General features: G+C 37.6%; 6 protein-coding genes across 10 annotated transcripts; 2 read left to right on the top strand and 4 right to left on the bottom strand.

The window, feature by feature from the left end:
* Positions 1-1,454: 1,454 nt before the first annotated feature.
* On the bottom strand, positions 1,455-5,002 carry vrtn (vertebrae development associated). Its single transcript, XM_039692056.2, has 2 exons — positions 4,858-5,002; positions 1,455-3,635 (listed from the first exon to the last, which is right to left on the bottom strand). Exon 2 carries the CDS (start codon positions 3,631-3,633, stop codon positions 1,588-1,590), a length of 2,046 nt encoding a protein of 681 aa, XP_039547990.2. The 5' UTR covers positions 3,634-3,635; positions 4,858-5,002; the 3' UTR covers positions 1,455-1,587.
* A 3,886-nt stretch (positions 5,003-8,888) lies between these two features.
* On the top strand, positions 8,889-11,694 carry LOC120493343 (uncharacterized). The gene is made up of 2 exons (XM_089118634.1): positions 8,889-9,334; positions 9,413-11,694. The coding sequence occupies exons 1-2, from the start codon at positions 9,237-9,239 to the stop codon at positions 10,050-10,052; spliced, it is 738 nt and encodes a 245-aa protein (XP_088974760.1). The 5' UTR covers positions 8,889-9,236; the 3' UTR covers positions 10,053-11,694.
* A 9,380-nt stretch (positions 11,695-21,074) lies between these two features.
* On the bottom strand, positions 21,075-24,546 carry zbtb1 (zinc finger and BTB domain containing 1). The gene is made up of 2 exons (XM_039693158.2): positions 24,388-24,546; positions 21,075-23,263 (listed from the first exon to the last, which is right to left on the bottom strand). Exon 2 carries the CDS (start codon positions 23,257-23,259, stop codon positions 21,226-21,228), a length of 2,034 nt encoding a protein of 677 aa, XP_039549092.2. The 5' UTR covers positions 23,260-23,263; positions 24,388-24,546; the 3' UTR covers positions 21,075-21,225.
* A 703-nt stretch (positions 24,547-25,249) lies between these two features.
* Positions 25,250-30,460, top strand: zbtb25 (zinc finger and BTB domain containing 25). The gene is made up of 3 exons (XM_039691810.2): positions 25,250-25,569; positions 26,640-26,818; positions 27,106-30,460. Exons 2-3 carry the CDS (start codon positions 26,646-26,648, stop codon positions 28,232-28,234), a joined length of 1,302 nt encoding a protein of 433 aa, XP_039547744.2. The 5' UTR covers positions 25,250-25,569; positions 26,640-26,645; the 3' UTR covers positions 28,235-30,460.
* A 93-nt stretch (positions 30,461-30,553) lies between these two features.
* LOC120493385 (uncharacterized) lies at positions 30,554-34,495 on the bottom strand. 2 transcript variants are annotated; one of them, XR_016146027.1, is made up of 3 exons: positions 34,170-34,495; positions 31,662-33,607; positions 30,554-30,915 (listed from the first exon to the last, which is right to left on the bottom strand). XR_016146027.1 is itself a non-coding variant. In XM_039691960.2 (2 exons), the coding sequence occupies exon 2, from the start codon at positions 33,477-33,479 to the stop codon at positions 32,091-32,093; it is 1,389 nt and encodes a 462-aa protein (XP_039547894.2). In that variant the 5' UTR covers positions 33,480-33,607; positions 34,170-34,495; the 3' UTR covers positions 30,554-32,090. The 2 variants fall into 2 exon arrangements, 1 of the variants encoding a protein (XP_039547894.2); XM_039691960.2 differs by having other exon boundaries at positions 30,554-33,607.
* Positions 34,496-36,536: 2,041 nt separating this feature from the next.
* mthfd1a (methylenetetrahydrofolate dehydrogenase (NADP+ dependent) 1a, methenyltetrahydrofolate cyclohydrolase, formyltetrahydrofolate synthetase) lies at positions 36,537-52,213 on the bottom strand. Of its 4 annotated transcripts, none has more exons than XM_089118631.1 (27): positions 51,989-52,129; positions 51,792-51,901; positions 51,036-51,120; positions 50,205-50,264; positions 50,068-50,121; positions 49,677-49,813; positions 48,749-48,849; positions 47,569-47,705; positions 44,286-44,397; positions 44,062-44,189; positions 43,590-43,687; positions 43,310-43,483; positions 42,810-42,943; positions 42,147-42,193; positions 41,962-42,069; positions 41,798-41,872; positions 41,609-41,701; positions 41,328-41,462; positions 41,186-41,254; positions 40,930-41,041; positions 40,314-40,453; positions 40,126-40,167; positions 39,815-39,915; positions 39,442-39,619; positions 38,830-38,937; positions 37,962-38,114; positions 36,537-36,830 (listed from the first exon to the last, which is right to left on the bottom strand). In XM_089118631.1, exons 2-27 carry the CDS (start codon positions 51,890-51,892, stop codon positions 36,759-36,761), a joined length of 2,754 nt encoding a protein of 917 aa, XP_088974757.1. In that variant the 5' UTR covers positions 51,893-51,901; positions 51,989-52,129; the 3' UTR covers positions 36,537-36,758. The 4 variants fall into 4 exon arrangements, with proteins under 4 accessions (XP_088974757.1, XP_088974759.1, XP_088974758.1 ...); XM_089118633.1 differs by having other exon boundaries at positions 51,792-51,904; positions 51,989-52,115; XM_089118632.1 differs by having other exon boundaries at positions 51,792-51,916; positions 51,989-52,094.
* Between the last annotated feature and the right edge of the window lie 1,179 nt (positions 52,214-53,392).

Below are 53,392 nucleotides of genomic sequence, written 5' to 3'. Positions count from 1 at the left end.
TGCATGACGAGCAAAAACTAAAGAGGTTCACCAAGACAATCATAGAAGTATTTTTTTTAAAAGAGTTGTCTCTAATTCTTATGGATTTATTCTTATTTTCAATCGTTGTATCTGTTGTTTTTTTGATATGTTCATTAAAAAGGTGCAAATTCAAAACTGACTCAATGAGACACGTTTATTTCTGCAGATTTCTAGCATCCATAGAGAAATACACTCCTTAATTCTGATGTTTATCCCTGAATGTTTGGCCCACCTGTCGATTATTTTTATGCTACTGTGCAGTAAACATTTCTACAGTGTCGATATGGAAAAATCTGGACTATGAGTGCTCCAGAAACACAAGACAGACATCACAATGTTGATGAACCACACCAGCAAGCTCTCTCACTCTCATTTGCAATTTTTAAACCAATTACGCATTGAGAAAAATGTTAAGCTGATCATTTAAACATGCAGGTGGAACTTTTACTGAGCCAATTTAAACAACAGTTTCTTCTCAAAGGCTGTTGGACTAATGATCTGCCTAATTTGAGGTCAACATATTCATTTTCATAATTAACCCCAGAGCATATTTGTTCTCAACTTTAACACAGATCTTTATTAACAAATTAACTCAACACTAGGTGGTAAAGTTTCTAATACCTCATAAACATTCACCTACAGTGAGAACAGTGGGCATAAACCAGATTTTATTCACACAGAGCAATTGTTCTCATCCATGAGATGCTCAACATGATGAAATAAACAAAATTAACATTGTACTCATCCAATTCAGCATAATGATCCAAGGAGTACATTGTGAACTTCAGCTAGGTAGTTAAACACAACTTCAGCAAACACTTCAACAGTATCAAATCAGAGATTGGCAAACATTTACAGCTTTAGCAGCACCAAAAAAAAAAAAAATACATGTGTGAACTGCATCATGGTCAAAAACAATGTGCAAAACAGCAACAATTCTTTAACATTCAATTGTGAGAAATCCATTTTAAAGTGGCCACAAAGTTTTCCCATTTTCCAAAGTTTTGAGATCACATTCAATTGTCAGTATAAAAATATATATGTATAAAAGAAGAAATAAAGAACACTTCAACGTAAGAATTAAAATAATATACATTTTTGCTCAAGAAAATCATCAACTGGAAAATAACAAGTATAAAACAAAATAATAAAAAGACCCCAAAACAATTAAAAAGAAATAGACAAGAAAATCAAATAAAATGAACCTAATCAGAACTTAGAACTCATTTAAATTGTAAATATTTGGGGGTGGGGGTCAGAAGAGAGCCTAATAATGTCTTTGAACTGCCTTTTGCCTGGGGGCCATCAGCACTTACTGTAGGTGGACACAAAGACTGTCTGATTTCACACACACGCAAATGTCCTTGAGCTAGAACCAAGTGGTCAAATAAAGGAAAAGGACAAATAATTAAGATGCATGAACTGCAATTATGCGGGTGACTAAAAAAAAACAAAAACAAACAGTCAGTCTCAAAGAAACATTGCATTGTGAAAAAAAAAAAAAAGAGCAGTTTCAGTTTTGGATGTAATTACTGGACTTTACAGTGGTGAAGAAAACAACAGCATTTAGCCATGAATTAATGGCACCCCGTGATGCAGAGCCCTTTTCCACATGTAGTAGGTGGAACGAGGTGTAAGAGGAAAGTAGGACCGGAACTCTTTGAATGTGGGAAAGGACTTTTCTTCAAAGCGTTGTTGCAAAAACAGCTTTGCTTGGGCCTTGAAATTAGCCAGTGCAACGACATCCATTACAAACATGTGTTCATTATTGGACTGGTCAGGCAAAGTGTATTCAGGCAGTGTGAATTCAGAGGGACGAACTGTCTGACCGTTCAGGCAATCGATGTTCCCATCAAAAGTAAACATTCCTGGAGTTTTTATCTTTTCGAAGACCTCTGGTGAGACAGCCAAGCTCTGGGATTCCTCCGTCTCAGACATCAGGTCAGGCATCTTGGTTTTCCCTTTCAAAGCATCTCTCCAGAGCCAGTAGAAAGAGGAGGAAACTGAAGGGTACTTGAGTTTGAATTTAATGAAGGACATCTTTGACTTCCGGATGTGCATTTTGGCTTCTTCCCTTAACGTTTTCCTCTGGTGGTATGCCAGCCTCAGCTTCCTTTGTTTGCGTCTGGAGATCTTCACTCTTGGTGACAGTTTTTGCCTGTCAAACGTAGCAAGAGACACTTGACTTCTGGGACTCTGGGTTTTATCAGCATCTGAGCTTTCCTCACTGCTACCTGAGAGCTCTTTGAACGGCATGAACAACATGGCTTCCCTCCTCCAGTTGTAGTATGTGGATCTGGAGATGCCTGGAAACCTTCTTTTGAAAATTCTGTAGGGGAAGGAGGCGTTTGCAATGATACAGTTCTGCAAGCTGCTCTTCGCCTCCTGCATCAAAGCCACATTTTGGGCCCGTTCTCCTTCCAGTTTCTCGCACTTCAACGCCAACATGCTAGCAAAGCTCCCTTGGTTGGGCTTCTTCTTGACTTCTGGTGAGGACCAGTAGTCCTGTTCAGTGCTGTCTCCAGGACTCAGCTCCCCTGTGGAGCCGCCCGAGATGCTGCACGTAGACACAAGCTCTTGCTTCCATGCGTAATAAGTGGATCTTGGAATTTCTGGGAAAAGCCCTTTGAAGTGGCTGAGGGGAATCAGCTTCCCTTGCTTGTAGGATGTCAGGAAAAAGTGTTTGGCCTCATACCTGGCCACCGATTTCTTGTGGTACTCGATGCTTTGCCTCTTCCAGCGGTAAAAGGTGCTCTTGGTGATATTGAACTTGTCTTTGAGGTTGGAGTATGACAGCTGGGCATCCTGATTCAGAAGCTCCAGGGACTTTACCGAGGGAATTCGCTGCTCGCTGTTGGGACTCCCGATTTTGAGGTCACTAGCATGAATCAAAGCTACAAAGTTGAGGGGTTTGAAAACGGAGCCTGCCTCCAGGTCGCCCGACCACATGATGTGAAGGGTCAAGGGCTCGGAGTCTTTCAACCACGTTCTCGGGCGAATGAGTCGATTAAAATAGGGCCGAATCTTTAAATTGAACATGGGATAAACCGAATAAATGTTGCACTGCAGGACAGACGCCAGCGCATACACGTGCCACATATTTGCAAACGAGCCAGGGAAGCAGGAGGCCTTGACATCTGCGTCGAAGATGGCCTCCAGCACCTGAATCGGCAGATTGAGCATGTCCTGAGACTCCTCAGTGCAGAGGGAAAACCTTACAGCCTGCAGCATCACCTTTGAGTCGATCATACCGCACAGGTAGTATCTCTTCCAGAGAAGCATCTCCACCACTGTCCTGACCTGCAGCTCCAGACTCAGGCACGTAGAGCCCACTAGAAGCATGCTAGCTGCCTCAAACAGCATGTTTCCTTCTCCTTTGCAGACCAGAGGAAGCAAACCCGCCGGGGCGTCTGCCGGGTACAGTCTGTGAGCTACTGCGTCGATGCCAAGCCATGAGGAGATCTCAGAGCAGAGTGCTGAAGGAAGACAGAAAGAGGCCAGGGCCTGTTCCACCTCCACAGCAACTTTAGTGAGGGCATCAAGACCCATGCACTCTGTGGCCTCCTGCAGCTCCCCCAAGACCGAGAGCACCACTTCCATCCTCTGAATCATGCCTACACAGAAAACACATGAAGGGTTGCAAAATGTGCGTCTATTTTTTTTATAAACAGATGTAAAATATCTATGAAAAGAGATCTCTACTTCAGCACTGTGATGAGAAAAAATCTAAAACATTTGTATGAAAACATTTTTGTTTTTTGGATACAACTAGCAGTGATAATAATAGAAGGACCTATGAATCATCATAATAATATATGATTCAACTGTATCAAATTACAAGTCATTGCATCACCATTTTACATATTACTCAGCATTATCATATATAGGTAATGCTGAGTAACATGTAAAATGGTGATGTGATGAATTGTAATTTGACAAAATTTAATAGTTAACCCATTTTTGTGCTAAAATTTACTTTTCGGGTCAAACTGTCTAAAATAATTACCAATAATTATAATTTCACACAGCATTTACAACTACATGTGCACATTTTACATCACTGTTTAGTTCCAGTTTTCCCCTCTTAAAATTGCTGAAGCTCTGCAAAAAGTAGAAGCCTATTGCATTTAACATGTATAGGGTGTATCTGTATCATAGAAATCATGATCACGACATGTTATTATGTCAGTATAGTCACAGAGCACAGTTTTGATTAAGAAACTGGTTGATTCACATTATAAAATGGCATATTTATAAGTATTGTTATGTTAAGTGAAAAATAATTCTTGGTTTACCAATATATTTTTCCACAGCTGCGTTGAAAATTAAATATTTAATTGTTACTTTATTTGCAACTTTCCATTAAGTCTGAATTTTACTCTAGATTCCCACCCATACTTTCCCTGAATTATGAAACTCTTTTTAAAATGAACTTACATAGGCTATTGTATTCCATATAATACATGTTTAGCAATTTATTGGAAACAAGAAACGGCCAGCCATTACACAGAGATCAACAGATGCTTTTCACTAATAATACAGTGAAGCCCAAACGCAACAGAGACGAGCCTACGTACGTTGACAAGGCGAAAAAACATAACTCAGAGAAAAACGTAGCACTTTCGTTACTTTTTAGCATCCACGGTTACGCATTAACCTTTTGTCCATTTGTCCTAACACAATTAAGTAATTGAGAAAATAAGAAAAAAATAGGCCTACACTTGAGAAAATAAAAAAGGACTAATACGTAAAACTGAATTATTCCGAACAATTACAAACAATTTCGTTCAGAGTAAACTATTCAAACGGACAAAATTATCGCGCGAATGGGCTTACCTAGCTTTTTACTGTTCCCCTCCCTTGAGGTTTAAATCAGTTCGTAAAGTAGTCAGGAATTGCAAAACTGTGACCTTCTCACAACTCCAAGTTTAATCCATTGTGTGAGGTATACAACGTGCTCATCATAGGTGACAACGAGCGCAATCTGAACCCAAGCAGTGGAAATTTCACATGATAAGGGAGGGACCTCCCTCCAGGAAATTGTCAATCACTTACCGTAGTTGCGTTGTACACACACACACGCACACACATAATATAATGAGGACTTCTCTCTGACACAATGGTTTTATACTAATGTTTATTATACCCTAACTTCACAAAACGGTAGCAGATTGAAAGTGACACAATTTGACTAATTTAGTGGCCTTGTGTCACTATGTGTAATATGTGAGGATGTTTTCCAAATAATTTTGTGCTTAATGATATAGACAAACCACACACAGGCCCCTGGAAGTTAATTTTCCACATGTGTTAACATTGTTACTTTAATCTGTTCAGTAATGTTACAATAGAAAAGGCATATACTGAAAATGAGAGACTTTTTGTCTCTCAAAAAGTTTGAATGAAAAGTTTGTTGCAAAGTTCAACCTTATATGTTTGCATTTTTATATTAGCAATAACACTTCAAAAATGAAAAGATTTTAAATGGAAAACAAAGTTTGAATAGGGTCTATAGCTTCCTTAGTAATTAAAGTTAAGCTTCACTGCACTTTTGGAGTTAGCCAATTATCATTGAGGAATGCTGGAAATTTCCATTTCCATAGCTCAAAGTGAACTCCCTCAGACAATGGCTTTGAAGTGTTTTCTTTCCATGCCAAAAGCCTTGGGTCCAGTTTCAATCAGATGTAGATAGATTTTTCTGTATACCCGGGGATGTGTTTAGTGTAGTGCTCTCTTTTAGTGGGTTAGAAAGACCATATTTTCCTTTTGAACCCCTTGAAAACATCCTCAGCATTCCATTAATTCAGCAGGTATGCAATTTTCCAAAAGCATTTCCATTATAGTCATGGTCCTGCTCATGCTCCAGTTATATCACTAAAAGACTAGCAGGACAAGGTCAAGCTCACAAATTTGTTGATTGCAGTTGTGCTAGAGCAGACAGTATGTGCAAATGGCAGAGAGAGAGAGAGAGAGAGAGAGAGATCTGGGATGGTGAGGTGTATATCTCCCACTTGTTCCTTCAGGGTATCACTTTTAACACTTCTGCCTGTCCACCTTTTGCAGTCTTTCACAGAACCTTTTGTTTCTACTCCTTCAGCCACACCCCCACTCCACATCAGCCTGACCTCTTCTACCCACTAACCTACAAACCCCCGTCCTCTCCAGTATGTTTGTGAGGGGAGAGAGCTTGATGCCAGGCTTAAACCAATGCGTAAGATCCCTGTAGCGTGTATTTATTCATTCTTATGCCAACTTTGACATAATTATTGGTTCAGTTGTCTTAAACGGCCAGTCCAAAAGTTGACTTGAACTCTAAGTCAAGCATCATGCTGTTATGGTATACATGGGTGAATCGTGCATGTGAGGAGCTGTAATGTAAAAACTCGCTGAAATGTTGATGAGCCGTTGTGTGCTACAACACCTCAAGTGTTCTCTTTCCATCCTGTGCTTAAAATGCAAATGGGGCAACATTGGGTCGGCTCCGGTAGTCTGCCACATGCTGAGGTTGTATGTATGTGCTGTGGTATGGGCAGTGCTTGTGTATGTTGGGGGGTTGAGGGGGGCCGTCAAAGATCTGTGGGACACAGACAAGGAGAGTCTTGCAACCCTTTGTTCTTGAGCTTGGCCGTGTGGACTCGGCACAGTCAAGAGCAGGCCTTTGACACCTATTGGGGCATCTCAACATGGGTTCTGCTTTCGCCAAAGCACATGCAGTCAGTCAGAGTTTGCTTCTAAACAGCGTTTCACCTCACTAACTGACAAATACAAACTAAAGGTGCGCAGAGATAAGGAAACATTTTTAGATGCCATTTTTCCTTATTTTCTAACAATCTAACTTAAGTTCGCTCTGGCAATATTAAAATGTATTTATTTGGATTTCAATGTGATATTTTTTTTTTCAAGGAAATAAACTATTAAGATTTTTTTTTCTTTTATGAAAATGTATTTGCAATTGTTTTTACTTTTTTATAGCAAGCATGGTTATTATTCATTTCTATTGAAAATGGCAATTAAAAGGAGAGATCACACAAAAATGAAAATTCTGTCATGACAGAATTTTCATTTTGGGGTGAACTCTCCCTTTAAGTGACTTAATATAAATTAAGTTATTTGATAAAATACGAGAAAATACACTGAAGAAAATAAATGCACCCATGTGCTAATAATGAATAAATATAGTATAAAGTAAACTATTCAAACAAACAAAAACTTAATTAAAATGTCAATTGTTTTAAATTAGTTTGCCGTTACTGTTTTATTTGTTGTCATCAGATTCTTTTTACTATGCCTTGGTCTTTAACCCACACACAATTCACAGAGGTCATTATTTCCTGTAATGGGGTTTGTTATCACGCATATAAATTACAAACAAAATAAAAATGTGTTTTAAGCCATAGAAATGTAGACTCACCGAGGTGAGTTGGGAATTCTGGGAATTGTATAACCGCTTTAGTACTTATACAGCAACTTGTTAAAAACTTACATAGAAAAAAATAAATAAATAACAGCTTCAAAATTCACCAAAAAAAGATTCATCAGTTTATATGTTGCATAAAATATTTTTTAATTAGTTACAGTTAGAGTTACTCATTAAATTCACACCCAAAATTTTTTTTAATGATAATATATAATGTGCTGAAAAAACACTATTTGAATTAATTTGCATATTAAATGTCCTATTTGTTGGATTGTGATTTAGTATTATTATTATTATTATTATTTATTTATTTATTTATTGGAATTGCTATTATGGAAGTCTATGGCTTTAAATCTTTTAAAAAAGACATTCTATCACAACTCTTGTTGCCTGTATGCCTGTAAAGCTATACAGAAAAGAATCACATTCCAGCTTATGACTTTGCCTATAACATAACTCAAAAAGAAAAAAATAGTCTGTTATTGTCCTGCATTGCTAAAAGTCAAGCCATCTAGTGGCAACACTTGTCCTCAGTGTTTTCTTTATTGTCTGGTTACTGAAAAATGTCAAAATGACAAGCTTGATATGGGAGTACACAGAATGAGACACGTCAACTCCATCATCACTCCAACTTCAAATATCTCTCTTCTGACAATCATATATATTCTATCATCACAATAACCAACAGCAATGGTGTACTTTGAAAAAAGAAAGACAGTGCTGAAAAAAGAAAGTCAGTAATAGTGCAGTGTAGCTGTTTGCCCAGCTGGTGGCATCAGTTCATTGATGAATATCCATGAATAATGTATCAAAAGTAAACAAAGGCAATGTTTTGACACATGTACAACAAAAGCGAAAGTCATAAACCATCCTACATCTGAAATGGCAAAAGTGTCCTTTAGACAGATCCGGTAAAATCTTTGATAAAAAAAAAAAAAAAAAAAAAAAAATCCAAATTAAACTATTCAATACATAATAGCCTATATTTGATAGCCTTTATTTTTTTAAATATAGTCAATAAGAAAACAACTGTCATGCACCAGGGTTTCTAAAACAGAATAGAAAACTATTATTCAAATCAAGACCGGTGATAAAGAAATGAAATTTGTAAAGAAAAAATTAAAAATTAAATAAATAAATAAATAAATGTCTATTTGTGTACAGTTGTTTAATGGTTTATAAAGTTGCTAGAAAACGTGCCCTTCAAAAACCAGATGACCCTACCTTCTTTATAATTATTAATAAGCGAATTGATAAATGCAATACTGTTCAAATGTATTTGTGGCCAAATAGATACAGTTTCCTTTTAAATGTAACCATTCCATGTTATTTGTCTGCTAGTAATAGCAGACTGCTACCCAAACACAGGATTCTGACAGGATGACGTTTAGCTGTGGGCAGCGACTTGTTAGTGCGCACTTGTAAGACCCACCTCTGTTCATTTTAGCTGTAGCAGCACAAGGTCCCCTCACTGCACAAACACAGAGCCTGAGCCTGTCTGCATGTCAGTTCTCGTGTCATTTGTCAGATGCAACCCACCTCTACTCTGGTTTAGGTACCGGTCATCTCTGCATGGAATAACGACCACACGCTACTGTCATGCTGGAAACATGTCGCTATTGGATCATTATTGGATCGGATTTGCAAAATTGGAGGAATGATGAATGAATAAAAAACGGCGACGTGGATAATCGACAAGCGCTGTGTTTTAAACCGTCAGTTCTCTTGAATTAGTCGTCAATAACAAGCGTTCAAGACGGACGGCGTACTGGAGCACAGAGGGAGAATCCGCGCGAACATGAGGGAACGGGACTTTATGCCCAACATAGAACGGGGCAAACCGGCTACGTACACGGGAGATAAAAAAGCTAAAATGGCTGCTAAAACCAATAAAAAGTGGGTGAGACTGGCTACTGTATTCGCATATGTTTTGTCAGTGTCTTTGGCTGCTATAATACTGGCAATTTATTACAGTTTGATATGGAAACCGACGTCTGCCTCTGTGTCTGGACGGTCAGATGTGTTGGTGACAGCCGCAATGATGCCCTTAAACACAAGTAATATCACAACAATTGATGTACCGACAATTACCAAGATGAATAATACACCACCGGTGAGTTTGAGATCAACTCAGACTCCCACCTACGCCCACTCCACTTCTCAACAGGAACAACTGCACTTGGTTGACAACAAAGGTCATGAAGGCCTACCAAATATCCCCACAACAAAAACAGCGAAAACTGACCAAATAGGAACATTTGACCCAGTATACATTCAAGAAAAACCAGGACGTTTCAGTACAGCAGAAGTTAGCGATGAGTCAAAAACTTCTCTAGTAGCAGGTGCATCAATTGAACCTCCTTCGGCACATGGAGCCACATCTTCGACTAAACAAAACATCTATGACAGTTCTGGGTTCGGCACCCCTGAGAATCAGCCAAATATTTGGGATTCAGCCTCTCCCACAACTGACCAAGGATATTTGACAAGCCACAGTGAAAGACCTGACATCTCATCTTTGACAGAACATGGTCTAGAATTAATGGAGGGTTCGTCACCATTGCAAGAGGAGTTGGTTACCAAGGACACAGGGAATGCAGCTATTGGAGTGTGACACCAGATTATTTGTGTGGCATGTAATTATATGACATTATCAGCAATGACTGCACACAGAGAGAAATAACAACTGTGAACGTCATAGTTTCTCTTAATTTTGTTTCTTTTTCAAGGACAGAAACTGTGTTGACCTACCTGTTTTGGAAAGCTCTTATAAAGGTTGTTAGATTATAGAGTGCAACAGTCAGGCTCTAGAAGTAAAAATCTAATTTTTACTTCTATAAATTCATTTTGAATGGTAACTTATAAACATAGCCTATAAAGACAGACATACTATGATCTATGAGGTTGTTATTCAACGGTATACATGTTTTTATTGAAGCTACCAGCCCACATTATTTCTGATCGCACATTATATATATTTTTAAATAGAATTTAACAGCAGAATTCCTGTTGAAAAAAACATTACTTCAGAAGATTCTGCAGAGAAATCTCCACCAATCTGATAATTGCGACAAGCAAATTGCGAAAATATGTGAAAAATACATTCTGAACCATCCAGGCCGTTGAAAAAGTGGCCAGGCACTGCTGCACTCTATAATTCGTTTGCAGGTAATCACAGCCACGCTGATTCAGAACAAAAGAAGGATTACATTGCTACTTCTATAAACATGGAAATTAATATTCAGTAACTTACATGTTAGACAAAAATTTACCAGTTAGTTTGTATATTTCTTTCCAATGAAAATAGTTCCAAGAGAAGTCAAAGCATCGAATCTTTGCATGAGGTACGGACGTAGGCCAGTAAGTTCTGTGGGTGTAAACCTCACTCCTCTTGCCACAAGAGGCATTGAGGCAGTTTTTGGCGTCCTTGTTAGTGTGCCCACCTCCCACGCAGGAGACCCTGATTCAAAACTCACTCAGAGTGGGTTGAATAGGACTACATTTGGTGCCGTGACCCGGGTGGAAGTGAGGTTTAGGGGGATGCGTGTAACTGACGTAGAGTTGTGCATGTAAACCTCACTCCCCTGGCCTCAAGAGATTGTGGTCTTTAGCACCCTTGTTGGCATGCACGCCTCCCAAGCCTGTGACCGAATTTCTCTTGGAGCGTGTCGAGTAGGACCGCAGCACAGAATAAACGTCTGTCTAGAGCAGCATATGTGAGCGAAGTGGAGCAAAACAAAGTATACAGAGATTTCCTAGCCCTGCTCCTCATTCATTTCAGGTTTTCCAAACATAGAAACATTAATTTGAATAATCTGAGAACAAGAACTAATTGTATAGTGGATAATAAATTAAAATACAGTAACTGCCTTTACATACAAAGAGCAACAGGCTTATGGTTCCTTTGGAACAACATGAATGATTATGTCCTTTAGACAGGATGATGTCCTTTGGAACAACAGGAAATTGAGCCATTCACATCACCAACATTGGACACACATCCTACAGTAGCATCTATTTCATTGTGTAGTAATTGTGAGCAACACTGTTTAAAGCAAGTTAAAACGCTTTGCCAATAGAGTTCAGGAATGCTCAGGAATGAAATATCTATCTGAATGCAAAATGCCTGGCTAGTAGGAAGAATACACTGTGCAAACTCAACCATGTTGAAAAGCGTGTTTTATAAACCGCCGTGGGTTGAACAACATATATAAGATGCAAAATATGATGGATGAATAAACAAATATTTTCCTTCAGTGCACTGTTATTCAACTTGATTTTAGCGTGTATCAAAATGACCCTGCTTAAACATGTTTATGAGGCACTTTTTAATTGTATTATTTATTTTTTGATAACATGATTTATTTAAAAACAAATATGTAAAGTCATCCTTATTAATAAAATGAATAAAATACATTACATTTAAATCTAGAGGTAGTTCTAGTATTAAACAACTTTTTGGTCAATGTTTTATACCAATATTTTTATATTTATATTTTATATAAACAATAAGACCAACTAGTCAGGTTTTATTTTTAAAGTTAGCAAGACTCTTATCTTATAATTATTTAGTTTATGTATTTAATAATTTTGGCTAAGGTAACCCAAATAGATAACTCTATTTGAAATATGTCAGACTCCTCAAAAAAGTCAGATTTATGTGTCGAACCATTCCGTTTAAAGCACTTTAAGATAGCAGCAGGACACTCACAGTGACCAGATGTCTCCACAAAAGCTCAATGCTCAAAACTGAAGCTTGTTGCCATCTCTGAATCATCAATCTCTCTGAGAATGCATGCAATGTAAACCAAACCCCACAGATGAGTCTCAGATAATTATATATGCTTAGTCTGTAAAAATACAAATAAGCTCATAAGATGGCATATTGTATATAGGGAATTCACTGGAAATGAATGGATCAAGGGACCGTCCATTAGGGACTTGATGCATTTAATCAGTGCAGTTCTGTCTAAAGGGAATCGTTTGCCTAATTAACACAGACTTAACATCATACTCTTTCAACTATTTGCCATCAAACCAAAGTAGTCCAATAAAAAAAAATCTAGAAACAGTTCTAGAAATAAATTTTTGAACTCCTGTTGGACAAGCCATATACGGGTATTTAAAAAAAATGAATGAGTTGCTGCTGGTTTTAAAGTGACCTGAAGTATCTCTCGCCTCCAGCCATCAGTTCCCCATGGGGACTTCTTCATCACATTAAGCCTCCATTCGACCAAACAAATAGCACTGCCTCTCACCAGATTCCCATTAGGTTTAGATGAGCAAAAAGTGTTGGTGCCATAGCAATATCAATTTAAAATGGGACCTCACTATTTATTTCACCTTTTGGCCCATTAAAAATATAAGAAAACACTTAAGAGAAAATTATTTCAAGTTTATGGTGGATTTTGTCTTTATCCAAAATATAAGTGGAGGACATCTACCACTATTTATAAAAGCTAAATAGCAAATAGTCTTTTTAAATAGACTCAACAACTGAACAAAAATCATCTAACGACCTGGCAGTGGTTAACTGACGCAGAAGTATAAATTGGGCTTCAGGCAGATCGATAGACCACAACATGATTGTGACGTCACAGCAGATGGTGGTTAATTTACCCCGACCTCACACAATCTAGTCTAGTGTATTATATTATAGGCTAGTTATTTTGACATTTAACCACATAAGACTTGTAGCTACCTTAAAGTTGTCTGTTATAGGCCTAGTCTATTGCTGGCCTATTTTTTTATTTTTTATTTTCATTTTCGAATGTCAAACTTTTACAATTTTGTCCAACAGCCCACGCATAAATACAGGCCTACAGAATGGTGTGTAAAGCAAATGCATATATATATATATATATATATATATATATATATATATATATATATATATATATTAGGGCTGTGCAAAAGTTAATTGCGATTAATCGCATCCAAAATAAAAGTCTGTGTTTACATAGTATATTTGTGTGTGCTGTATATAATTATTTTGTATATATAAATACACACACATGCATGTATATGTTTAAGAAAATGTGTTATTCCTATATAAAATATTTATATTTATATAGATTATGTATTTATATATATATACAGAATTTAAGTGCAAATAATTCTTAAATATATACATGCATGCATAGGTATTTATATATACAAAATAATTATATACAGCACACTCAAATATATTATGTAAAACAGACTTTTATTTTGGATGCGATTAATCGCAATTAACTTTTGCACAGCCCTAATATATATATATATATATATATATATATATATATATATATATATATATATATATATATATACACACATATATATATAAAACAAAAAAAATATATATATATATATATATATATATGGTGTATCAGGCGTAGTGTATCAGGGTGACTCTGAATGGGGTGACAATGTGTATGAAATCCTTGTGGCATCAATCATGTTGATCAATTTGTGAACAGTAAGTAATTTCACCTGCAGCAACATTCTGTCCATCCACTTCAAAGATTAAAGTCTTTTTAATATCAAAGATTAAAATGATTTGTTCTTTGAGTCATAATTCTATTACGGTATATGTTCCAAGAGTTTGTACTGTGAAAGTATTAGTTCACCTTGATTGGCCTCTTTTACCTTTTGTGGATTAACTCAAGTTCTTGATGATACTGTGTGGGGTATATCTGACATTTTACAGGGGGGCGTCACATTTAGGATTTAGAAACACAAGGGGAGCAGGGCAGGTGCCCTCAGACAAAAACATTTGTATATCAACCATAGGGCAAGAATAACTGACATATCTTACCTCATCATAATTCATATTAATAATTATTATTTGAATAACAGAAAAGGAAATGAGGGCAAAAGGTAGCCGATAACCCTATTAGCAGTTGACTTCATCTCTCTACATGTACTGTAGGGATATCTTTCAAAAAACGAATACATCCACCTTACCGTTCAAAGGTTTTGAAACACTTGGAAACTAGTGTCCCAATCTGACCTTAAATCATACAGAGATTGAGAAATAGACAGAACTGTGCACGTCACATAACCAGGATTTGCAGGATCCAACATGCATTTGGTGATCAAAAGTAATTGTGTTAACAATTTCTAGTCAAGGTTATTCACAAAGGGGAGGAATTGGTTTGGTGACGCACACATTTAATCTTATCAAATACCATCAAGAGCCAACCTTGATTAATATCTACACTCGTCAAGCAGGCCAAAATACAGTTTTGACACCTTTTCCTCTGTCAAAAACTGATACAGTGAATGATTGTGAAGATGTCATTAAATAAATGTCTTTTTAAATGAACTTATTGCCCACGTTTTTTTTCCATCATGTATAGGTTATTGTTTCCCATGCAGGCAGCTGAGGTTCTTGGGAAATAATGTCCAGCATGCAAATTTAAAGAACTTTGTTGTCATTTTAAAATATTGCAAGAACGGTTTATGTCCTTTTAAGGCATGCGAGTCTCAAAGCTATATCTCACTTATACAGAATCTGTAAACATTTAAACCCAAAAAGTGGGTCAAGAAAAAAAAAAAGACATTTTAACTCAACATACATGGGCTTTATTTTTATTTTATTTTATCTAAAGGCCATTGAGTACATGACTCATCTACATGATTCAAGTCACAGCTTTTCACTCTTTTCAGCTTTTCACCTCTTGTGTGAAAGGACAGACGGTGGGAGTAACAGATAAGGAGAAAGTGGAAAAAGCCAAAAAAAAAAAAAGTGTGAATCTATTTTAGGGGTTTCTAGCATCACATGCATTTGGTGTAAATAAATAAATAAAAAGTTGTGTTTTTCCTTAGGCATTAGACCTGGGTTTCTGTCTTAAATATATCGACATATCGGAATCAGCAAGAAAACTAAAGATTTTATAAGGTCTGCCCAGATTGAACGAACAAACCATAGTCGATGAATTCATCAAAGTCACTCTGGACAGAGGCATCTCTTAAATGCCTAACAGACTGGCTAACTAGAAGTGTCCTTTGGTTTATCTGAGCCTCATGAAAGATTAATTCAAAGAGGAGTGACAGCCAATGTCTGTGCTAATTGACGAATAATGAAGCAACTACAAAAGGACCAGGTGTCTGTGAAGTGCAGTAAAGTACACCTTCAAGAGGACCAAGCCCATGAACATATGACTGGAGTGGGTGGATGATGTGTTATGGAAACTCTCCATTACTGAAGTCAGTCGTGATCAGCTTCCATGAGGACCAGACACCCACAGTCATGACAAACAGACCTGCCTTAAAAGGATATCATGAAAACCAGACTAAATCAGAGGGGCACGAAATGAGAGACGGGCTCTCTGGGTCTGTGATCCAAGGCAGAACTCTGCTGTTTTGGAACATATAATTAGGGATAATGGAGAAGAAATTCAATTAGCTGGGTGTAACGGAAACAGACTGCGGCATCAAAGATAAGGCCATTTTTTGAGAAAAATAAATATTTGGTTTAAGTCATTTCTGGTTTTAAGCAATTCTAAAGAAAGTTTTCTGAAGAAATTCTTCATGTTAAAAGGGTTGAAATATGCTTTACGTAAGTGCGTGAATAAAAACCAGTAATCATTTATTTGTCATTCTGTCATTAGTCCGGATGTATTTTCTTAGGTAAATTGCAATTAGGTAAATTGCAATAAACATGTAAACATGATGATGATTTTAGTTCTAGACTAAATGTGAACATTAATTTACTCATCTCACTTGCACGAACACTTTCAGTATTCCTAAATATGAATAAAAACAGTAACATGCAAGCTCAGAATTTTACAAAAACTTCGATAATTAACTATATTAAAGGTGCTATATGTATTTTTAAGCGGCCTCTATGGGCTATATGCACGCATAAGTTCCGCATTTGACGCAAGGATGCTCGTCAGTTTCCGGTTGGGGAGATTAAAGCGGAGGAGAACAGAGGAAAGCGGGATTATATAGTTATGTTTATTTAATATAATTTTAAAAAGAAGCATAAACACAACGAGGGGTGTCTGTTTTTGTGACTAACGTTTCTTTACTATAACCATGGAGTATAAAATTCAATATAAATTCTCGGTATTGCATTGGACTCTACGATCGGCGGAAGTTATCGAGCATCCTTAGACCTTCACCGGGAAGACTCTGGAGTGGCGCTGGTATTTGTCTATCATTAGCAATCACCTGCTTCATACCACAGTCATGTTAAAAACATCAATGTATTCATTCATCCATAAACATTATTAGATCCACCAAGTTTCATAATTCCGCTTATGCGTCATCAACTAGGTCAGGTTAGCGACCCCTAGCAGTGAAAAATACACATCACATATTGTAGCTTTAAAAAGAAAATCCCAAGCTTCACACTCATATTTAACAGTATTTAAGACATTGAGGTGGCGTTCATGTGCGTTACTCGTAAATGCGATCTTTACGAGATGACTTTAATGCACCATATTTACTTATTAAAGTGTGTACCCGAGTACGTGATTTTGGATGCAGCCGCAGTAAAAGAAAATAATCACTCTCTTGCAGCAACGCTAAGAAAGCAAGCTCATATGCGTTTGCGTTCACAGTGTGAACCGGTAAAATATTACTTATCAATTTTGTTTGCCAATAAAGAGATTATAGTAAACCGACCTGATATCGTTTATAGATTTAAATTGAAAATAATATTTCAGCAATCATTTCATGTATGATTCTTGATTTCTAATAGCTGTGATTATTGATTCATTCGGGCAGTTCACTGAATCTTTTGCATCCATATAGGAAACAAACAGGTTTCTTAACAATGAAGCAGCTCTTATTGCGCATGCAGCTTTTGAACGAGACACTTTTTTTTGATGGAGGGCTTGAGGCCTAGACTATCACTGTTGAAAGGCTAGAAATGCTCCTGAGGAGACGTTAACAAACTCACAATATATAATGTAATCTGAGAACACATAGCCAAGTAATATATTGCTTATTTAGCAGACTAAATTTTGGCAGCCAAGCAGACAATCTTCTTAAAATGCACCCATGAGTACATAACCTGTTCATAATGTGGTATTAAAAGTTCCAAACACATTTATAAGAATAAAACAGTGCCACCAAGTGGATAATAAAAGAATAATATGAAAACACATAAACAAAAGCAGGCAGCGTGTGCTTTTTGCTTCAACAAAGACATTAGGTTCACTTGACACTTGCCTAAAATGTCTCTTAACTAAGAATTTCAAGGTAAGCCTATAATACAAAGAGTAGTGTTAATAGAAAGAATAGGCTAAGACATTAGCTACTTTAATTTACATTAAATACAAAAGGCAATACAGCTACGTTGAATCCTTCAAATTTTTTGGGTCTGAAATATTGAAGAATTCCACATCTCTAATCAAGGGTCTTTTTATTAGACAGATTCTGCCATCTTAGTCAGGTATTTCCCCAAAGAGAGAGAGAGAAAAAAAAGTTCCTTTCCATGCTAAACTAATTTAGTTGGACAAATAGAGTTTGTATGCGTCACAGTGAGCACCACAAGGCATCTAGAGATGGTTTCCAAAACCACAAGCTCATTGGCTGCAAAGGCAGTCAGGCTGTTGGGGGAACATGTAGGCATTAAAGGGCTTTTAACCAGACATAAACTCATTTGAAAGCCTGGGATAGGGCCTGTTTTTATGCAGACAATTATAGCAAAATACAGGCTATGTATGCGAGGGATGGTTTGTGCTGATATGTGATAGAAGTGGCCTAGTGACTTTAAGGGATACAATCCAAAAGAAGATGTCTAAGATTTTAAAAGATAATGTCTACATGCTCCAACAGCTTGACTGTCTTTGCAGCCAATGAGCTTGTGGTTTGGGAAACCATCTCTAGACTGCCAAAAAAGGGCTGTAATTCATCTGTATAAATCCCTTAAATCATCTCCCATAAACCTAACCTGTAGATTGTGGTATATGTATGAAAAGCACGAATATTATAACAGAAATGTCACCATCTAGAGGTTAGTGATGGCACTACCCTGAAAACAAATAAACACTGTAAATGCTCGTTCGATTTGGGCCGTGTGTCAGTTCACTACGTTTTTACTTTCCTACAGACCTACACAGATCACTCCTTGTTCCGACTTTTTATCTTAATTTCAAAATTAGAGTCGTGGCTTTCTATTTTTTTTTTTTTTTTGGAAACATTTTTAAAGAGCAAGGGTTATGTGATTGGTATCGCTAATGCACAATACACGACTGATATATTTCATTGCCACTGCAGACAATGCAGCCAAAAGAAATCAGTAAAGCAAGCCATTGGTAGCCTACACAACCCAGAAAACTAAAGTGATATGCAATCTAAAATACATGTTGATCGTGTATGTTAAATTTGACAAATGAAGCTTGCAGTTGTAAACAAAGTTAGGCTACATAAATTTCACAGCAAACAATGCACCAAATATAATTCGAAATCCTTTTAAAATATTTTTGAGTATTTATCTTTGCAAGTTATTGTGTTTGATATGGTTGGTTAAATAAACGGATAAAATATCCCGGATGGGTTTGGAGTGATCATTTGCATGGCAAATATTACACTGCCATTGTCCAACAGTCAGGCTACAGTATAATAACTCAACAGTCAGCCTGTATATGACTACAGTACAGGCAATACTTAATATGATAAATGAATCATTGTCAAATAAAACAGTAAATACTTCATATACAATGATATGTTTTGCCTTCCTGTTTGCTAGAATTTCATGTCAATTACATCAAACAAATCACAGATTTTTAAACTTTTATTTAAATCCATCTTTTTTAAATCCAAGAAAGTATGAAACACTGAAGATTTTTTTTTAAAATATGAACAAAGATCAGTATTTGCATATATTCCTTTTAATATTTCTACATTTTTTCATTATAGGTTTAGATCACAACACTCACAGCTGAAAAGCCTGTGCAAATGTTTGAGCTGTTTGTCTGTAAATTTATATCATTTGCTTTGGTCCTTATACTCTATTTGATTGATGGCCCTTCACAAATATGACTGCTGATGAAGAATAGACGCAGTGATCTGCATAAACCCCATTGTTACACAGTCTTGATAATCTTTTACAAAATCAGTACTTCATGTCATTAATTTACCTTAGCCTAAATAGGCCAATTGACTTGAATGTGGCAACTTATTTCAAACAAAATCATGGAGCACCAACTGTCCAAAGTTTAGCCAGACTGCCTGCTCTTAATCCAAACATTTACAGCACCTATTAATCGTTATGATATCATGGCCACGTTGTTAGTTCTCACTGATCGCAGGTCCAAAAATCTGCTCTGTGGCCTGTATGAATGCCATGTAATTCAAACACAAAAACAAACCAACCTGGTTATTTCACAGGATATTTCAGACAAGATAGCGATTGCAGAAGTGCTTGTTTATTAATACAAACATGTAATAATTTACCCTACACCCTTGTGCAAGCATTATATTGCATTTTCACATACTTCACATCAAGCCACAATAACTCTATAAGGTGTGAAATATTTGAAATGTTAAGACCTCTGATAAGCCGATTTAAGCTTTATCTGGACCCTAAACAAAACCACATAGCTCGATTGCTCTGATCAATAGTCATATAGTCCTTATTAGAAACAGATACTGTAGTTTGCGTAAAAACTGAGAGACTTTATAAATCTGTTTATGAATATTACATGATTATCTTTGGGATACTGAAATAACTAAACACAATAAATGTTGCTTTACTCCATTAAACTCCGTTCACATCAATTCTGTGAATGCACAATAAATTAGGGTTGAATTTACAACAGTTTGCATAGATTCCTGGGTTTCTTATGAGAGACGATTATGCATGGACAGCTAGCTGAAAGGCATCAACAAGAGTGTTTTTCTTTGCTTTTTACAGTATTTTTAGTGTCCTGGTGCAAGGAAGGAAAAGTGCCCACGTACTATTAGCAATCTACTCTCCTTATTATGTCTGTGCCTTAAAGGGATAGTTAGCCTAAAATTTTAATTTTGTGATCATTTACTCACCCCTGTGTTGTTCCAAATCTGTGTGACTTTCTTTCTTTTGCAGAACACAGAAGATATTCTTAATGTTTTCATCCACACAATGCAAGTCAATGGTGTCCAAACCCTGTTGACAAAAGCCGTCTATAAAAAGCAGATATTTAAAAAAAAAAAAAAAAAAAAGTTGTAATGGTATTTATGGTCCACAGAAAACAGAAAGTCACATAGTAAATGAGAATTTTCACATGGCTAAACTATCTTTTTAAGGGCAATTGTATATGGAGCATTATGATAGGTAATGGCACTAGAGCTATTTGAAATAATGACAAAATGTTAGCAGTATGTGCTTAAATCTATGCGTTCACAACAAAAGAAAGAGCACCACCAATAACATAATAAATGACCCCTTTGACAAAAGATATCTTAAATACTAAAGTTAAAATGTTGGTAAACTTTAAACTTTAACAAGCCAATGTGCACCATCATTAAAGCTTTATGAACATATATTATTAATTGGATGTAAAACTAATAGCAATGGGTCAGTTTCCTAACTACAAACCTATATAGCATTTTCAGCTGAAACACCACTGATAGTGTGATTTAGTTGATATCTAGCCTTAACTTAACTAGATATATTAGAAAATGAAAACAAAAGCTTGAGGCACTATATCCCACCAAAAACATTGAGCAAGACATCCAGAATTTGCATACACATAGAAAGTGCAGTTGTAAAGGTTACAATTGGTGTCTAAGTGCATAGATTTGTTCTCACATTTACAGTATGGCTTATTTCAAAGATTCGAAGGTTGCAGAGAGAGAGAGGCCCCTCATTGTCTCTTGGTGTGCTTGGAGTTGTAGTGGCTCCGCATGTCTTTCCGGAGGCGGAACTTCTCTCCGCAAACGCCACAGATGTACAGATGCACATCCATGTGCTTTTCCAGATGCTCGGCGCTGGGGAAAATCTGGAAACACACCTGGCAGATAGTCTCTCCGGCAGATAGGTGAGAGATCATGTGTCGCACATGATCATGTTTAAGGAACGTACCTTGATCGCACACAGGGCAGACGTACCGTGCCATTCCCTTGTGCATGTCAGTGTGCAACCGAAGCTGTCGTTCGCGCAGAAACTGTTTCCCGCAGGTCTGACAGGTGAACTGCTTTTCCTTGGTGTGCACGGTGTAGTGCTCTCGTAGGTGACACCTTTGGTAAAAGCCTTTGCCACAAATTGCACAGAAATGCTTGCGCCGATGGTCTGGCTCGCCGCTGTCCTCCAAGAGAACGGGCCGGAAGGCCTCCTGTTCCGGACAAGACAACGTATGCTCCACTGCAAGACTTTCACTTTCAAATATCAACCCACAGAGCGGACAGCGAAAGCCCAGGTCGGCTCCTTCCAGCAAGCTTTCATCCATAGCCTCGGCATCTTCAAGCAGAAGCGAATCCTCACCTGGGGAGTCCGTCTCGGCTCCTTGGGATTCACCGCAGCGCTCTGCGTGTTCCTGCAGCTGCCTGCCTTTAATGAGCACTTGGCCGCACCTTCCGCAGGCGCAGATATGCCCCATGTGGCTGGAGATGTAATGAGCAGACTGATTCTCCTCCGTCAACAGGGTTCCGCACAACTCGCATGGAATGCACGCACCATCTTGCTTTTCCTCTTTGATCCGGTGGACCTTTGGATCCGTCTCTAGCCCTGTGCTTTGGCCCTCCAAAGCATCCATGGCGGATACTCCAGCCTCTTCCTCGCTGTCAAACTTAATCTGGTCGGCAAGATTGTCTTTGTATGCCCTAGTACGGAATTTGCAGCTCCCTACGTTGTGGTTCCCTACCTTCACGACTTTTATAGTTTCCAAATCGCTCTCGGAGTCATTGTCTCGTTCCACTTTAATGGTTATATTCCTGGAGAAGGCAGCTTCGCTGTCCATGCCAGTGGCGACAGACCTGATCACGGTCTCTCCATCCAACTTGTGGTCTGACCAGTCCTCTTCGCCCTTGCAAACGGCTCTGTGTTCATCTGCACCCTCTGAGTTCGAACTCTCGGCTTTACCAGCATCGCCGTTGCCCTCTTTGCCGACTTTGGGCGTCTGGAAAGCTTTGCGATTGGTGCATGTGAGGATGTGTTCGATGAGCAGCTTTTCACAGCTGAACACAAAGCCGCAATCGTCGCACGTGTATGTGCGTCCAAACCGAGGACGTTCTTTCATGGCAGAGCTTCGGCCTGAAGTTCTCTTCCTCAAGTCACACGGCTGATCTACAACAGTCTCCGAGTGTGGCTGAGGGTGTGGAATGACCACATCTTCAGAAGGCCTGACAGTTGAGATGTTAATGGTTTGACGAGCAGTTGTGGTTGAGGCTTTTGCTGTGCGTTCATTCTCAGAAGGGCTTGGCCGTTGCTGCTCAAACATTCGAACGCCAAACATCATTTTGCCTCCAACCACGCTGGATGAGGACGAGGAACTGGACGATGAAGAGGACGACGCAGATGACGAAGGTGTCAAATTGGACGTTCTGATGTCTCGGAGGTCCTCAAGAGAGTCTGGGATGTAGTACATTTGTAGGTATGTCATAGATGATTTCAGCTCCTCAAACTCATAGTGATCCACAACGATTCGGCCAAGGTACATGAGCTGCAGGATGAGATCGAAGCACTCTGCGCTGATCTGCATGTTGCTGAGATCAAACCGCGCCGTCCCCTGCTGATCCCGGATGAACATCATTCTGAAGTAAGAGCTGCAGGCTGCCAGCACGGCCTTGTGGGCCCTGAAATAAATGTCCCCTATGGCAATGCAGCAGTCACAGAGGAAACCCCATTCCCTTTGGTTGTTGAGCTGCTGCAGGACATGCTCACTGTGGCTTGGCCTTGCCATTACCCTGTGAACAATCATAAAGAAACACATAGCAATTAATAAGACCCAAGTTTGAGGAATCGAACTTTTTCACAGGTGCCATTTGGCCTATTTTTAACTTGAAATGTCATGCTGTCAAAAAATTATAACACTCATCATGACAAGACACCCAAAAACAGACAAGCACATGTGTATGCCTGCATAAAAACAGGATGAAAAAGAGAAAACAACTTCTATGAGAGGGTTTTATAATGCAAATATTCACTGCCACTTAAAAAGCTTTTTAATGGTTTGTAAAGAAATCTCTTGCTAATTTTATTTGAAAAAAAAATTAAATTGTGAATAATTATTGCAATTTAAGATAACTTGATTTCAATAGATTTTAAAATGTAATTTATTACTGTGATGATACTCTTTAGTGTCACATGATCCTTTAGAAATTATGCTAGTCAGCTGATTTGGTACTGAACCCTAACTTTTGAACAGTAGTGTATATATAAGAAAAACATAGATAAAACAGTCAAAATCAATAATCAAGTAGATACATAGTCAGTATTGAACACATAGTCGACATTAGTCACTACCACCTAGATGTAAAACCTTTGCCATTTGTCCACATTAAACAAATATTTGCACTATATTATAACCAAATGGGCAACTCACCTGGGAAAAAAAATCCCTAAAAAAGCTAACTTGGTCAATAAACTCAATTGGTTTGGCTATAATAATTAATGGAATCTACAATATAATTAGTTAGCTTGAAATTTAGCTCGTTTCCGTTGTTCAGCTCCATGATAAAGCCACCAGAGAGGTTTACATCCCGCCCCCGCGTTCTCATTGGCCCATTTCAGAGACAGACTCATGCGGGCGATATGGCTGTCAATCATACACCGCACTTAAAAGTAAAATCAAACTACTTGGTCAACACACAAAAGATCTGACCATACGATTGCCTATAGTGTCAACATCGAGTCTGAAAAGGACCTGTTACTCAAGAGACAGCAGAACAGAATATATCTGACCGTTGTCGTAGGGAGATCTCTCACGCAAGCATGCAGTGCCACCCCCGCGCAGCTTCCCGCACATACGCTATGAGCTTCATATTACTGCAGCTCGTGTTTACACGCAAAACACACGGAAAATACTCACCGACGGTAATGGGCGCTAACTTGTAGCGAACGACAGAATTCGAGTTAAAACACAGAGCGAAGAAGTTCCACCTCTTTTGCCTTCGTCCAAGCGAAAACTTGGGACGAGAATAGCTAATCTCGAGGGCGAAGCCCCTTCTGTGCAGCGCGGATGAAAGAACTTCCGCACAGCCGCTCTGCGAGCTCTATCACCGCACTGAGATCCGGCCCCGCTCACGCAAATCCAGCCCGCCCCAGCACGCGCAGCACAGTGAAAATGCAACCAAACCATGTATGAAAATATGCTCTTCAGGACGAATGTGGTCACACTTGTGTTGAAAACGAAATAGAAATAATTATGTAATATATCTTACATTTAGTTTTTTTGTTTTCAGAAAGAACTAGCCTATTGTTAGTATAGCCCATTTTAATATAATGTAATTTTTATATAAATAATAAAAATCGCTACCAACATGCCACGCATTTTGGGGAACTGAATTTCTCCTAAATTTTGAATTTGATTATAACTGAAATGTGAAATATTTTTGTAGGCCTATACATTCATTTTACATAGCTGGTCATTAATATGTTGTTTGGATTTTTACATTTGATATAATTACAATTCTCAAAAATTAAAAAAAATATATATATTAATAAAACAAATTTTATACATTCAATCAATTGACTGCTATTGTGTTGCTATGTCTATAATCTAAGAGATGTGTTAAAGGCGTTTTTACGCAGATGAGTTTAAAGACGTAGTAGGCTATCATTTTCAAGTAGGCTCTTTAAGTTGTTAGAAGTGTCCCTATATGTGTGTTAAACTAAAACAATTTTATGAGCGCCTCGGGTGGTCTGTCAGACTCTTTTGCAAACCTGGATTTGCTCTCTCGTCCATGCAAGGTTTCACATGTTTATTCTTCACGCATTTTTGTTTAGCGAGCTTACCACACTAGACTAGCATTTATACTGGGCCTGAGTGATCTTTCAGAACAAAAATGTAACGAACGAGCATTTAAACACAAGCGCCTGCTTTATATGTTTTCACTATGCGTGCGTCTGGATCAGACTCAGCTAATGTACAGTACGGTCACGTGACGGATAACAAGCTAAGCCGTCAATCGCATGAAGAACCGCGAGACCATAAGAGAATTTCCCTGCTGCAACAAACACGAAATTATTATCGGTTTCTCTCATATAGTTGGTAAGATTGCATTTTTTTGACAGCGTGAATGCATTTGTCTGTGCTTTAGGTAATGCATGCTTTGTTGGCCAAGGTGCATGAAAACGGACACCTTTTCTTCGACAACACTTGATCGGTGTAGACTAGACGTGTAAAAATTAACATGATTGTGTCGCGGGCAAATCTGCTGGGAATAAGACCATGCATGTTACAGAAGCATGAACTAAATGACTCCTACACGATATTTTGTGTAATAACCTTTCGTTGACATTTTTCTGTGCGATATGTTTGCTGTGTGTTTGTTAATGTCCTTTTGTGCAATGAAATATAAGAATCACTGTCAGGTATTCTCTGGTCAGGTCTGCATGCAAAGATTTTAAAATGTTGCACGAGTCTGTAACCGTTAAGTACAATCCAGTCGTTGCTGCTTATTACGTGGGCTATATTGATACAATGATTCAATATGTCATTCTTCGATTAAGTTATAGCCTATGGAACGTGCCGCTTCAGAAGAAAATTATTCCTATAAAATCCCCAAATAGTACCATACCTATAAATAATGTAAGAATGTAATTTACACATGCGTTTCAATGTAAAAAAAAAAACAAAAAAGCCAATCCTCTCCAGATGTAAACATCTGGTATGTCTGAAAATTTGTAAAAATAATATTGGCATTTTGATCGATAGAGGTCGCCAGTTACTCAGTAAACTCAGGCTCAGAGACTCTTCACTGGCACTGGTCTATTCATCTGCGGGACAAGGAAAAAAATGTATAGTCCGTGAGAATAAAAAACAGAGAAATATAGTTTAAAGTATTATTTAGTAAGTCCTTTAGTAAGTAAGTCCTTTCACATAATCTTTGTATTTCTGGTGGAGTCATGCATTTTGAAAACATTTTTCATGCATTTAAAAAAAAAAAATCTATTTTAAATATTTTATGATATTCGTTAATTTATAAAAGTTCCCTTAAAGTTGCTGTATTTGACATGAAATAATAATGACTACATTTTTTTAAATGTTTTGACCAATATTCAAGTTATACATAGGGATTTATTTGGTTGAAATCTGTCTTCTACATATGTATGTTCTAGGTTGAGATGGACGTGTCTGGTCATAGTCTGTTCCTCCTGCAGCAGCTGAACGTCCAAAGGGAGTTTGGCTTTCTGTGTGACTGCACTGTTGCCATTGGCAATGTATACTTCAAGGCTCATCGTGCAGTTCTTGCTGCCTTCTCAAACTACTTCAAAATGATCTTTATCCACCAGTCCAGGTTAACTAAAGCTCTAAAACTACCACTTTTTGAAACTACCACCTGTTGACTTTATCTTGAACTGTAACATATCAGTACTGAATCGAAGGGTCATCCATCATGCTTAATAGTCTTGTAATTAAAAAAAAAGAATGTGAAGGAAGTCAAAATAACTTGATTTATAAACAATAAAAGTTGTTTCATTTTGATAATAATATTAAATATAAGCAAATGACAATTATGCACAATTAGTTGAGAATTAATACAGTGCTTATTGTGTTTTTAATTGACTGTCTTGCTTTTTTCAGTGAGTGCATCAAGATCCAGCCCACAGATATTCAACCAGATGTCTTCAGCTACCTATTACACATCATGTACACTGGCATGGGTCCCAAACAACCTGTAGACCAGGGCAGACTTCAGGAAGGCATCAAGTTCCTCCATGCATACCAGCTCTGCCGTAAGACAGGCGAGAGTGGCCCCGATGCGTCCTCTGACCCCATCCGTATGTCCAATCTGTATGGCATCCAAATCTCTTCGCAGCTGGCCAGTAAAGAGAACTCGGGCCTGAAGGCTGGTGGTTCACGGGACCCTGAGGACAGCTGCTCCAGCACTAGGGCTGATCGCACACATGGTCGTTTAGCTCTCACTGTAGGGCTGGAGGGCATCGCATCTGAGCGACAGCCTCAAAGCTTCCATGCTGCATCCTCTGTGGCCTCGGGGGATGAATCTGACATTTCGGCACGGATCAAACAGGAAAGGGTAGAGGAGGAAGAACAACAGGAAGCCGACAAAGAGCTTTGCTCTCTCTCCCCAGCCCAGGTGAGCCCCTGTCGAGCCAGTCTATTCAAAGATGGCCCTCTAGCGCTTTTGTGCCCCCGGTGTGGTGAACGATGCATGTCACCCGAAGGCCTACAAGAGCACCTTTTTACCCATACAGCCTGTGCCCTCGAGCCTAGCGGCCTGATAGAAGGCCCTTCAGAGGACAAAACCGGGGAGCACACGTCCCTGGAGGAGAGGCGGCTTCATAAGGAGCGCATAGACTCTGGTAGTCTGGAGGAGGCCCTACGGCAGAGCCAGGCCCTGGCAGATGAGCTGGCTGTAGAACTCAGACGAGGCGGCGGGACCGGACGGAGCGGCAGCCCGTTGGCAGCCTTCACGCGAAAGCGCAAGATGGCCTGTGCCGTCTGCAATCTTCGTTTCTCGCAGAAGAGCCAGCTGCAGGAGCACATGTTCTCCCATGTGGGCAAGCCACTGCGATACCATCGCTACAGCCGCTTCTGCGGGCAGCTGCTCCATGGCTGCGAGGGCCAGCCTGATATTACCGCAGCCACGGGAGAGGACGCAGCCAAAGACACTCAGGATAATGGCAGCTCCTGCTACTCACTGGACTCTGAGGTCTCTCAGGAGAGCGTGGACGCAGTGACTGTGGAATGACTTCGTGTTTGACATATTCATGTGAACACACAATGTAAGGTAAAGGAGCCTTCTGGGTTCAGTACGTTAAGCTTAATTGACAGCATTTGTGGCATAATTTCGATGACCACAAATATATATTTCCACCTGTCTCTCCTTTACTCAAAAACTAAAGAGCAAAAATCTGGGTTAGACTGAGACACTTTGGAAGTGAATGGGGTAAATCCCTAAAATGTTTAAATAAGCACTGTTTTAATAGTACAGCCACAAGACGTAAAAAATTGTGTATTACCACAATCTTAGTCTGAAAATAAACCCCCTTACTATCCTTTTCTAAGTTTCCTAAGTTATACTACTACAGGCGCACGTTGACGAGCACTTGTGTGGGGTTAAGAAATACCTGCAACCTAAATTAAAAAAAAAAAAAAAAATATTGATCATAACTTCTGGAAAGATATAGCGCAGAAACTGGAAGGATAACATTTTCTAGTATCCTTAGAAAGTGTATATACACTCTAGTCAAGTGAAAAAAAAAAGTATTTAAAATACATTTATTTCACACTTACAGTAGTAAAAACCATTAACATATTTACTGGCAGATCACTTGATACTTGCTGATATAAATATTATAATTACATTTTATTTGGAGTACTTCTTTAGTGCACAATGCACTCTTAATACTAAGCCGAAATTGTGTTTTAATAACACTATTAGTAAGAATAGTATGATCTCTGTATAATATCAGTCTTTAAATGCAAGATATTTAAAGTGTACTTAAAGTATACTTGCAATAGTTCCACTTTAGCACAATCAAATATAGAATATCTGTTTCCAGATGAACTGAAGTGTATTAATTAAAATTAGTGGTTGAAATTTAGCAGACCATAAGTATATCAATTTAGTAGACCAACAGTACAATTGCAGGGCATATTAAGTACATAAATATGTAGTTATTTAAAACTTTCTAACAACTTTTAAGTTTCATTCCAAGTGCCTTACCATAATGTTGATTTTTGCTTTTTTAAGCATTGACAAGTCGAAATTATGTCTTGTGCAAAATGCCATAAATGCTGTTGATTGAGTTGAACTTTATTGAAAACAGAATATTCCTTGATTGAATTTTGTTTTCTGACTCAGCACTTCTGTTCTGTCCCGTCCCAAAAGTCTCTGTCAGTGTTAAAACATAAAAATAATTTTGTTTAAAACTTAGTGTTGATGATAGTAGTGTTGATATATAATGACGTTGCTGACTCTTGGATGACTGAACACTGTTGGATCAATTACATATTCAAAGAAAGTATGAAATCAACAAGCACATGCGCAGGAAACTCAAATAGCATTGTAAAGTGGCACATTTGACAAACGACCGTAATCTTATTAGGTTTTAGAGGCCAGTTTAAGCTAATAAAATATGTTTTTATTTCTTGTTTATTTTTGGGTTGTGGCCTAATGAGTGAAACTGACTGTGCAAAGAGACTAAATGATTTCTTCCCTAAATCGAATTTCCTACAAAACGGGTTCAGTGCCTTACAATATATTTTGCCAAACATCTCTGTAAAGAAAAGCACTTAAACTATTGCTCAGCCTGTTGAACCAAATCCAGTTGTTTTTCATTTTCAAGTTAACAGTGAACAGTGCCTATTTGTGCAAAGTTGTCCAAGACTTCTACACAATCAGAATAATCTATCAAATGAATGTGAGCAACTGGTGCTTTTCTAAAAGCTTTTTGATGTTGAAGGATTTTCATGATTATATTGTGTATGAACCAGCAAGTATAATCCAAGTTTGCTAACAATTTTAGTACATAAACTGGGGCAGTGTGTAACTAAGATGGGACAATGCCACTGGAAATGTCTAACGTAACAATTCCTGACAAAAACACCAACGGCACATAGTTTCCAGTCATGTTTCAAACACTGAGACATGACAAAACATTTTATTTAGAATGATTGATCAACTTTAAGACATCACTGATGGTATACATGGTTTCTTTGTGCTGTATTTGAACTGTCAAATCACCATTTTTGCAGTTATATTAATTGAATACCCAAATTAAGGCTGGCGTACTGTGATGAGTATTTTAAATCAGCAAAACTTGCGTTTGTGTTATTTGTGTGACTTGTGTAGTGCATTTAAACAGTCCCATTTAGTTTTATTTCATCATCAGCACTCAGTGCCATTGTGTGATAATGTGTTTGGTTATTTATTTATTTATTTTTTAAATAAATGGCACATTGAATACTGTGATTTATAATGCATATGCTTTGTTTGTATACTTGTCATTGGTTTTAATGGTTTACCCCTAAAATGAATATTCTATCATCACTTACTCCTGCATGACTTTATTCTATTACTTTTAACACAAAAGCTTCTTTCCAGTGAAATTACCCTGCACTTACCTGTTGCTGTATGTGTTTCAGTACCGTTAAGATTAGAAAATTAGTCTGGTCACATAGTAGGACTACAGGCGACTTTCCAGTTCCTGCTGGATTCAGCACCCCGAAAGTTCCTGATATTTGAAAAAGTATAGGCCTATCGAGCAGGTACTTTCTGAGGGAGAATTTAGGGGACCCTGTTCCCTGCAGTCGAAACACACCAAGTAGGCTACCACCCCAAAAGCCTCGTTCCCATAGGGAAAGTTCCTGGTCAATTTGTCCATTTGGACCCCATGGACTTTCACTGCACATTCTTCAAAATATTTTCTGTTTCGCAGATGAAAGAAAGTCATAGGTTACAGGTGTGCAACAACATGAGGGTGAGTAAATGATGACATAATTAAAATGTTTGGGTGAACTATCCTGAAACTGACTATCTTGTAGTAGCATCTTAATGCCACAAGAGAGTAGCATGTAGTCACAAAAGCAAACATCTTGCCTGCTGCCAACTCTGCCGGTAACACTTTATTTTGATAGTCCACTTTAGACATTCAACTAACTATAAGTAACTTTGCCGCTACATGTCAACTAACTATCATTAGAGTATTAGTAGACTGTCAGCTTAATATCTGCTTTATTTTGTTGGTCCCCCAACAGACATTCAACTGACTGTAAGTAACTTATCAACTACAAGTAAACTTATTCTCCTAACACCTAACTTTAACCTAACAGTCTACTGACAGTCTACTACAGCCTATTAATACTCTAATGACACTTAGTTGACATGTAGTTGAAAAGTTACTTATAGTTAGTAGAATGTCTAAAAAGTGACTATCGAAATAAAGTGTAACCACTCTGTCATCCTTCAAGCATTACTCCCAAGTTTGTCATGTATACAGTCACTTAGCATAACATCTAACAACTTCACCGTAGGCTTCTGCCAGGGCTTCATTTAAATATGAATTGAGCAACCAATACACACACCTGGGTTCTTAGACCAATTATTATCATTAAAACGTTGCCTTAAAGGGATAGTTCACTTTGAAATTATTTTTTGATATGTTTTAGCTTACCTCAAAGGCATCCAAGATGTAGGTGTCTTTGTTTCCGCAGTATTTTCAATTTTGATATTTTTAGGTCAAACCGTTCTTGTCTGTCAGTCATGCAATGGAGGTCTATGGGGTCCACCTCAAAGAGCATGCACAGAGAAGTCCAAATTAAACATGATTTAATGACTCGTAAATGTAAGTACACATTGATGGCCTAAGACACGAAACGAGCGGTTTGTGTGAGAAAATGAACAGTATTTATATTGTTTTTATAATATATAATGTTTATAAATAACACAGTGAATACAAACTTTTCCACAATCTGACATCACATTTCCAATGAGTTTATACATGCATTAATACAATTCCTCTCCTCTTTTATGCAGCTTATTTATACAGTCTCAGAAAAATATGAAATTCATTCGCTGAATAAAGAATGTGAATGTGTGGTTATTACGCATGGTCCAAACCTATCTGATTGTGCTGCATCTCGACAGTGAGCTGTTCCACAGCACCACGGATGGCTGCTCGCACCATTGAACTTGCCGTCTGAATCAGTAAGGTCTCATTACATCGGCCATGGTCATGTTCAGTAGGCACATTTAGGTCAGAAGGATGTAGTGTGTTGGTTATTTTTAAATGTTGCCAGGACCCATTGATTGTAAGACCATCAAACTGTGGTGCCTCATTCATGTTCTCTTCTTCTGATAAATATGCATGCTCTATAGTAATCACTGGCCTGCATTTGGCATAATTCTCTATAGTCTCCTTATTTAAGACTAGCAGATCACTACCTGATGTGGTGGCCGGAAACTCGGAAACACTGCAACATGACAGAGGAACCGCAGAATCCAAAATACCACTTGTTTGTAACACCTGATCCTCTTCTTCATTCATACTCGCAACTTGGTCAGGACACATTTCCTGCTCTTTATCCATTTCAGACTCCATATTGACGTTACTGCTCACATCTGCACTGAATGTAAATGTCTCTGGAATGATTTCTGCTTTTATTTCGTCTTCTTCCTTTTGGCTCCCTTTGAGAGTGTCCATAACAGCTGCAGAGAATGGATTCGGTTGATCAGCTTCTTCTTTTTGTGTTGGATTGTGAGGACTAGACTCAAACTGATCAATAGGATGTGCTTTCTTCCTTCTTGGAAAGATGCGATAGATCTGTTTAAATGTCAAATCTTTTGGTGCCGTCATCTCCTGAAAAACCATGCCACTGCCTTGCTCTTTACACCTGACATTGGAGGTGGCTGATCTCTTAGAAATGGGCCACACTGTGAAGAAAACTCTCTTTTTACTTTTTCCATTAAGAACTTCCTTATTGTTTGCACTACTCATTTTATTCTCACACACAGAGTTGCACATGTTGTGTTCAGAATTGTTTTTGTTTTCTGTTCTGTCTGATTCCTTCCTCTTTCCACACCTGAGGAGTGAGGAAAATGTCCTCTTAATGGATGTTTTTGAAGTGCTTCTGGTCATGTCGATTTTACTTTCCATATTTTCATCTTTGCTTTCACCCTCCTCCAGTGTTACAAGAATTCCTGAGGTATCTCCTGGAGCATCTGGTTTGGTTTCCCTCTCCTCTGAGGCTTTTTGAGGGCTGTGTTGGGTAATAAGTGAGGATTCATCATCTTTTCCGTCACTGTTCTCTTGATCATTATTCTCCAATGTGCCATCACAATATTTCGCTTGTCTTTGCCGCCTCTGTGATTTACCTTCAAATCTCTCTTTTGATTTTGACTTCCCCAGCAAAAGCCTGGGTGGACCTGTGAGTTTTCTCTTCAAGCCCCCCTTCTCTTGGCAGTCTGGTAATTCAGTCTCTTGTGTGGACATGGTTAATCAAACAGTAGGCTATTACAGTCAATAATTGATCTCACTGGCAATATTGGATCAATTAGGCCTACATGAGCGGGTGTTTTCTCCACTTACATATTTGTCTGCTTAAAGATGACGTGGAAATGCTGCAAACCAACACAAAAACATTGTATTACTGAACTTAAAGGCTGTATGTCACTTGTTGGTTGAATCATATTCAGTGACTTATTTGTCGTTTTATATATCATGCATTTCAAATGTCTATATTTAATTATATTTTTATTCAGAGACGACACACTGTGCAATGTTTCAGCACAAACAACAAACTCGCATACTGGGCGTGACAACAAATGCGAAGTCTCTTTATATGAAAACATCCTAAATAATTCAGGCTAGGCGTTTTGCTAACCGGTTCTAACAGTAAAAGTTAACTATAAAAATACGATTAATGGCAAAAAACAACTTCATCTCTTTAAATTAGAGGCAACATGAATAAATAAAGATATAATGTCACAACTCGACGACCGCTAACGTTACTCCGATTAAAAACGTATTTTTGTTTGTGGCAAAGTAGTTAAACGGTTATTACTTTTACATTTATGATGATGACAAATATACGCCAACTCATGCGAAGAGCAACATGGGAAAACTTAGATTTTAAAAGTGGTACAACAACGTACTCATTAATGTTAAGTAAAAAAAACCTACCTGTAAAGTGAAGAACACGACTTAAACTTGTCACTGTTGTGGCGTTTATAAATCCCCTCGCAGAGTCTGCAGATCAGCCGCGCGCAGAGACTTGCGCGGACACTCAGCAGCACAGCAGGTTACACGCCTATCGGTTTCCATAACGACCAGCTGATTGACGCTTTATGTGAGCGTGCACGTCACCCATCCAATCAACACGGCGGAGGCACGGCTAATGTGAAGATTAATATCCATCATTCCGGCCACATACACAATTTCCTAACAATTACTATTTTGCCATTTTTGTCCACACATAAACGTCGAAAATACACCACACTGTGAAATTATTAACTACTTTGGGCCCTTGAAACTTCACTGGAAATTATAAATTATTTTTTTATTAATGTGATAATTACCTTGTTTTTTTTTTTTTTTTTCCACATCCAATGTCTTTATTTCATCTGATCAATTATGTCTCCTTGGTAAACAAGTAGCCTACCAAGATTTGATTACTTATTTTATGGGCAACATTGTTGGTCTAGATTAGATAAGATGATTTTAAAACTGAGGGACAGTTTTATAGTGTTAATAATGTTAATAATGACCTTGGCTCACCTTGGACTATATACTGTTAAAAATAGGCAATATTCGCTTTATCAGTTCAGTGGCCCTCAAATGATCACAAACAAAATTCTTTAATCTGGCATTTAAACGAAACGTCCATGATGAGCAGATGGCACACATAAATTAATTCTCATTTGGAAGCTCGCTTGATGTTTGCAATAGACATATGTGCAAATATGACCTGTTATCTCATTTTCACAGGGTCTTCTTTATAGTTATGTTTGTAGTAGACATTTCCATTTTTTATCATTCAGGCATGTTTTAAACTTTGTTCAGAAGAGGGATTGCCTCTTTTATTCGGGATATGACAAAAAACTTGATATCTCATTCATGAAATGTTTTTTCAGACTCAAAGCCAACAATGCTAATAGTAACTTAAGGTCCCAGAGGAAAATATGCCCTTGGAAGCCTGTGTATGTATGTTGGTTTTCCATGAAACCTATAAAATTTTAAAACATTAAAACAAGAAGGCAACAATTTGTTAAAATAAGCCCAAAACATTGGGTTTATCTTTAGATTAGCTCATTTATTCAAAAGGTTCAACACAGCAATTAATGCAACTGTTTTTTGGTTGTTAATGGGCAGATACAACGCATGGAATGTATATAATACTGTACACACACACACACACACACACACACACACACACACACACACACACACACACACACAGTACTGGGTAGTAACTGATTACATCTATAGCACACTACCGTTCAAATGTTAGGGGTCGGTACGATTTTTTTGGACAGAAATTAATACTTATTTTCAGAAAGGATGAAATTAAATTAATCAAAAGTGACAGTAAAGCCATTGATAATGTTACAAAAGCTTTATATTTAAAATAAATGCTTTTCTTTAACATTTTATTTTTCAAAGAATCAAATGAAATCACAGTTTCCTCAAAAATATTAAGCAGCAGAACTGTTCTCAACATCGATGTTTTCTTGATAATAATAAACTATATAATAATAGTTTCTTGAGCCCCAAATCAGCATATTGGAATGATTTCTGAAGGATCATGTGACACTGAAGACTGCACTTATGAGCTTTACCATGTCAGGAATAAATTACATTATAAAATTGATAGATATTTCACAAAATTAATTTTGTGTTTTAAAATTTTGACTGTATTTTGTTATCAAATAAATGCAGCCTTGGTGAGAATAATAGACTTTTTCAAAAATATTTTAAAGCATCATACCGACCTTAAACTTTTGAATGGTACAGTATGGTTTAATCCAATAAAAAAATGAATGCCCTGCTAGCCAAACAGCACCAGATAACTGGAGACATATGTGATCCTTGTTATTGGACAGCAGAAATGGCTGCTGGGTAACATGTATTGAAGATAAGGCTAAAAATAAACTGGACTAACAAGCTGGGCAAATATACAATATATATAGTTTACAATCAGGCTGTCAGCTTGGTATATATATTAACTGGAAACTTCATTAAAGACCAAGCCAAGACTTTGCTTTATTTAAGTCATATAAGATAACTATGTGTAAACATGGAAGCTATCTCATAAAATCAATGCGTCACATAAAATCAAATGGGACTTTCAATAATAATGGCAAACTGCAGCGTAAATGTGCTATGAAAAATACTGAAACAATTGGTTCTGTGCTGCTAAAGCTCAGTCATGGCTAAAAATATCTTATGGTTCAAGGAGCCCAGCGTAATAACTGTGAAATCTGGAGTGAATTAAAATACTGCACACAGGAACATCATTTGTCAGTTTACAAATAATATAGTGACAACAATATTGCTGTTTTTTTTACATAGGATGTTTTGTAGCAAATTACAGCAAAACATGACAATGGTCTATATTTTGACCATTTGGTGCTTGAATTTGTTTTAGTTTTAAAAATCATTTTTAAAAAGAAATGTTAAAAAAGAAAAGTGTCTCTTTCCAGTTATTAAAAGTTTGATTGGCCATTAATTAAACCAATATCTGTTTTCCCACCTTAGCAAGTAACCATTGAGCTACTTGCTGTCATGGTAAAGGTTGTTGCCATGGAAACAGGGCCACATTGGATCATCCATTTCTGTTTTTGTCTGTTGGAGAGTTTGAAGAAATTAGTCAATCTGGTGTTATCATGAAGGATTTTAATAACACACCCCATAATGTTTTGTTTTCCAGAGACTAAAAAAATAAATAAATAAAAAATAAGCTAGCTCAAGTTAAATCAGTCCGACAAGCTAAAGAAAACCATCCTGAGCAAAGTTAACCTAAAATGGATATGGATATGACTGCTATCCTGAAAAGCAGTTCAACAAATTGACTTGCATTTGTAATCTGTAATGAACATAAACGTTGGATAAGGTCACTTGGACCACCAGTGGATTTTGTTGAACAGCTCATGTTCAGCACAGCATGCAGCCTAGCAACGTGTCTGGATAAAAATATCCACAACAAGTGTGACCAAATATTCTCTCTTTCTTTTTTGCAATGTAGACTCACCCGATGAGTGATTGACTAAAGGGGACAGAAATGAGTCAATTACATCATCTGACTAGAGGTTAACCACCCTAGTGTTCATGTAATCTCATCATTTAATCTTCCATCAAGATGTTGACGACAACAATCACTTTACTGTTGTATTTTTTTTCCTTCTTCAGGCATGGGAAGATAGTTTAATATGACTGGGCTCATTTGATTAAGTGTTTTAATGTACACCACCACCAATGTGTGGGAAATCACCATTCAACATCACCATTCAAAAGTTGGGGATTGTTAAGATTTTTTTACTCCAGTCTTCAGTGTCGCATGATCCTTCAGAAATATTTGTAATACGCTGATTTGCTGCTCAAGAATTATTTCTTATTATCAATGTTAAAAACATTTGTACAACTTACTTACAGTAATTACTACAATTTATTTAGAAAACTGATATATTTTTACAGGAATCTTTGATGAATAGAAAGTTCAAAAATATATATTTTTTGTAACATTATAATTTAAGATTGTCTTTACTGTCACTTGTAATGTCTGTAATAACTGTCACTTGTTACTGCAATGTAATGTGTCCTTGCTGAATAAAAGTATTAATTTCTTAAAAAAAAAAAACCTTGCCGTTCTTAGTCCCCAACCTTTTGAACAGTAGTATATATATATATATATATATATATATATATATATATATAATATTGCTGCAGAGAGATACTCTAAAGTACTATAAAGCTCACCGAGTTAGTCAGACAAGAGAGGAAACCTGCTCCAGCATTGGCCTTGATATCGGTTATGGGCAGCATGAAGTTGGTGGGTTCTTCCTTCATCATGGGGTCTTTGCTTGAGGACGGGTGTATTTTGGCTATGCAAACAGGCAAATTCCCAAAGCCCTTTAAGAGAGAAGTTGAATAAGAGAGAATGTCACACTTCCTCAGGCAGACAGGGATACATGCATTAAATACTGTAGAGCAAGTTTAGGGCTTCTGGAAGAAGAATGAGTATGTGTTAAAGAACACATTGACATTTCCCAGAAGTCCAATAATATTCCAAAATAACAAGAACCCCCCATCTTTTTATGCACACAAAATACAACACACACACATATCCACAACAGTCAAACCTATCTCTTCAACAATCTGGTACACAACAGTATTCACATTATGTCATACCATATGTTTATAAACCTCTCATTAACTTTCAACAGCTGCTTCCACTAATTATAACCAACTCACATTAATTAACCAACAGTATTAGTATTTGTGTCAGTATTGCATTTGATGGAGAACTTCTCATTAATCCAGTTCGTTCTACAATGAAGCAAATATCTTAATCATTGCATGTATATATAATTAAACACAATTTTTTGCTCTGAAAAATGTGAGATCTAGGCAAGATCTTTTTTAGTTGAATTTTAACTTAAATGCAGCGTTTTTAGAACACGGTGTCATGCGAAAGAGACGCTGCAAAAGATGCAAGAGGCAAAGTGCAACGGTTATACACGTCCGCCTAGCACGTTTACATAGGGAAAAATGTAATAGTATCGCATTGGAATGGAAAAATGTGTTCAGCGTTTTCTGTGTGAACTATTGTTTAAAGGAAGCTCACCTGTTTTGTATAAAGTGCAAGCTTTTCCTTTGATTTTGGAGAGAGCTCGATATCTTTCGCACCGTACATCTTTTGTGCTACAGTCCTTAACTTATCAGCAGCTGGTATCTGGAGGAAAAAAAAAAAACATTTATTTGTGTTTAATAATGCATCAGTTTGCGTAATGGATTTTGGCTTTATTCCATCAGTGAAATCTTTCTGTACTTAAAACACACAGGCGTCTTCCTAGCCTTAATTGGTGTAATGTGTGATGCACAGTTCTTATACTGGTTATATTTAGAGCTTCAATTAAACAGATTTCCTGCATGATAAAGTAATTGGCTTGTAATGAAACAGCTCTAAATATAAAGTGTAAATTGAACTCAGAATAGGTGTGGGGAAGAGATAAGCACAAGGAAAATAAAAAAAAAGTATACTTGTATAAGGCATTTAATGGTGTCGCTAACAGATATCATTTCAGTGGTAACAATAGTGGATGTTTCCTTTTAAGATTTAAACCTTGGTTACCTTATATGTATTTTATGTTGTTTTTTTTTTAAGTCATTTTGGATAAAAGCACCTTCTAAATGCATAAATGTAAATTTATCCGAGCAGATTTTACCCACTTCTTACCTGCGAGTCGTACAGGAACCTAAACCGTCCAGATAGTTCTGCTGCTCTCTGGACAGCTTTGGCCAGAGCCAACGCACCAGTGCCCCCCTTAGACCAGTTAGTGCACTTCACTGCATCAAAGGCACCAGCCTGCCTCGCCTGGCCACACACCAGTTCCAGCTCAGCGTCAGTGTCAGAGCTGCGCCAAATACAATCAGAGCCCACATTCACACACATTCACTCAGAGTGGGAGGGCTGTGTGTGGTTCAGATTGGCTTGTGAGCATACGATTAGTGTACAATGGATAAACTGAAAAACTATCTGAATATAATTAGTGATATTAGCGATAAAATTATACATATTTATAATTTTTGATGGCTGCTTAATTTCGTACCTGAAATTGTTGACCGCTACGATAACTGGCAAACCAAAAGCTTGTGCATTTTCCACTTGTCTCCTCAAGTGACAACAGCCTCTCTCCAGCTGCATGAGGTTCTGCATTGGAAAAAACACTTCAAGTCATGTGGTATGTAAAATTTTTAATGTGCCCCTAACTGTCTTGCAGTAATATGGCTTCCACCTGACTGATGATCATCAAAATTTAGAACTGAACATTAAATGGATGTCAGTAAATTACAGGTTATAAACATATTTAAGATATTGAGAGTTATATGTCAAAAAGTGGCAGCTGAAAGATTGCTCTACCTCCTGTGAATACTCTTTTGGAAGGGGCAAACCTGCTCGAATCTAGAAGCAAGAAAGAAAAGAAGCCAATGTAAGCTATTGCCTCTGTCACAAGCACAAGATTGATCATTTAATAAAAAGCTGATGTGTTATTGGTTCAATTGAACCCATAATGGAAATCTATCTATAGATTTGTGGATCTGACTCACAGGGGGGGCACCGCCATGCATCTTCAAGGTACGAACAGTGGCCACCATCACTACCACATCAGGCTGCAGGCCAGAGTAGCGGCATTTGATGTTGAAGAATTTCTCCAACCCAATGTTAGCCCCATGACCAGCCTCAGTAACTGAAAAACAGGAAAGGAGTTTGAATATTGTGGCAGTTTTATTTGGGTTTGCCATTTATTTTCCAGAAACCTAGACCATGTGAATTATTGTACATTAACGTTGAAAGATGTCTCTTATCCTCACTAAGGCTGCATTTATAGGATGATAAATTCAGTAAAAACAGTGATACTGTGAAATATGATTACAATTTAAAATAATTGTTTTCTAATATTCTAATTTCTTTGCTGAATAGAAAATTGAACAGCGTTTAAATAGAAATCCTTTGAACATTATAAATGTCTTTTTTGATCAATTGAATTCGTCCTTATTGAAAAAAAGTATTAACTTTTTTAAAAAACCTATACAAACTTTTGAATGGTAGTGTATTTGTGCAGTATTTTTTCTAACATAGTGCACAGCATTTAAAAAGAAAAATGATAACAAAAAAAAACAAAAACGTTTTGATTCAAAAATATAAAGTGTATTTTTTCTTCACCTACAAATCCTTTGGATCCGACCATTTTTAAAGCCATTTTGTCTGCCAGAATGGAAGGACTGCCTTGGGCAATGTCAACTAATGGGCTGGTGTGAAGAAACACCGGTGTACCCTAGAGAGAAAGATGTGCTGAGACAGAATCTGACAGAGCTGAAATAAATAAGTGATTCTGTGCAGTGATTCTAAAATATTTATTCTGAAAAATGACAATGACTTTGTTATTGGGCATGCAACATTTTTCACTATTAAATCTTACCTCTACAGTTTGCATCAAGACAGGTTTGAGAGCATCTTTCAATAGCATGGCCAGTGGGCCACTGACATTCTGTGATGATAAAGTTGTGTGCATTAGATCACATGCATAATACAGAAACACAAACGCATTAACACATACTGACTAAATCCTCTGTGGTGACAGGATCTCCAGATTTGTTTGTAGCCACTACTATCTGGGCCAGCCTCTGCTGCATCTCCTCTTCACTGCTGCTGAGTGACAGTATAGCCATGATCTCGTTTTCCAAAGAGTCAGAATCCTGAACAGCACAGATACTTAAAGTAAACAAATCACCCTCCCAAAAATACACTGTATACATATATACACAAAACATAATACAATGTGAATTACATGATCACTAGGTCAAATGTAGAGACAAAATGACATTGTGATACTGATACATACTGCTGTAGTTTCTGGGTCAATGTCCAATCGGACAAAACGTCTTATCTCGCTCCCTGTGAAGGTCAAGGGGTCAGATTTCTCAATGCCCAGTTTCTACAGGTCATAAAGGACACAGTGACCATGTCATCATACTTCTGCAGTGGTTTTGAAATTAATATTTGACTCTAGACTGTGTTTTCTATGACTTACCTTCAGCCGGCAAAGCTGGGCTGGGGAGACAGATCTTTGACCCTCTTTGAGTGGAACCAATAAGTCAAACAAAGCCTGTGAGATACAAGAATATGAGATCATATCAACTACAAGCCATTCAAACACATGAGTATAACTGCACACATATCAAACATAAACCTGACCTTCTCAGAAAGCTTGGTCTCATAGTGAGCATGTGCTTTAATAGTGTCCATCACAACTCTACCAGCAGCAGAGATGAGCTCATTCTGGCCTGAAGGCTGAAGGCTGGCCTGGGATCAATGTGTTAGCATATTTCATCAAATAGAACGTGAATATCTTCCATCGAACAAGAGGAACTCAAACGTACCTCCTCCAATGGGATAATCTGAGAGTATCCACCTCCAACAGCAACCCCTGTAAACAAAAAGCAATCAACAAATCTTTTGAGCCCCTTAAGCTATAAAAGCCTGTTTTTTTTTCTGTCTCAGAGTCTAAATTAAAATGGGTAGTTGTGAGCTCCGTAAATTAAAAAAAGCCACACTGTGAGAGATTAAGTTGCATGGTAATAAATTATGAGAAATATAAATTTACAAATGTTTGTAATCAATTTGCAATTGCGAGATATTAAGGGATATTGGTGTCTTTTAATGTCATAATTATAACTTTTAGTTTTATTTTGTCAATTTTTGACTTCATAATTGACTTTATATTTCATAATTTCAACTTTGTATGACTTATTCGCATGTGTCATAATTCTAACGTTTTATCTGAATTTAATTTATGACATAAGTCAAAATTATTAGATAAGTCATAACCTAAAAAGTCGAAAATTTTGTACTGGAATTATCATTATTGTAAATTTATTTCATAATTTCAACTTTTTGTTATTATTCACTTTATTCACATCTTCTTTTTTTATCTCATAATTACAATTTACCAAAGCATGATTTTTTTTTTATGTTGCGGAAATGAGCTTCTCATTAGTTATCTTGGAAACTTGGAAAAAAAACAACAAATGTTTGTCCCTCACCCCTAGCACCAAAACAGGATCCTAGGGATGGCTCTTGCACACAAGCAAAAGCATTGATATTCAGGGCCCCGAATGCCTGAGCCAGTCCGAGAGCCGTGGTGCGCTTTCCCTCGCCCAATGGAGTAGAAGTAATTCTGGTCACAATAACACAAAAAAATTCATTTCGTTAGTTCACCCAAAAATGAAAATCATGTCATTAATGACTCACCCTGTCGCCTGTAAGACCTCCGTTCACAGAAATCTCTCGGACTAAATCTAAAATATCTTAAACTGTGTTCCGAAGATGAATGGAGGTCTGACGGGCTTGGAATGACATGAGGGTGAGTCATTAATGACATAATCTTCATTTTTGGGTGAACTAACCCTTTAAGCTGGATGTGAATGCATTGTGTGACCCAGGCTTAATGGAGTGTTGCAAGATCTCTGTTGGTGCTTGTGGAAAGTTACTACCCTATGAGATTATGCTAATGTACATAATAATATTTCAAGATGCATCTTACCCAGTGACAACCACATATTTCCCATCAGGCTGTTTCTTCATGCGTTTCAGAACATCCAGTCGTATCTTAGCCCTACTTCTGCTAAATGGCTCCACTTCTTCAGAAAACAGGCCCACCTCTCTTGCAAGCTGACCGACTGGTTTGCTTTGGCATGAATGTGATATTGCAGCATCGCTAGGAAAAGCAATTGGCATCACATGGGTCAGCAAGTCATGATGCACTTCACAGAATATGCTTAAATTAAATCATCTTTATAATAGCAAGCCAGCCCCGACAGTACCTCGGCTGAGGCTCTTGGAGTTTCTGCCTTGTGAACACTATGTTCCACTTCCCTGGAGTGTATGTGTTTAGAAACCGCTTTGCACTTTCAACTGTATTCTGATCCAAATCCAAATGAGAATAACAAACATTTGTAAAAGCAAATAATATCAGTTATTGGCCGATATTGTTTTTTTTTTTTTTTTTAATCATTATTTCCATTAGTCAATATTTAACCTGGCAAGCTCACTTCCCTATATTTTTAAATGTATATGACATTTTGTCATCAAATGCCTACTTAAACCTCTGCTTTAATCTTTAGCAAATCTCAAAATGTACATCCATTTTCATACTTTACACTACCATTCAAAAGTTTGGGGTAATTAATTAAGAGTTAAGAGTTAATGTTGTTGGTAGAAGCCTCTCAAGCAGTCATTACTCCAGTCTTCAGTGTCACATGACCCTCATAAATACTTCTAAAATGCTGATCATACCTTCATCAGCATAGCTACAGTCATGGGTCCTACTCCACCAGGCACTGGGGTGATGTATCCAGCTCGCTCTTTAGCTGAGGAGTAGTGTACATCCCCCACCACTCGTTTCCCACTGGCTTTACTGTGGTCTGTGTGTGAGTTAAATGTAAACACGTGAGCTAAACCGTAGCTATTTAATATTCCGTAACTGCTTTAGACAAGTAGATACAGTCAAGCAGAGAGACCTGGTATATGATTGATACCACAGTCTATGACCACCGCCCCCTCCTTCACCCACTCTCCTTTCACCATCTCAGCTCTGCCAGCACCCACAACCAAGATGTCTGCTCTTCCCACCTAAAAAAAAGAACAAGACACTGAAAGTTACTGCATCATGCACTCCAGCACTCCATTCATTACACCAAACTGCACTACAAGTAAAGGTCTGTACTCAACAACAATAAAGCAAACGATAAATACATCTCAATATGTCATGACCTCTTCTTTGTTGTAGAATCTAGATGAAGAAAGTTTCAGGTTACGCATGTAACCATGGTTCCCTGAGAAGGGGATGAAGACACTGCATCCTCTAGAGCAGTGTTTCCCAACCCTGTTCCTGGCAGCACACCAACACTGTGCGTATTCTGTAGCCGTTTCTCAATATGCGTACTTGTCTGTACTTGTGTTCTTGTGGACTTGTGAAACGTCATCAGTCGCTGCCGAAGTACTGTTCCAATTCAAAGTTCGCATCTAGCCAAGTCCACTTCAAATACCCGGATGTGTTCTTGATCCGCCCCTTTTACCGAGGATGCATCGAGAGGTGACTTGTGTGGACTTGAGATAGCCAGGTAACCCAGAATGCACCTCGCACCAACCAGCAAGTGTCAATAGGAGCGGAGAAAATCCGCGAAATATCAAAATACTACTGTTATTGAGTCATGAAATGTAATTTTAAGAGTGTTTCAGGCGAGAATGTGGTTGTTTAAATCTCAAATCTGTAGTTTATTTATAAAGATAGCGCCTTTCTGAAAAATGCATCTGACGTTTTCGGAGTTCTGACATCCAAGCCTTCAGCGGACACTCAGCGAGATCAACCCGGACTGGAACAGCTTATCCTCGGCTAGTGCTTCTGACGTTTGCCGTCGGCTCTGATCTCTCTAGTCTAGTGGATAAACCTTGACGTATAATTCGCCTTGTGTATAAGTCTATCTTTGGTCTCATTAAACTATAGTTTGTTCCATGGCGCAAAAAAAAAAAAAAAAAAGTTCCATGGCTATTTAACTTCAACAACTTTTTTTTATATTATCTTCACTATATGAACAATAAAATAAAATGACATAACCCTGTCTCTGTTTGATAAATGTCATTAAAAATCAATGTTTCATATTTTTAAAATGAAAACAAAAATATGTTCATTTTGTTATAAATATATGCAGTGAAGAGACTCGCGTTGCCTGAACCACATGGCCATTAGGCTAATGTTGTTTTTTGTTAATGAAGAGTCAGAGGGGTGTTTTATAACATATTTCGTTTTATTGTTGACGAAAAGATGCAGAGTTGTAGCAAATTTCGTTTTATTGTTGCCTAAAAGATAGAGTAGAGCGTGCTGAGTGACACGATCAAGTACGCTCTGTTCCATTTGCAGAAGAACCGGACTTGCGTCCTCGCATCCTCGGGAGTTCGTTCTCCGGAGTCGAACTTGGCAAGTCTGAACTACCAAGGACGCAAGTCCGAAGTCTGCGTACTTGGTATTGAGAAACGGCTTTTGTCTCCCTAATCAAACACACCTGATTCAACTCATCAGCTCATTAACCCATCTGATTATGAGCTGATGAGTTGAATCAGGTGTGTTTGATAAGGGAGACAAAGAATACACACAGTGTTGGTGTGCCGCCAGGAACAGGGTTGGGAAACACTGCTCTAGAGGACACTGGGGAATGCCTCTGGCTTGACTGGTAACTTAATCACGCGTTTAAATGGGACAATGTCATTGGCCGGCAACAGTCTGTGATGTCACAACTGGTATAACCGTGAGTAGAGGGCCCCTGTAATAGACATCATTTTCTTTGTCTTGAGGAAACATAGACAGGCTGGCCCGTCGCATGGCAGAGAGACGCAGTGTCTCATTCCCCTTCTCAGGGAACCATGGTTACATGCTTAACCTGAGAAGTTCCCTTTCGAATGGGAGATCGTCCTCTAGAGGACACTTTGGGGAAACAATGTCCACTCCGCCATGCTGAGGATATGACTGCCTAATTGACAAGCACAAGTAAGGACTCAACAGATTCCCTCACTCAGGTTCTCAGAACTGTCTATGACACAATTCCATATGGCCACCACCCAAGCTCCAAGCCCTAAAATGAGAAGAGCTCAAGGTCTGGTAATGTCAGCCTGCATGCCAAACATCAGGCTCAATCATACACCTGGCAAAATGCGGCGCAAGTGTTTTTTTGCTAGTTTCAACCCAACGCCGTTATCATTTTCACGTCCTGCGCCACATTGTTTAAATAGCAAATGCATTAGCACCCATTTGTGCGCCCATGGGCGTGCTGGTCTAAAAACGAGGTGTGTTCGGATACATTGTTGGCAACTGAAAAAGACTGTGCCATTGACCAACTGAAACCTGGTCTAAAGTAAAAAAAAAAAACGTTGTTACGAGTTAGTAATATGCACCTATAGGCGGGTCCAAGCTTTAACCTTATCACGAGCTGATCCGTTTCCAAGCGTTCAGTTTTTCCGCTTGCAAAATTCGCCATGCAAATAGCAAATCCGCCATGGCGTGAGCACAACTGGCTTTTAAAGGCAATGGGAGATGAGACTCTGGCCTCGGCTGCAGCAGGTCCCAAACTGCGGGGTGTAGACGCCTGCGGGGTGTATTCCCTCAAAAAAGGGTACAGATGTGAACGGAGCTTCTTCATAGAAAAGCCCTTGCAATCAGTGCATTCTGCACCCTTGAGAACAGAACAAGCATGATCCTCTCCAAAACAAATGACACACAAGTCATGTGTATCTGGTGTCAGATACAGGTAACATTGATATGGTGGCACACACTTCCTGAAATGCTTGTCAGATCATGCATCCATTGTCGCCAAATGACGCTTTTAAAACAAAAGTGTAGTGACGTCTCGGGCTGTCGTCGGCCAATGACATTGTTGTGTTTAAACACTTGCTTCAGACACCAGTCACTCTGGAGTTTGTTCCACAAAGTGTCCTCTAGAGCAGTGTTTCCCAACCCTGTTCCTGGCGGCACACCAACACTGTGTGTATTTTTTGTCTCCCTTATCAAACACACCTGATTCAACTCATCAGCTCATAATCAGATGGGTTAATGAGCTGATGAGTTAAAATAAGGGGTGTTTGATTAGGGAGACAAAGAATACGCGCAGTGTTGGTGTGCCGCCAGGAACAGGGTTGGGAAACACTGCTCTAGAGGACTCAGTGTCCCCATTCGAAAAGGAATTGCTCATATTCAAAACTATAATGGGAAAAGGGATATAAAAGATAATGAGAGAAGCAGATGAAACCCACATGTTCAGCAATGTCGAGGGTCTTTGAATGGCAGGTGGTCACTGTGGCGTGGTTCCACAGGAGCAGATCGTGCATTGGAGCTCCAACGATCTTACTGCGGCCGATCACGACAGCATTCTTTCCCATCACACTCACACCTGCACACATGAATCACACTTGCAGAGAGGCAGCATTTTAGGAAAATTCTAAAATCTTGTATCTTATTTGTTCTGCTTTGCTTGAGTCAAATGATAAAGCAGAAACACATGTATGGTTTGTGGGGAAGGCAGAATTCATTGCAATATGTTCAGCTTTAAAAAAAGACAAGATGGTCGACAAGGTTATAGAAAATAAATATGGGTGCAAATAAAAGTGTACACTTCCGTTCAAACGTGTGAGGTCAGTTAGGTTTTTTTTTTTTTTTACAGCAATTAAGTGACAGTAAAGACATTGATTTCAATTTCAAATAAATGCTGTTCATTTTCAACTTTCTATTTATCAAAAAATCCTGAAAAAATTGATCAAGTTTCCACAAAAATATGAAGCTGCGCAACTGTTTTTACCAAGAAAGGAATAAATTACATTTCAAAATATATATATAAAAAAAAAGAAAACGGCTATTTTAATTTGTAATAACATTTCAGGACATGTTTTTAATTTGTAATAACATTTCACGGCATGTTTTTACTGTATATTTCATAAAGTAAATTCATCCTTGTTGAGGATTAGTCTCTTCTTTTAAAAACATTAAAAAAATTTAACCAACCCTAATCTTTTGAACGTTGGTGTATATTTTATTAAAGATGGCAAAACACCAATAAAAAGAACTGTATAATTAAACTATTTTACTAAATATTTTTGTTGCATTTTTAAGGCAATCAATAGAGATGCTGTCCATGTAGACAGTGGATAATAAGGAAGCTCACAAGGTTTTGTATCAGAGCTCCTTTCTGACTCATCTTTATGTGATGCAAAAAAAAGATTGTTCTAGATCCTTCGTTCCTTTCCTTAGGGTGACAGCTCATTTCATCACCCAGTCATCAGATGGCATTGCTCTCTGTGTGTGTATATATAGATCTCACACCTATCCAATGACACTTCACACTGATTGTGCCGTAGTATGAAGGCCCCCCAATCATGCTATGATTCTGACTGAAAAAGCAAGAGGTCTTGGGTATATTACCACAAGATTCCCACCCACCGGTCTGACTGATTAGCTCCATGCAGCCATTAGGTGTGCAAGGGATGAAACAGTTGCCCAGTTCTCCACGAGACAGCTTCCCCGCATTTATACTGGTCAAGCTGGGGAGGAAGATAAATCAAATAATATACAGTTTAATGTTCAGTGGAGGGTTTGTTTTTTAAATATACCATGCATTAAGGACATTTTCCTGAAAATTGATATTATGCAGGTATGAATATTTTCTGCGCAATGTGTGATTTGAGCAACAACAAAAAAAGAAGCTACTTTTATGATACCATTGATTTGAACTATATTTTTGAAACATAATCTTGACAGTTATGAAGATTTCTGTCTTACTATATCACCTTCTCTCTCTCACCAAGGTATTAAAATTATTACCAGCACTTTTCAGCCCAAAAAGCTCAATATAGCTCAGTTCTCCTGTCAGTAATCACAGTAAACATTGTGAAAAACGCATTTGAAATCACAGTAACGCCACTGATCTATGCTTGAGGCTGATGAAACTATCATGAGGATGTGTAAAGATCCTGCAGCTGGATATTGCTTATTTGTGCAGATTTTAGACTCAGCTGCCCCTCAAACTTTACTCAGAGATAACGTATCTGAAATCAGTCAAAAAAAAAAAAAAAAACGGCCAATATTCACAGACATCTACAAAGAGGAGGACATTCGCTCTCTGACTTTGGGTTGAAAAATACAGATAAGAGTGTTTAGCAAAGTGTTTACACCTGGAAACTAGAACTAGCAGTGGCTTAATGGATCAATTCTGCAGTCTATCGGACCCCACCTGTCTATTCCAGTTAGTTTATTTAATAATAAAATCCACTATTACCCCATACTCAGGCTGTGCTCCTCAAACAAACATTTCAAGCATGTCAGTTTGACAGCTTTCTTGAAGAAGAAGAAAAAAAAAGACTTCACCTACCCATCAACATCTTTCTCTGGCGCCACAGCATTGGTCACTTTCTCTGTGTTTATTGGGCAAATGGAGTCAAGAGGTAGTTGTACGATGAGACCATGAACCGCAGGGTTCTCATTCACTGCAACTATGCTTTGTAGGACCTTAAGAAAATTAGTGGAATTAGCCTTTAAAATACTTGCACAAAACAAAGTTTCATTTGCTGTGGGCCACATTTTATTAATTGTTTTATTATGCTGTTGATATATGACCAGAACAAGATGAGATTTCCCACAGCTCTAATTTTCATTATAATGAATTGTGAGCAATGGCGCATGTATATATGAAAGGAGAAAGGATAGAAAATGAGATGAGGTGAATCACACATTTGTTATTGTTTGAGGCCTGTTTCTCTTACTTCATCTTCTGTGGCTGTTTCGGGAAGCCTAATGTGGTTTGCATTGATTCCAATCTATGTAAGGGAGAAAGATAGTGAGTGTCAGCGAGAGGTTTATGTTAAAAATGATTTCTGTTTATTAAATCAGCTCACTGAACCTCAGCTGCTGCCTTGAGCTTCATGCTGATGTAGAGGTTTGAGTCATCTCTGTCCCCAACCTAGAACAAATCATAGGCAACATGAGAGCGGAGAGGATAATAATATATATTATCCTATAACACAATACTGGTCATTATTTTGCAAAACAATGCTATTATTATCTGAATATTTTTGAGATTAAAAAAAATAATAATTCAGATTATATGTAATATTCTATACTAGTTCATTATACATAAAATGAAAAAAAAAATCAAATATATTAAAGTACAACTATTTTGCATGTTATTTTTCATTCATTACATTGAATATTTGTGAAATTACTTTATATGAATATTTAAACAAAAAATATGTATTATATTACATCTTGATACTGAAATTTAAATGCATTTTATTTATTTATTGTTTTAAATATAGTTATTTGTATGAAATGGTCAAATGCATTTATCAAAACAGACCGTAAATATTAAAAAGAGCAACAAAACGACAAGCAGTGAGGTTACAGTATAATGAATCAAGACATGAGTCACACACCGTATCAATGTTATCTTATCCCAAAGACCTTAAACTAACACACCTTTATTTCACATTGCACACTTTTGCATTTATCAACGCATGAGCATGAAGCCATAGAGAGATTATCTATTTTAACAAAACACCCACAACCGTGAGAGAGAAGAAAATGGCACATTACCAAATGACCATCTGGAGTAGAGTGAGAGAAAAAGAAGAAAGATGAGTCAGAATATCAAGAGAGATGAAATTATAAAGCTAGCTAACACCACAAGGTGTATTTTATGGACCAAAATAATGAGCAAGAGGTCCAGAATGACCTGCAGCACAACCAGGCCGGGCCTGAAGCCGGGGAACTGAGTCTTCATCTCTGCTACCTCCTTCTTCAATCGCTCCTTCACCTGTCTGGACATACAGAGAAGAATGCCTATTGTTTTATATTTTTAAAATGTCATTTATTTCTGTGAAGGAGCATCATTACTATATGATCTGTCAGAAATCATTATACGCTGATTTGATGCTCAAGAAACATTTCTTATTATTATCAATGTTGTGATGCTTAATAATGTTGTAGAAACTACAAAATGCCTACATTTTTTTCCAGGATTCTTTGGTGAGTATAAATTTCAAAAGAACAAATTTTTCTGAAATATAATTTTTATGTAATAATGTTTTATCCCATTTCAACAAATTGTATATATCTATAAATAACAATAAATGACTTGCTATTAATACCTGCATGTAGTAATTCAATTATTATATTATGAGTGTCTGGCCAGGCTTGTTATCTATGCATAACAATAAATAAATGTATGAATTATGAATATTGTAATAATTCAATTATTATATTTTGAGCATATGGCCTGGCTTAAAATAGAATATATGTGTAAATCTAAACAACAATAAATAAATACATTAATTATTATATTACTTAATATTGATGTGTAATAATTAAATTATTATATTATAAGCATATAATGCAATTCAATTTCATATAATAGGCCTATGTAACTTTTCTATATCTGAAAATGATTCAAGACCTACCTGAAGGGCCTCTTAAACACACTCAAACTTACTGTGAGGTCTTGTTGCCGGACACAATGGTTGCCATGGTGCATTGGCTGTCCCGGTACCTAAAAGCTCCTCGCCGGAGCACAGAGGCAGTGAGGGCAAACATATCCAGCTGCTACTGAGCAAAACACTGAGACAATGTTAGTAGGGAAACACTATAGAGAGAAAACAAGCTGCTTCGGTATTCTACAGATATCAACACCTGTCCTGTGTGAAAACGGAGCCTGCACACCCACTTCTGCGCGCTTCTCCTCTGCTGTCACGGGAAACTGTGGTGCGCAGCTCTCAAACCAGAGTGTTATCACTGGGTCCAGCTGCGGCATTCCACACGATTCCAGTATGAGTGGGGAAGTAAGCTGATAAAGGAGTCCTGTCAAGGCTGCAAAGCTTAGACAAGCTCAAACAAACAAACAATCACATGGTGTGCGGAAAAAGCTTGCACAGGGCCAAAGAGCCGAGGTTAAAATACAACTGCTGGGCTGTAAAGGAAGTGGGATGTTTCAGAGCAAAGAGCCAGGCAGCCAATCAGGGATCCCTTGAGCTCGGAGAGGAGCATTCTTGGGATCCTGAGCTATGCTCCCTCCTTCTTCCTTGCCTGCGAAAGAACTACAGCATGTGATCTCCAAATCAGAGTCCCCCCTTCTCGCGTCTCTTCAAAACAGCTGTCAATCATGCGGTGTCTGGGAGGAGTTGAGTGCAGGGAAGTCAAAACACTTGTTTTTTGACTGTGTTTACAGTTTGTGCTGCATGCAAACTCGAAGTACAAGTAACTTATTTGTTTGTTTTAAGGCATTTCTGCCATGATGCAGAAAATGATATAGATGAGGTGTCTCTTAAACTTTCACTTAGTTTGAAGTGCAAAGATTTTAAGGGTAGTATTTGAGAAATGCATTTATGGCACAACCATATGTAAAATACGTTGTTCGATTAAAGAAAATGTTGACAACAGAAAACTTGACAAGAATATCATGACACATTTATTGGTTTGTTGTTGTTACCTTTAGCGCCCACTGGTGAGAAACTGTTGCATAACAACCTTGAGACGCTAGCTCTGTAGACGCAATCATTTTTTTCCCTTTAGATTTTAGACTCAACCATTTAGTCTAAGCATATGGTATTCATTATTTGGGTGTTTATTCAAGGCATTTTTGGCAGATTAACTCTCTTTTTGTTATATATGGGGGTCACTCTTTTTTTGTATAACATAGCCCTACCTTTAAAAAAAAGTAACCAGCACAACTGTTCATAACACTAATAATAATAATAAGAATAAGAAGGTGCATTTATTCCCAAATCACCATAGAACGATTTCTGAAGGAATATGTGACACTGAATTTTGCTGACAAATTCAGCAAAAAAAAAAAAAAAAAAAAAAATATATATATATATATATATATATATATATATATATATATATATATATATATATATATATATATATGTGTGTGTGTGTGTGTGTGTATATATATATATATATATATATATATATATATATATATATATATATATATAAAATAACAGATATTTGAAATTGTAATGTGTTTTTAAATAGTTTGAAAATAAATAGACAAGTTTGTAAATAAATAAATCTACCAAAACATTAGTT

This window comes from Pimephales promelas, chromosome 13 (genome assembly GCF_988280905.1).
Source record: "Pimephales promelas chromosome 13, fPimPro1.hap1.1, whole genome shotgun sequence".
Lineage (NCBI taxonomy): Eukaryota > Metazoa > Chordata > Actinopteri > Cypriniformes > Leuciscidae > Pimephales > Pimephales promelas.
The sequence above is the reverse complement of the archived record's forward strand: the minus strand, read 5'-3'. Positions and strand labels throughout refer to the sequence as shown.

Excerpts from the sequence above, each read along its gene's own strand:
- vrtn (XM_039692056.2), bottom strand. The coding sequence starts at position 3,633 with ATGATTCAGAGGATGGAAGTGGTGCTCTCGGTCTTGGGGGAGCTGCAG.
- LOC120493343 (XM_089118634.1), top strand. The coding sequence starts at position 9,237 with ATGAGGGAACGGGACTTTATGCCCAACATAGAACGGGGCAAACCGGCT. Across the intron at positions 9,335-9,412 it reads GCTGCTAAAACCAATAAAAA|TTTGATATGGAAACCGACGT; the intron begins GTGGGTGAGACT and ends AATTTATTACAG.
- zbtb1 (XM_039693158.2), bottom strand. The coding sequence starts at position 23,259 with ATGGCAAGGCCAAGCCACAGTGAGCATGTCCTGCAGCAGCTCAACAAC.
- zbtb25 (XM_039691810.2), top strand. The coding sequence starts at position 26,646 with ATGGACGTGTCTGGTCATAGTCTGTTCCTCCTGCAGCAGCTGAACGTC. Across the intron at positions 26,819-27,105 it reads ATCTTTATCCACCAGTCCAG|TGAGTGCATCAAGATCCAGC; the intron begins GTTAACTAAAGC and ends TGCTTTTTTCAG.
- LOC120493385 (XM_039691960.2), bottom strand. The coding sequence starts at position 33,479 with ATGTCCACACAAGAGACTGAATTACCAGACTGCCAAGAGAAGGGGGGC.
- mthfd1a (XM_039693181.2), bottom strand. The coding sequence starts at position 51,892 with ATGTTTGCCCTCACTGCCTCTGTGCTCCGGCGAGGAGCTTTTAGGTAC. Across the intron at positions 43,688-44,061 it reads CTGTAGCTATGCTGATGAAG|AATACAGTTGAAAGTGCAAA; the intron begins GTATGATCAGCA and ends GATTTGGATCAG. Across the intron at positions 41,873-41,961 it reads AGACCAAGCTTTCTGAGAAG|GCTTTGTTTGACTTATTGGT; the intron begins GTCAGGTTTATG and ends TGTATCTCACAG.